This window comes from Phasianus colchicus, chromosome 3 (assembly GCF_987193195.1).
Source record: "Phasianus colchicus chromosome 3, bPhaCol1.hap1.1, whole genome shotgun sequence".
NCBI classification, from domain to species: Eukaryota; Metazoa; Chordata; class Aves; order Galliformes; family Phasianidae; genus Phasianus; species Phasianus colchicus.
In genome coordinates, this window is record NC_143438.1 from 64722790 (window position 1) to 64794878 (window position 72089).

The 72089-nt window shown below is 35.9% G+C and overlaps 1 protein-coding gene across 2 annotated transcripts; it reads left to right on the top strand.

Annotated features, from left to right (window-relative positions):
* The first annotated feature begins 32906 nt into the window (after positions 1 to 32906).
* On the top strand, positions 32907 to 53516 carry HNF4G (hepatocyte nuclear factor 4 gamma). Of its 2 annotated transcripts, XM_031604805.1 has the most exons (11): positions 32907 to 33024; positions 35905 to 36073; positions 38120 to 38214; positions 41591 to 41697; positions 45431 to 45586; positions 47774 to 47861; positions 49858 to 50010; positions 50210 to 50446; positions 50933 to 51055; positions 51434 to 51511; positions 53114 to 53516. In XM_031604805.1, exons 1-11 carry the CDS (start codon positions 32907 to 32909, stop codon positions 53164 to 53166), a joined length of 1377 nt encoding a protein of 458 aa, XP_031460665.1. In that variant the 3' UTR covers positions 53167 to 53516. The 2 variants fall into 2 exon arrangements, with proteins under 2 accessions (XP_031460665.1, XP_031460666.1); XM_031604806.1 differs by lacking the exon at positions 53114 to 53516 and having other exon boundaries at positions 32907 to 33028; positions 35909 to 36073; positions 51434 to 51552.
* The last annotated feature ends 18573 nt before the right edge of the window (positions 53517 to 72089 follow it).

Genomic DNA, 72089 nt, shown 5'->3' on the forward strand with positions numbered 1-72089 from the left:
TGTTTTTATCTTTCTTTTTTTTTTTTTTTCTAATTATTTGTCTCTTTTAGCTTCTGCGACTTTCTACGTTAATTTTAAACAAGTCATTTTAACAAGTGCTTTGGGGAGACTGAAGAGACAATTCTTTTTCATTTAGTTTGGTTTTGAAATGCTAGAGCTTGGTCTAACATAAATTTTGGAATGTCAGAACTTGGTCTATCAGAACTTTAGATTTGATTGTTTTAACATGAACAATTTTAGCTGTGATCAATTGGAAAAAAAAAAAAATTAATTAGAAAAAAAAAAAAAAAGGCCCTCAGTTTGAATATGAGATTTCTCCTTCTCCATTTCAGAATCTTCTAGATCATTAAGAGTTTAGAGTTGATGCCCAGGCTTACGTGGACAGCAGTAAATAGCAATATCATATAAAAGAAAAACCATTTTCAAAAATATATTTTCCTGAAGAGCAAAATAAGCTAGGTATTAGGTAAATTTAGGGTAAGCGTTTTTAGGATTAGGGTAAACAGTTTTAGTTGTAAAATTGTAAAATGCACTAGGCTAATTGCAGATGTATTAAGCTAGTTTTGTGAGTTTTTTTTTGTTTGTTGATTGGTTGGTTAGGGCTATTTTGGTGTAAATGGATTGAAGAGAAAAAGAATTTAATAAGAAGCAGTTCTCAGAGCCTGAACCTCCTTAGTATTGTTATTTTGCATTGAGAGTAGAATGTAACTGGGATGAGCGGAACCTCAGCTCCCAGGAATGAACAGTCCATAGTGCATGAAAAAAATAGAGATGCTCTATTTAATGAGCACAGGTTTAGTTTGAGCCATCTCCCCAGGCCAATTTCACATGTTTCATTCAAATGTCTTTGTTTGCTGGTAAATAATTTTGGAGAAGAAAAAATGCAAGTTTCCTGATGCATTTCATTTACGTTTCCAGGCTCAACCAAAACAACCAAGGCAATTTAAGATATAAGCGCCATTTGCTTGTGCACCTCATCTTCCACGTATTTTAAATGTAATTGTCCCCATTAGTGCCAGCAGAATACAAATCTTTGTCCATAACTGAGGTGAGATAGTAGCTTCAGTTGCCCGATACAGGGCTGCTGGTAGCTTGATGCTGCGTGTCAGTGGCTGAGGTTTGGATATATGCCTGCGTTAAATGTGGGAAGGAATGGTCATTTCTGGGGAGAACTGAGGCTGAAGTTGTAGAGTATTGCAACCTCTGTATGTCGTTCCATCTGAAAAAACTATTCATTTCATTTCTTGCCGAGAAGAGTGAGCTGTGGTGGTGGCTATGTAACCATAGATGTGTTTGCCTGCTCAAAAATTGACAGAGGGCAACTCGCCTCTTGTTTTTAACATCATGTTATTTAGTGGTACACAGAACAAACATCTACAGCAGCTTTTCCAATAGCAAGTTTATAAAGACCTTCTTAATAATGGAGAAAATATGGGAAATTTTAAAGAAATAGGCTTACATTTCAGGGGCAAGGAAGTGCTAAATAGGTTGCAGACTTTGAGAATGGAATTCAAATTCTAACAAAATTTTCATCATTAATTTTGTTATCACGAAGCTTTATGGTTGAATTTTATCATAGTTTCATCTACTAGGTCAAGTAATTTATTTCCCAGTATGTATATGAAGCTAAAAGTATGAAAAAATCTGAAAATGAAAACCACTCCTGGTGAGTGTTTTTAAGTTTCCAGTACCATAGAACATGAATGGGCATTTTGAAATTAAGACACATGTATGAAAAGCAAATCCTTGTTGGGTAGCAGATGAATACAGATTTGGCTGGTCAGGAGAACATATATATGAGTCTGCAGCAAATTTTTAAAATCCTTTATGATTCATTTCACAGCTTTGAATTTGTAAGGCCAGCTTCTTGCTTTCCACGACAGTAAGGAAGACATCGTTACAGAGCAGAGCAACTCAAGCCACCAAGGTGCTAGTTAAGCCTCAGCTGTATGCGCAAGGTCATGAAGGAAAAACATTCCTGATAAACGTTATTCCATTAGTTGTGCAAAGGAAGTTAGTTGAAGAGAAGCTACTGTTAAGAACTAAACACATTATTCAAACCTGAAAAGCCAATGTGCTCCAGGAAATCACTGTGAATACAGCTTCTTTGTTTCTCAGTTTAAGAGCTGTTCCACCTCAGACCAGTACAACTGGCAGTAGAAACTGTGGGGAGCCCTGGCTTGTGTGATGGAAATCTTGAAAATGGCTGATGCGGCATACTTCTCCACCAAGGATATATGTACCCACAACTACATCTTGTGAATCTGGACCCTTACAGATGCTTCAATGTTCTTAGCTAGATAAAGAATCCAACATATTTTGTAACCTGGGATGAGATGATACATTTTCTCAGATAGCAAGAAAAATCTGCATCTTGCTAATGGTTGCTGCTTGAAGGAATCCTTTACTTTTGGGGAAGACGTTTTCCATATAGAGTTTTGATTTGGTGTGATAAAGAGCAGAGATATCTTCTTTGTCTTCTTTCTGTATCTCCTTTTCATTTTTGGTCAGATCTAGTATCAGCTGTTTCAGATGACCTAGACTCTAAAGTCACTGTAACTATAGTGGAACTGTAAGAGACACACAATAAAAAAAAGATAGAGAGACTTACGTACAAAAATATATCTTCCAGTTAGTAACTAAAGTATCTCTACTTTAGATACTGAACTGGGATGAATGCATATGTTCTGTGGTTGGTTGTGAGTCATACAAATCTTCAACTTGCATTCTGAAACAAAGCATTTAATAAAGTTATTAGTATATGACCAAAACAACAAAACCTTTTAACAGTTTCTCTATTAAACAATTATTAAGGCTTATAATTATTTTTTACTATATTTGTTTTCCACATTTAGTCAGTATTTAGGAATTTTAGTTGCCTCTATTAAGCAAGCTCTTTGCTGTTCTAAAATCTTTTTTTCAGTACAGGCCCCATCAAAATAAAGGCAGAAGTATTTATTTATTTATCCACCTATATACTTATTTATTTATGAGATAGATTCTTAACAAAGAATTTTATTTCAAATAAAAATATGAGATTTAAAATAAGTGATTGACTAGACTAGGTCCTAGCAAAACAGATTTCAAATTCTTTGGTTTCTAGGAACTTGGCTTAGAACACCTCAGAATAGTGTCTCATATGTAATCTCTATGCTAAAAAATGAAGGCTTAGTTAGATATATTACAAAGCCAAGTTAGTTTTAATTCATGAAAGTATCCCACATTTTTATCTATTTCCCAAGTACTTTCTTTGAGTTTCATGCTATTTTCTTACTGTATCTTGTGTCCCATGCTGAGAGGTTTAAACTTCATACATACTCTGTCGGTGTTGATACCTGTGTTCTAACAGTTTATTTCAAATTTTCTGTGTGTCTGTAAACAAGGAGAAGTATGCACATTTTTATGTAAGCAAAACTGCAAATCATTTATATGAACTTGACTGGTAGCATTTTACATTTTTCTCTATTATTTTGAATGTAGCACTCCAGTTTCTGCAGAATTGCCTTGCCCTAGCTGAATCAAGATAATCGTGAGTTTTTTTTAGGCACTAGTGCTATATATGTCTTGGTCTTGCTAATGGCTGATTATATATGTGTGGCTTCTGTATGTGTATTTGGAGTTTGTTTGCTTTTATTTGTTTGTTTGTTTGCTTTTGTTTGTCTTCGAGTAACTCACCAGCTTTTGCTGGTGGACAGGAGTTAAACAGCTGGCTGCATATTAAACATGGTTAGCAGTTACAGCATCAGAAAATGTGACATACTGTGTTCTTCTTCTGGTGCTGTAGATTTCTTCCAAGCAAATATTTGGGTGAGGGAGAACATTGGAGGAATTTTATTCTCTCTCTCTCTCTTTTTTTTTTTTTTTTTTTGTTGCTTGCTCTTGGGGGAGGAGCAGATGCATCATTCTGTGCATTGGAGGATGGATTATGATCTGTACATCTGTCGGGCTGGAGAGCTTGGCTTTAGGGCAGAAGGAGATGTAACTGAATTGAAAACAGATGAGTATCAAGATGAGGAATTTGGTGAAGATGGATGTAGGGAGTATTTCCAAGGACTCTGCTCTCCCACGTCATTGTTTGGAAGAGATGAAATGAGGTGACTGGCCTCCAGCACCTGGGGTGTCTGTGTCAGGAATACCACAGTTCAGACATCAATCCTAGCAGCTACTGAGCAGGGCAGTCCAAGACATCTTTGAAAAGGGACAAAGGCTGCAAAATTCTTCATTGTAAGCACTGGGTTTCTGAGTAAGCTGTTGCCTCATGATTTTAGGGGAAGCAAGGCATGATCTGGCTGTATGCCAAAGAAATTTTTATATACAGAGAATGTTGCAGGAATCAGCAGGCAGTCTGCAGATGAGATGTAGGAGGAGAAGAAGCAGGTCAATGATGAGATTATGAAATATTCAAGCAGTTTAGAAGGAACAGTCAGAAGGAGCAGATAATGAAAGTGATTATTTGTTTGGGTGCATCTCAAGCTTTGGCCTAGGAAGCCAAGAGTAAGAGCAAGCCTAGAACTTAACAATGGGAACCATGGAGGAGGAGATACACTAAGAAGTGTTAAAATGTCTGCAGATAAGCATCACTAAAGTTGCTGTAGTGGTTAAGATTAGAGGTGACTGATGACCTCACATCTGATGCTTAGGAAGTAGTAAGATGAGAACAGAACAGGGGGGACAAAAGTGAGCCTTGCAGGACTTCACAGAAGCTGGATTCTCTGCTTAGTAGAAAACAAAATGCTGAGGCATGAAAAATGAGTGTTTCACAGATAAAGTAGTAACAAGAGATTTATGTTCCAATATAGCAATGGGAATATTGAAGGCTTTAGAGAAATGTGTGTGCATTTCAAAGGTTGTATATATATGTATCTGCGAGTTAGAAGGTTACTTTTAATATGTTGTAGGTTGCCAAGTTCATTAAAGTCTCATTCTATAACATATGCACACTTATGAAATCACACCACAGTAAATCTGATAAGAATGAGGTAATACCCTGAAAAATCATGGGGAAATGCTAGCAGTTTTTAACTGTAGGCTAGCTTTTTAAAAGCTCAGCTGAAGAAGTCAGAACAGTTTTATTAATAACACATCCGATTTGCAGCTGAATAAAGAATTCAAAGTATTGCTTTTCAGCAAAGTGAAACTGTTTCAATAGTCACCAGGCTCTAGGAACATCTGCATTGAGCTAGAATATGCTGTTACTAATACGTCACTGCTATCATGTGGCGTGGGGGAATCATTAGCACCAATTCTGCAGACTGTTGCTGTCTCATGAAGTTCAATTAATTGGGTTACACTGGTTTAAAATCACTGTGAAAGAAGGAAAAAAAATGAATCCCACCATTTTTACTAAATTCACAATCATTGTGTGAAACATTTTTTTATTTCAGTGCTAACTTTGCATGTAATTCTGTTGAAGCAATTGCACGGCTTGTACCTCAACAATGGCACAGCATGGATATAGACAACTACTTACTCTTGATTGCAAAAATTACAGGCACCATTATGTGACAAAGAATTTTCTCACTTTTAGAGAACCTTGATAAATTTTCTTTGCCCAATCCTTTTAACTTGGAAGTTCACATGTAGGGGCTGAATTCCAGCATTTATAAATGTTTGCTACATAAGTGTTTTATTTTTGGTGTTTTCCAGATTTTCTTTTGAAGGAAAAGCTTCACAATCTAGTCCTATGAGTTACAGCTATTACAGCTCTCTTGGGGAGGCTTGAGCAGGTGGGGCTCTGTACAAAAGCTGTTGGAGGCATATAAAGTGGAGAAAAAGCACATGCACCGAACTGAAGAAAGAAATTACAAACCCTTTAAAAGGCAGTATGAGAAAGTGCAATAAATATCCTAAATTTTGAAAAAAAAAAAAAATTATTCCCTATCTAAAGGTTCTTTAAACAGAGACCCTCCACAGGTCAGTTCTTTGTGCAGAATATGACAACATAAAAGTGAAGCTTTCACTTGTTATCCTGCTTACTGGGGCTGTTAAATATCTCAGGAAAGACTCAAATGAGCACAAATGGTTTCTAGGTGTTACCATTACATACATAATTAATATTTATTGTAATCGTAGGTTAGCACTAGTAATTCCACAGTAATTCCACAGATTTGTGTGACAAACCTGCTTTTTGATTTATTCAAACACACTTTCAGCTGTTTGTCTTTCATCTGGAAATCACTTTTGAGATCAACTAGTGTATTTCAGTGAAATCAGTGATTAACATTGACACACCAGTGTCCCCATAAGGAGATCTTGTTTTTATTAACACATTCTCACTCAGCAATGAGAGAGGTGATAGTACCTTCCCGTAGTTCAGGTTTACTTGATGAAGGAAAATAGCTTGCAGACCTTGAGAGAATGGGACCCATAGGATTGGTTGTAGTCCACTTTCTCATTTGTGATTTTCTCTTTTTCATTTTGTTTGAGATTGAATTTGAGAGAGAGCTTTGTTCCGGACAGTAGTTTATGGCAGTGGGCTGAGGAGATGAGATTTCATTGAATCAAAGAACTAATACACAAAGAGAAAATATGTGAAAATTGAAATGACAAGGTAGAGTAGCTTGGTTGTTGAGGTAGACAAAATAAGTAGGTTCTCAGGGAAATGAGGTGGGGATTTTTTCGTGAACTAGATTTAGTTTGAACAAGAACAGTTGAGATGGAAAACCTAGACATTATAAAAACTTGATAGAAATAGAAAAAAGTATTTTTCTCTCTTTTTCTTGTAACTTTATGTTGAAAGATATGTAATAGTGCGATCCTACAGACTGGAGGAGCCAAACCAGGGTTCATTTTTGCCAAGGTAACACAAGAGCCATAAGTATAAGGTATTATAAGTTTATCTGATTAGAGTGAATTTTTTTTTCTTTATTTACTATGCAGAATTACTGTCAGAGCAGTTTGTAATATAGGAATGCAGAGGAAAATCAGTAGCACTTAAAAAATCTGTTTTCTGTTTTTTTTTTTTTGTTTGTTTTTGTTTTTTTTTAAATCTAGAACAATAGTATATTTATTTTCCCTCCTTTTTTCCTTTAGAATCACTGGGCAAGCTGTGACTGATCTAAGACACGTGAACTACCTCTTTGTGAACAGAAGTTTAAAGTCGGGTCGGTGCACCCATGCCGCAGCACTGTCAGAGCTGTACTGTTTTGAGCTCAAAGAGCCGGGAGGGCTGCCAGGGCTCTCCGCTTCCTGAGTAACTGTCTCCCCACTCTCTGATGTGATGGAAGAGAGAGAATTATTTTGCCTTTGATTAATAAGGACTTAATTTCAGTAGAGCTTCCTTTGACTCTTTTACAATGCTCAGGGAGAGAACAGTTGGCATAGCTTTGGCGGCACTCAAGGGAGTTTGCCCCAGCGAGTGCGGAGCTTGTAGCGAGTGGGACAAGCCTGGGCTGAACCCCAAGCAGAACAGTATTTCTGATATTTTTTGTGTGTGTGCTTTTGCTTTTACTATCTGAACAAATGTCCATTACGGTCAGGTCACGTCGATTTAAAACATAGGATAACTGTAACAAATTTGACATTTTTTATCAGTTAGCTAAGATTTTCTACAGAACTCTGTTTTTTCATATTTGCGTTTTGATTGCTTTTAGAGTTCTGCATTACTTCTACTGAATTGCTATGCAGTATTGTTCACAGCTACTCTGGATTATGTTGTTTTTTTTTCCCCCCATTCTATTAAAATGATTAACATGGCACAAAATAACCACATTCTCAGCAAAGCACTTTCAGGTCGCAGTTCCTTCACCAGCGAGGAGCACTGAGCAGAGTGGCTGTACCTACATCTTACGCCTCTACCTCCTCAAATGGTGCCATCTTACAGTGCAGTTTCACTCTTCCATTTTGCTGCTGGCTAAAGTCTTTTGTTGAAATCTGCCTTAATTTAGAAATATCTATGGAACTGTACAAAAATATTCGGAAGTTTAAAAGTCAGAGCAAACCCCAGACTAGTCTCAACCACCACTAGGTTTTCCATATGTTACACTGATGCTTGTTAGCCTCATGAGGCTGAATGCTGTTTGCTGGCATAATAAAAGATAGCCTTTGCTCTAGGACCGTTAGTGCTTTTAAAAGTATTATCAGCAAAGTTAATATTTCTACTGCAGACCTGACTTTCACAGCCCCTTCCCTTCTTCATTTGCCAAAATAAATTGACTTCATTTTCCACCTGTGGAGAAGGGGAGTTTACTTGCTCCATTTTTTTTTTTTTTCAGGCTGAACCTGAGGAATGGCATGGAGCTCAGTCAGGGGAGGTTGAATTAGGATATCAGGAAAAGGTTCTTTATCAGAAGGTGATGAGCATGGAACAGACTCCTCAGGGCAGTGGTCATGGCACCAAGCTGCTGAAGTTCAAGAAGCATCTCTGTCATATGATCTGGTTTTTGGGTGGTCCTCTGTGGAGCCAGGACTTGATCATTCTTGTGGGTGCTTCCTGACTCAGAGTATTCTATGATTCTATGATCCTGGGATTCTGTGATTCTACAAAATGAATTAACTTGTCCTCTTTGAAAAGTACCAGTGCCCCTGTTTTGGGTAAGCAGATAGCTGGATGTTTTTCAGGTGTTGTTAGAAGAAGCAAATGCTTTTTGAAGAGCCATATACTGTAAACAGGGCCTACAATGTCCAGTGTAACCATCACAGTAACTACAGTAAATGGATTGAGTACTGAAAAATCATGATGATCTATTGATTGATTGATGAGCTATATGAATAATGAAAAATAATAAAGAATCTGATTTTTTGTTTTTTGATCTAATTTTTGTAGCTCTTTCCTCCTCCTTTACTTGTTGCTGCAACTTAGTAGTATTTATATATGGCCAAAAAAAAAAAAAAAAGTTGGCTGGAAGTGATTCTTTAGAATCCTCAGAGGATAGCTGGTTATTTGTTAAACAACCCCATGGGACTGCCAGGTTCCTTTCTTAAAAAACATGAAGTTAATTAGTCACCATGTTCAGAGAGTGGTGAGGGGTATTTAATATGAGTGAGAAAAGGGCTCATTATAAAAGATAAGTTTATTAGGACAATATTTCATAAAGTTCCCTTTCTTATTCTTATGAGAATCTCTTATATCTCTTACAAACATTAGAGAAACAAACAGTTGTGATAACTTCCCTAATTTTTACTGCCTTTACAGGAACACCGCTGCGGTTTAGGTTATGTTACAGAGGCTAGAAGTAACTGCCGTGGTACCTTGAGAGAAGGAGCATATGTGATTACTGGGAGGTACTAATGAGGTAGTATAACACTCCCAGTAAATCTGCCCTTAGTTTCACCCCAGATAGGAGGTAATAAACTAGACTAGAATGGTATTTTCAGGCCTCAACCAGTGTACTTTCGTATCAGCTTTTTTTTTTTTTTTTTTTTTTTTTTTTTTTTTTTTGATTACTGCAGAATCTTTTGTTGGTTTAAAATCTTGGTTGGTTTAAATCTTGTGAAAGTAGAATTTTGCTCGATAATAAGTCTCTCCAATATTTTAATTTTATATGTGTATATATACATATGCATACGTCACAGAATCATATAGAATCAACAGGGGCTGAGAGGGACCTCTGGGGATCATCTAGCCCAGCTTCCCTGCTAAAGCAGGCTCCCTACAGTAGATTACACAGGAAAGCATCCAGGTGGGTCTTGAATACGTCCAGAGATCGAGACTCCACAACCTCTCTGGGCAGGCTGTTCCAGTGCTCTGTCACCCTCACAGTAAATACGTATATGTAAAACATGTGTTTATATATGTGTTTATATATGTTTTGCTTATGTATCTATTGCAGTAGGATTGAAAGTGCAGTGATCACTGTACAATAATGGAAGAATTCCCTGGTCTTGCCCACCAAACTCTTGATGCAAGTTTTCAGCTAACTTAAGAAATGATTTTCTACAGTTAGCTTGTCTTTATTCTTATCAAAACTGTGGGTTTTTCCAGTGTCAGGACACTTGATGGGCGGATACTTCTTAGGAGAATAGAGGACTTATCAGTGTTTGCTTAGGATCTATTACGTTCTTAGCCATAAAAGTAGCTGTGCTGTCTATAGCACCCATAAATCTTAACCTAGTCAAGGCTACTGTCTCTTTCTTCATGTGAATTTGCATTTAAAACCATGGGCATAAACCAGTTGCAAATACCTGATTTCTTCGCTGCTGTTTTTGAGAATTGGTAACAGAATCTAGTTTGCAAAACTGTCAGAATTACTTATCAGCCCTGCCACAGATTTGTTCTCTTTGCCCTTATAATGAAAGAATATTCCTTAGGCACATAATCACCAGAGGGCACTCTTACACATATTCTTACAGATGATTCTTTGGGTGAAGAAGGTGAAAGTAAGCCTTGGAAGAAATGGTATATTAGTTTTGATGTACACTTCTCATAGGGAAACTGCTGCTGATAGGTAGTTCCAACTCTGCTTTATTTTCTTTGTATGGATAAAGTACATTCTTCTTGTTGAGAAGTGGCCATTGCTATCATTGCTGACATTTCTTTAGAGCTCTTATTTGTTTGAATTAGCTAATTTATGTCGAGCTTCATGTAACTTCTAAGAAATGAATCTAAAAAGCTCTGAACTTGTGGATTTCCACCAGAGCCACTGAAAGTAGTAGAAAAGCAGTAATATTTCTGTTCTTTTTATTTATTTTTAGATGAAAAGAATGAATATTGAATAAAATCAGTAAATCAGCTTTAGATAGTTATTACGTTTGGTGTTTATTACTTAAAAAGTATGTGCTCAGGCATTGTGGCAACAATATAATTGCAGAGGAAGTCTTTATATGTACACAGTTACACAAATTTGTATTTCTATTTGGTAAATAAAGATAGACGAGAAAACAAAATTACGATGAAAATACTTCACGCTATGTTTTGTTTTCGAAATGGGCTACTTTTGCTAGTTTTCCTATGGCAAACCTTACTCCAATGCCTTTTGAGCCTGATCACGTACTTCGAGATGTTTTATTTGTATTTTTCATAGCCAAAGATTTTTTTTTTTGTTTTTTTCTAGGATACGTTTGGTCTTCTGTGTGTGTATTTTTACTTCTCTTTGTTTTAGTATTTCTGACACCATCAAAATGAAACAAGACATGCCCTATAAAAATGGACCTTCCTGGATAAATGAACATTACCAGTTATTAAGGCTTAGACATGTTTCTAGTCTTTTATTGACCATGCTCTAGCATCTATTATCTGTGAATGCCATTGGCTTTTTGTTCATGGAGTGGATTTCTCATTTTTAAAGAAGTTTCTTATCGCAGATTCAGTTGTTAGCAGTTGCAGAGAGAGCTGCCAGCTAGAGCCCAAGCTGGCCACACTGACTTCTGTGCTCCCAGTGGCAAGGAGACTGGCTCTGTTGTCCATGGGGAATGTCAGCAGTAGGAGCTGGAAATCCACTGTTCTTGCTCTGTCGTAAGGATGTTTTCTGTTTCACCTGTTTTAGATATTTCCAGAGGAGGTTATCACGAACTATCATGATAAAAATGGTTTTTAGCACACTGTTCACAAGTAGATATTTTAAGTTGTTATTATTTCAATGATCTTTCTACTGAATGATTTATATTTACTGATCTGTTTCACTATCCTATGTTTGTTATGCTCTTGCACCAAAGTAGCAGATTGTCACATCTGGCCTTTTGGTGCTTTGTGCTCCTTGCCTCCTTCTCTCAGGACTGTTCCATCCTGAGAGCAAACAACTCATAGCTCCTGCTCTGTTCTGGTGAGAAGGAAGCAAGGATCCGCTGCCCTTTCCAGGCCTTATCCCAGTGCAGTTTGTTTCACCAGGACTTCTTGAAAGGCCTTGATTCACAAGGTAGTGAAGTTTTTTGCAGTTGCAAATCTATTGGGTACCTCCATAGTGCATCCAAATCATGAGTATTGGATGTGGATCTTGTAAGCCAATTAGAAAGATGTAAGAGGATTTGCAAAGGTACCTTTTACATGTCATTTCCGTGTCAGTCAGGATGGCAGCCATGACAGTGATACTGGGCAGGTTTTTGTAACAACTTCAAAAGCTTTGGGTAAGGAGCAGGGTAATTGGGAGCATGACACTTGAGTTCTTCTCCACAAACTGCACTGGAAAGGCTAATAGAACAGATGTGTTAAAACAGCGAGACAGTACTGATTCCATGGGACTTCTGAGTATGTCACTTTCTTTTCTATTAAGTGTTTTGTAATTTTTTGCTGATTTTTTTTTTTTTTTTTCCTGCAAGCCCATTTGATTATACTTAGTGCAGCCTTGATGCAGTTCACTTGAATTGCTGTATCAGTGAGATTTGCTAAAATAAGTCACACATGAATTGTAGGCCATTATCTGTCATTAACTCATCTAGAATTTCATGGTGAACTAAGTGCTATGTATAATGTGTTTCTCAATTGCTACTGGCTATGTTGTCTTAGTGTAGCAGAATGTGACTGATACACAGTTGTGTGCAGTTCAGATAGATGGAAACCAATTTTTAAAATAGAGCCTTAGTTCGTAATTGAAAACATTTTACATTATTTCAGTTATTTCAGTTGATGTTTAAACATTAAAATTAAAATTTATCATATATTTGCTTTAGACTTCTTAGTTGCATACATTTCTCATGAAACTCATATCTGTGCAGAAGAAGAACAAAGAAAACCAAACGAGCTCTTTTATTGAGAATGTTTATTAAACTTAAAAAAAAAAAAAAAAAAAAGTATTTTTCAGGATAAGCAGTTGTTTGTACTTTAAAAGAACATATTTCATAAAACAGATTTCATTTACACCTGAAACTGAGCTCTGTGATTTGCCCACAAGCATGTATGATTGCTGTAATCATTTACAGTTAATTGACAACTGGTGAGCTCAATACAACAATGGAGTAGGAAAAAAAAAAACTTTTGCCATCATACTTCTGGAGTACTACTTCTGGAGTACATACTATGGAGTACTTAGGATTATGGACAGATTTTCAAAAGGGTTTATGCATCAAAAGATTCTAACAGGCATCTAGATAAATACAGCATCCCTATCCTAAGCTGTGTCTCTAAACTGAATTTCTAGACTGACAGCAAAAAGGAACAGGACAAAACTACCATAAAAATAATGGTTCACAGTTCTCTTTCATGTTTAAAGCAATATTACACTGAGCACTGCAGCTGTGTGTGTGTGTGAAATCACTGTACAAGATTCTTGCTCTTTTTCACCCTCTTCTGAGCGTTAGCGATCTCATCCTTCTCCCATTCAGTATTTCAGCTGAAAGACACACATTTTAACTTACTGGTTCCTGGCAGGATGAGGCCAGGCATTACCAAGAGCCATGGTTTTTCCTGCAGTGCATATATAAATACATCTCACGGTGCTTGGATATTACTGAGAAATCTCTGTGTATCTTTTTTATGGGGCTACTCAATCTTCTGCTGGTCCGTTGTTTGCATTTGCTTCTCGTGTCCGTTTGTTCAATGCTGTTTTGCTGAGAAGATGACTTTCCAGCGGGTGTGAGATCTCTGTCCTTGTCTGCTTCTTTACTGTTGAGAACTGCCTGGGACAGAATGTTCTCTATGGGAAGAACACTGCTAGGTCAGTATATTGCAGTCTTTTTATATCTACTCATTTCATCTAATCTCACCTAATTTTATGTAATTTCCTGTAGACTTGCTAGGGCTTTGCACAATGTTTTCTATACTGTGTCTTCCAGTAGTTAATGGAATGCTTCAAGTAAAATCAATGGTTGCCTATAAACACATTAATAAATATTTTTATGACATAAAACAATTGCAGACATAAGGGCATTAAAAATTGAAAAAAAATATTTTCTTGGTATGAATAAAATTTAACTATCCTCCATTAGTCATGCCATCGAGCCATTATCTGAAGATCATTCTCAAACTCATGCGAGCTTCTATTTCTAGATGTACTTCTAGACTCAATTGTCTTTTCTAATTGCACTTACTAACATTTTTAGATAGCTTTCCTCACCGTCTTCTTTTAAATAAATACCCTGATTCATTTTCTTTGTGTAAAACTGAAAAAATCTGTGTCCTTTGTCCCTCGGTACCTTCTAGAAGATAATGCACATTGCTAATGTTGCAGATGTAGTGCTACTTTGTAATAATTTGTACGCTTTGTGTGTGGATTTGGTTACTGATTGGTATACTTTATGACTACTTTCAGTTAAATATTGGAAGTTTATTGTGTGAAAATATTTGTTTAGCTTAGTACAGGCATGTTGGAAAATCAAGAAGAGTGGCTTGAGAAAACTCTAACACAGTTTGTGCTACAAGCAGTCTTTCACTTTTGCATGCCTCTGACCTGCAGTGGTTTCACTGATGAACTCGTCAAAGTGAGTGGCAAAAATCTGTGCTCTTTGACATAGGAAATAAAAGTCTAGTAAGATTGAAAAGGATAAGAAACAAGAAGATAGACATGAGAGGGTAATGATAAAGGATTGCAGGAGCTTGAGTGAAGTCTCGTTGATTGTTTTGCTTCTCACTGGTCACAAGGTCCCCACGAGAAAAAAAAAAATCTTACTGGCTAGCTGGGCATGTGGGCCAGACCATACTGTAACTTGTGACTTTCTTCAGGTCAGAATAATTGTTTAACTTCATAGAAGAGTTGAAGAATTGGCAGAAATGGGTGTAAATCTCAGTCTGGGTTCAGTGTTGCGCATATTATTAGAGCTAGTCAGAAATATAATTTTATTTGCTAAAGTTCTAAAGGTTGTTTTTTTTTTTAACTTCAAATATGAAAATTATTAATCAACTAACTAACATTTATTTTGATGACCAACTTGCTTCTCCTTTCTTTTTCTTTTTAACCACTGTTTTTTCACATATACTTTTCAGAAAAACTTTTCTGTATCAACCACATTTAGATTTTGTGTAATAGTATTCTTGTCAAGTATCTCTGATGATGTTACTGTAGTGACTGAAGAATTAATATAGTGAATGCTTACAGAGTCCTGAAAAAGTTTTCCTCTTAGAAAATCCAGGAATGTATCTGTTATAATTACATAAATACACATTTTTCAACTTCTTTATTTGTTAGCACATTTCATTAAAGATATGAAGATTTCTTTAAAGATTATTATTTTGTAGAATTGTAATTAAATTGCCTTCTGTCTCTTGTATATACATGCAAACACACTATATGTGTGATGAAAACCAAATTGTCTGTAGATATTAATTTTTCTGCATATCTTGTTAATTTGTTTACATTATCTGGTTAAATTGGCCCAGAATTTCATTCTGGAAACAAAATTGTAATTATAAATGCAAATATATTTGCTTATCCAACTTCAATGTCAGCTTTTCTTATTAAGATTAGGTAAAGTACATGTTGGCCACATTCTAATAGTGAATTCTTACAGTAGTTTAAATGTGTAAGTAAACAAGGCACAGTACATATAGGCAATGTCATTAAAAAAAAAAAAAAAAAAAAAAAAAAAAGAAAATGTCGTCTACAGATCACTTTTTTTTTCTTGTTGACAGTCAAGTTTCATTGCCACTATTTATGTTATGAATGTTCTATTTAAATATACTAAAAATACTTTCATGTTTTTTACTGCTGGATAATTCAGACCTCACTATTGACATTGTTTCCTGATTTATTTTTAGTTTCCCTGTTCAGAAAAATCTTCTAAATTTAGGGAGGCATAAAGTTGATAGAAAGCTGCATATGTTTTCCCAGCCCTTTTCCAACTGTGTGACATTTTGTCAAGAGTATAAAATTATGTAGCAGAGAGTAAAATATGGATTCCACAAAAATCAATCATCCTGAAAGGGACACTATTTTTATTTTTCTTCTTCTTTTTTTTTTTTTTTTTTTTGTTTTGTTTTGTTTTGTTTTGTTTTGTTTTCTTCTATGTTTTATTCTCCCCAGCTTTTTAAGTAAAATGATGTGATTTATATACAGGGCTCTACTTTAGCTTCTGACTCAATGAAATAATTCAACATGTAGATCTTCTTTATTGTGTTTTTATTCCGGCAGGCCATTTTTTTCACTGTAACATACTATTCAATCATTTGAAATTTCAAATACAGAAGGAAATTTTTTTTCTTCTCAGTAGTTTTTGACTAACTTTCCTATATATAGCAAGGTATTTGAAGAATGTTACTAAGCTATATGCCTTTTCTCTGTATCATGTGCACTTACTTCTGTAAACACAATCTGTTGTATCTTTTTGCTTACAATATTAATACAACATCTCACATGCTGTCTCGGTCAGGAAATTTATTTGTTCTAAGCAATTGCTAGTTTATGACTGGACTTACACGTTTGTGTAGCTCATCCCAATTTGAAAGAGGCCAGGTTCCCTGACCATTCTGGAGTCAAAAAAAACACTGCTGAAATCTGCAGAAAAATATTCTCTGATAAAATATCTCTAAAAAAGTCTAGGAGAGATGGAGACAGCAAGAGCACTGCAACAAGTGTGAAGTATAGCAGTGCAAAATGCAGTTTAAACCCCCAGAAATTACTTAAAAAGAATCCCAGATTTTCCAATTAAGTAGTGATTCAGAGACCAGTCCTACTAAAGTTGCCATAGAAAATGTGTAACTGCATATTCACAGGCATTTTGTAAACATTTGTTAGGAATATTTTAAAGAAAAAGGGGAAATCCACTCACATCTCATTATGATGTAGTAAGTAATTCAACAAAGATATCTTCCAGGTTCTGGAATTTTTTATTCTGAAAAATGGTTCAGTGAAAGAATTTCTCTAATTTCAATACCAGTCTAAAGACATGCTGGCTTCATTACATACAATATTTTTGTTTTTAGTGCGTAGGGAATTACTTAAATAAAATGATAAAATCAAGGTGAGAAGAGATTAATTGAAAATAAACAAGGGGGACAGGAAAGAAGAAAGAGGGAAATGTTGGGAAGGAAATACACAGCATGAGGTGAATCTAAAGTGATTCTGCAGACATTTTTCATGAAAAAGTGGCAACTCTAAAAAGATAAAATGGAGCAGTTTTCATAGGTAAGTACATAGATGGGTATATAGATAGATGAATGAACAAGCTAGGGATGGTTAAAAGGTGAAACTAGAAATAAGTAGAAATATGTTACTGTTTTTTTTTTTTTTATTATTGAGGCTGCATTTTTGACTGTGACTAACCACTGGACTGTGATGGTTCACTGGACTTTTTCATAGATTGTTGATCATTTTAAAATCAAAATGGGTTCTCCTGAAGGACAAGCACATGCTCCCTGTTAAGAATAACTGGATTACATAGCACTTTTCAGTGCTAGTCAGAAATCAGGGCGGATTATCTCAATGTCCTCTTCTGGCAATAATGTTTCTTAACAGTTCTTAAACAATACTATAAATTGCAAAGTAAAGATAGAGGAAACTAGTCTTAAATAGTTAATAGGTAACTATAGCCCTTGAAGGAATGTGGTATTTTAATAGGAATGGATTTTAGATCGACATAGCAGTGACTGGAAAAGTAATCACAATATGCTGTAGCTAATACAGCTTTAATTTGACTGCTTGTCAAAGTTGAAGTATTTTGAGGGGATGAAAGCCTGACTGGTCATCAGATTCATTCACAAGTAGCTAGGTTTTAAATATGTTTCTTACTGCTAAGAAAGTTTCTGCAGTCTACTAACACCCACCAAACTCTATTTGATGTTTCAGCCTTTTTATGTCCCTAATTTTGACAATATACTTAAAGACTGAGGCCCACATTAACACATTTTAACACAATCTCAGTGCAGCTATGCAAATTTTGCACTGTGTCAGATCCAGTCTGCTCAAAGCATGGACAGCAGAAGTGCTGCATGAACCCACTTGGTGTCCACTTCTACCATTTGGGGACTGACATTTTACATGGGTAGCTAGTGACAGGACAAGGGTGAATGGTTTTAAACTAAAAGGGGGATTTGGATCAGATGTTGAAAAGAAGTTCTTTACTCAGAGGGTGGTGAGACTCTAGAACAGATTGCCAAGAAAAGTTGTAGATGCCCCATCCCAGGATGTGTTCAAGACCAAGTTGGATAAGGCTCTGGGCAGCCTGATTTAGTGAGTAGCAACACCCTCCTCAGCAAGGGGATTGGAAATAGATACTCTTTAAGGTGCCCTCCAACCCAAGTCATTCTGTGATTTTGTGATTTATTCTTCTTAACCCAGCTTCTTAACCCACAGCTATTCTTCAAGTATTGCTTTGCAAGAAAATGAGTTTTGGCTGAATTTAAAAAAAACTTATTTTCATAGAACTGATCTTCCTTTCTGTGAAGTGTTTTCCTGATTCTTTGTTTTGTTTTGCTTTCATGGTTTGTGTGAGGCAGGCTTTAATGCACTGAGCACATCCAACAATAATCCTAACTAGGGATTTGAGTCAGAGGAAATTTAGTAGCAGCTCCAGGTATCACTGGGTACGAAGGTCTCAGTCATTAAGGACCACGACTAAATAAACATGCTGGGATATGATTACTTTATTGCTCTTTGTTCATTTTATGTCATTTCACTGCCTTACTAATGGCTATAGGATTAAGTGTGTAAGGGAGTTCTGAAAATGTAGAACTGAAAGAGGTATATAAAGAAGTGTGTGTTTCCCATAGAGATTCTATCTTTTCCTAATCACTAACGATGGAGAGACCAATTTACCTTGCATAGATAAGCAAGGGTAGGGAGAGGCACAGAGGGACTTCAAGAACAGATCCATTTCTAGGCTTCATCCTCACTTTAGTACAGCTGATGATTTTTATGTGCCTTCATAGTGGCCCCAATGGGAGAGGCTGTGCCATTACACGTGCTGCATTTTTCCTACCCAATTAGCCAAACAGTACATTTCTGATCCATGGTTGATGTGTGAAAATATGCATATGAGGATTACTTTTATATATACATAAATACCAAATAAAACACTCTCATTTCTGATATTGTCAAAATCAATCTTGTATACTGATGCAGCAGTATCACTTATGAGGACAAAAAGTACTGATTGGTTAATAATTTTACTGCTTTCTATTTTGCATTCACTGCAGTTTATAAGATCAATAAAGAATATAATGCCTCAGCAGACCTACAATTTAGACTGTAAGAATCTCTGGTCTTGACTAAAGTCCTGCTGTATCTAAATAAGGGGAGCTATTTTCATCCCAGGTGTCTAGAAGTGATTTTCCGTGTTGTCATTTTCTTCCATGAGGAAGCACAATGTATGACCCATAAGGTTTCTAGTAAAGTAAAAAGCAAAGCAAATAATGATGTCTTAGGTGAAGCTAGTTTTCTGTTTCGTTTTCTTCATTTGTTTTATTTTAACAGGAGAACCTGAAAATGACATGTGCTTACCTGGAATTTACTAACAAGGAATTATATTTTGGATGTAGAAAGAAAGCGTATTTCAGAACTTTACCACTTTATATATACCAACATAAAACTGTTTTGAATTTATAGGTAGCATGGATGAAAAAAAAAAAACAACAACAAAAAAGTTGTAAAACAAAAAGATAGTACTGTCCAGCTAAAACTTAGCATTTAATAATGCAAGTCATCCTAGAAAAATCAGCAAGGCAACATGGGATATAAGGTACTTTTCAAGGTTACTACAAAATATCCCTTGTTTTTCTTCTTACTTTCATCCTTCTTGAAATCCTCTGCACATAGTCAAATTAAACTTCTTTTTTTTTTAGATTTTTCTACTGCAAATCCTGTTTTACTATATAGTTTACCCTGTACCTAAACACTAGGGTCATCCAAAGAGCAGGGAATCTTTTATTCATATGCTTCTCTGTCAACAGTTCCACAGTTTTAAAAGCTTTCTGTCTCTTCTTCCCTATATATAATCCTTTCAGATAGCATTTCAAGACCTTGTATAAATTCTATGTTTTGTTGGGTTTTTTTTATCCTGCAAGTGGAAGAAAATCTGGCAACACTGTCTGATGACTTAATCTTTTCTCAAAGTTTCTTTAATCTTCAATAATACCTTTGTACCTTGACTAAAAGTACTGTATTCTCATCCTTTATAATAAAAATAATTTTCTTTTGGAGCATGATTGGTTTACATTACAGGTAGTTTCACATTTATTTTACTTTTATTGACTGCAGGTATTACCTACAGGTGAGGATGGAAACACAGACCAGGAAGTCAGCCTTCCTTCATCTGTATATGGAGAACTGAATCTTTTGTACTCTGTTGTTTTGTGCTTGATTGTAAGTAAAGTTATGCTGTATGCTTCACTAATATTCTTGCTTGCTAGAGACTGTATAGTTTGCTGTCCTATTTTCATATGTCACTCTCTCAGAAAAATGATGACTGTTTGGAGACACAACTGTATGAATGATCGTGTGCTCCTGAGAGCCACATAAATATCTGTGGCATTGGAGAAATTGGTAGTAGGTTAGTGGAAGGTGTGCACTGCACTAACACTTTTACTGGTATGGTGTATTATCAGTTATGTGCAATCAATACATTGTTCTACCAAGGCTGTGCATACTACTTTTGAGGCCTTCATCATACATTATTTCTCCAGCTGTCCAGGTTCTCTTATACCCTGGGTAGGGTGACCAGAAGACCAGAGAACCACTAGCTTCTTTATTTTGCAACTCCAAACAGTATTGCCCCTGAAGATCTAATCCTGAAAGGTTATGATTTTTTATACTTATTTTATCAGATATTCTTCAGTTCTGGGCTTTAAATATACAACATTAAAAAATATATTTTTCCCTTTTCTACTTTATTAAAAGAATTATATTGTTAACTCTCTCTCTCCATAATCCTTGTTCTTTCCTACCCTACAGCAACTTACACGTTTTGAATTCAGTCCAGCTTGCTTCATCAGGATGATTTTTTGCACATTTTTCTTGTTTAATTATATAACATTACTTTTGCTCAATTTGTGCAAACATCCTTTGGATTTGTTATAGTTTGATTTTCTGTCAAGGATGGTTGCAAAGAAGAGAAAATGATATTCAGAGAAAATAGTGCTAGAATGTAACTTATTTGCAATTCCAATAATAATTTTGTGATTTGAACACGTTAGTAAAAAGTGTTTCATTGAAGCGTGTATTACCACACAACTTGCTAAACATGTCTGAGAATAAAGCTACTCCAGTCTGGGCAAATTAGATGGATAACATCATTTGTGTATCAGCTGCAGTCAGTATAGTCCAGTTAATTGTTTATCGCGCTAAGGTTAACATTCTGTCATTTATGTTTGCTTAATTCATAATTGGAATACCATGCTTGATATTGCTCAGCAACTACTTTAAAAAAAAAAAAAAAAAAAAAGTAACGATGCAAATGTTAAGCAACATAAAACTAGAAGAGATCTTCTGAGTCATCAATTTGGCTGATATCATCAATAATAACATTCATAAATCTGTCTCTGAAAACCAGTTGAGTCCCTTGCCTCTGCTATGTAACTGAAAGTTTGTCACGGTGCACTAATCCTTTCGCATTTAGAATCTTTCCATTTGTTAAACTAAAATTTATTCCTTTGTTGTTGTGACAGTACTGTTTCATTATCTATTCTTTTTCTCCTATATGCATCATGTATGATTTATTTGTAGAAAACACTCCCTCTCATTGTTTACTTCCTGGAGATGGGTAAACCAACTCTCTCAGTTCTCTTCTGCAATATGTACATTCTCTTGCCCTGAACGTGGCTGGCAAGCCATTACTGCTCCTTAATTTCAGCTGTAATGACAACTTTTAAGCCCTTTCCCCCCATGTAAATGGAAGCAGAAATACTGTGTAGTCTCGTGTGAATGACAGCAGGAGGTGTAGATGAGTTCTGCTCCCTCTATGGAATGTGTTCAGAAGTACTGGTGGAAGCAACTGGTTGACAGTTGACTTCTTCTGGCTAAGTGAACAGATGCTCCAGTGTTTCAGTTACAACTCTTTGAGACAGCTAAGCCAATCTTTGTGTGGAGTATTACTTAAATATTTCTCTTTAAATTAGAGAATACTGTAGTAACTTAGCCTGGAAATGTATTATGATTTGTAATAACCAAGAACAAATCTTGCACTGGTGGAGGAATGACGGGCCTGGCTGTGGAGCAACTCTGCTGAAAAGATCCAAAGGGACCATAGCAGACAGGATGTCAAGCATGGGCTAGCCCTGTATTCCTGGAGCAGAGAGGGCCAACAGCATCCTGGGCTGTTACAAGGAAACGATTTCAAGTGGGATCAAAGACAGTGATATTTTTTCCCCTTTATTCATCACGTTAGATAGCATTACTTAGTTCACTTCCGTATCACTTCGTTCTTGGCTGTATTTTATACCTAGATCCCCTTCAGGAAATGACATCAAGCTAGGATTTTATTGTTTTAAAATTTATTTTTATTAATACTTATCTTCAAAAAATACAACACAACAATATACTACAGTACTATTTCAGTCAAATTAATTATCTTCAAACTTGTAAGTGATGAAAAAAGCTGGTCCTGTTTCACCTGTAAGTCTTCTGTAGGCAGACAAATGAAAAATCCTTCACTTTTATGAAGTAGAACTTTGGTTACCAAAGTTTGTGTCTTCATGTCTTTGTAGGATTCAGTGATTCTGAAGACTTCTGGGTTCCGGAGTAATTATTTAAGCCACATTTCCTAGGAATTGTTGGATTTCTTATTTATTTATTTATTTATTTAAACTGTGTTTCTAAGGCAACAGTACTGCAGTTTTATTTATTTATTTACTTTTCCCAAGTGAGGTATGCAGGTCATACTAGATAAGCCACATCAAAATACATTCTTAGATTTTCAATTAGGAAAAACTTATCATGTTTCCTATCCCTAGCATTTATTATATGTCCAAAAAATTATAAAGAAGCTGCACCATTTCAGTTGTACTTACATAGAGACCCGGGCAAGGCCACGTTTTAGCAGGAGACCACATTTCATATTAGAACAAGCAGAATATCCACTTCAAACTGCAAATGTTGCTGTCTCCTCTGGTACAGCAATTTTGTTGCTGCTAGGTATAACAGTCAGTCTACTATAACAATCACCCCTATTTCTCTCACTCACCTGCAGAATTTGAAGGTTTTCAAATAATTAATTTGTTTTATGTGTAATAAAACCTTACCATAAATGGTTGGATATACCCATTAATGACCTTTTTGTCATCTGTCTAGTTGAAGTCATCTTAGTTTGCTTATACACTAACTCTTCTGACTCAGCCTTCCTGATACTTAAACAAATTTGTTCTGTAGTTCATTCTGATAAGGAGATACTTTTCTAGGGGGCTTTTGCTTACTTTACAAGTTGAAAGACTGACTTCTCACAGGAAGTTACTTTTACCATGCTCCCAAATCAGATAGGGGTATTCAAATACTAATGTGTTTTAAATGCTGATGTATTTACAGAACTTAATGATCAAGTGGGCTGTTACCTTGGATATTTTCTCACATGTGTAATTAAAGCAATATTATTACCTGGATAATGAATCATTTTAGATAGGGAAGGTTGCCAGGGCATTTAATCAGTGAAAACTACAGTTTATAGCTGCTTTTTTTCTGTTGAATCAGAGGAAAAGTTGTATATATGAACAACATTGTTTTGAAAAATCACCAAAATATTGGAGAGCAGCAATTTTTGTGTGATTCTCCTGAGATATAGTTAAAAGATCTGCTGTGATTTCTCCTTTTATTCAACGTAGTTTTAATAAGGCAGCTTAATCTGTCATGGAAAGCTGTTCTTGTACTGTTCTTGACTGGAGTGTACCTGCAGGATGGGGAACTGATGTGTATCCACTGCATGCCTTGTATTTCTGATTCCCAAAACCCAAGAAAGAACTGACTAGGCTCTGAACTGCTCCTCTTAGTGTTCTTTCTGAAGGAAACTATAGAAGAAAGAGTAGCCATCCCCGGAGATACTTCTAGTGGAATCAACATCTCTGACAGTATTTAAGAGATACGTGTATGTCACGTTAAGGTGTGTGTCACGTTAGTGCTAGCCTTGGTAATGTTAGGTTAATGATAGGACTTAAGGATCTTGAGGGTCATTTGCAATCTAAATCATTATATGATTCCATACACCCATATCCTACAGTTGCAGGGAATTTGAATACACACAGTCCCACAATTGGGACTTCCACGCAGTAGAGATGTTCTGCACTTAGGTATGGGAAACTCATCATTTTTCTGTCTCTTTCTGTTACAAGGAATGTTCTTCACCTAGATTATTTTTGGATTTCAATCTGTATTCAAAATGTAGCCCCATTCTTACCATGAAGAGTTATATGGGTATAGTGCTCATCATTTTATGACTGCACACATTGGTTGGCTGACTCTCTTGCTAAAGCTCAGGCATTCTGAAACATTTTACAAGGTGAAGCAAACATCCACTATATGTAGTAGGATCACAACAGTATTTGAATTTGTTTAAAATTTGATAAAGGATATTATTTCCCTTGGATTTGTATAACTCGTAGCAGGTAGGACATAAGATATACTTGCAGTTTTGAGAAAGTACTCAGGTGAATAAAGCTGAAAGTAGATCTCCATCCAGGGTCTCCATGTCTGACTTTTAGGATTCACCAGTGGGTGTTGTGAAGGATGACACAGTTCAACTCAAAGTCAAAGATATGTTTGACAGTTTTTTTTTCTTTCATCAGACACAATTAGACTTCTAGTGTGCATACAGATGACTGTGTTGTAGGCACATGGACTCAAGTGTCATAAGCACTATAAGCTCTCCTCTGTTCTAATTCTCTGTTCATAAAAAGAGGAATATGCTTTTACCCTCTCTCATAGATACAGAGATAAATTTATTGACTACAAGATTCTTGGATAAAGTAATGAGGCCTACATGAGTACCCTAAAAATAACTATATGACTACATGAATATTGCCTATGTCCAGAAAACCCACCCTGACAAGAGGTTATTTATAATATTTAATGTAGAATTGATCATGCAACTTACATTAATATAACTACACATAACAATTCAGATTGAATCTTAATGGTTGCATGGTGGTTTTGGTCATAACTGCACCTATGACTGTTTGTCAAAGCTTCCTCTTACGTAAACTTAAGATTAAGCCCAAGTAAAACTTTGCAGTATTGCTTCCCTCATAGTTTCCATGCCAGCAATTCTTTCCTGCTCAGCTTGATCAGTTCTGGCTTTGTTCTTCTAACAGATAAATCCATCTTAGCTCTCATAAGATTAATCATCAGGTTTTTAAAAGGGACTTTTGCTAATTTTGAACTTATTAAAATTACTGTCAAAAATCTGTTCGGACTGGATTTATTTGTATCTTTCAGAAGTCACAGGAGTTAATGTTTTATCCCTACCTGGGAACACACCTAGCATTAATTTCCTTCTGCAGACAATTCTCTTTTATGTGAGCTGGGATATGAATTTATTGCATGCACAGCGAAGATGCTTCTGCCCATAAACAAATCAACTCTCCAGGACCTTCCTAATTTTTAGAAAAGCTGTTTGTATTTTCAAGGAGATACTGTCATCATTTTGTTTTTGCTGGAATAATGGCTTTGTTCTTTTAAGGAAAATAATGTAATAATTTGAATATGAAATTTCTTGGCTTCTGACCAAGTGAAATGGTTTCATTGGCCCAATTTAGGAATATTAGAAGCTTTGGATTATTGGTTCTGATATGGTTTAGAAGCTAGATTTTTAGTAGTACTCAATCCCTTCATATATTACTGTTCTCAGAGGAAAAAGTATCCCTTTGAAAGTCAGGATATTTTACATGCATGCTTCCCTAGGATATGAGATGTTCTGAAAATCTTCATGTTTATTACTGCACACAGTTGAGTTCTTTCAATACTTTAAAAGACTAGTCCAAAATATAATTGCAATAGAATATATGCCCTAATACTTTCCTCTTGTACATTCTGGTAGTATTTTGAATTTTCTGTCTCTTTGCTGTACTTTCAGTTTAAACTCTTAGTTTTTAGCACACTCTGAACTTCACATTAACCGATTTTCGTGACAATAAAAATGAGAGAAGTTGTCAAGCCAAGCATAACCATGCCAGTGGCTTGGAAGAGTTAAGCTAATTGTGTTGACACAAAGTTCTTTCTGTAGGAATGTGATGAGTCAGTTCAGACACTAGTTAAAAATTTTAATTTTAGATAGAGTAACTGAAAATAATGGGACTTGTCTGACTATTTAGTTATTTAAGTAGTTTTTTTTACGTGGGAGTAGGAGTTACACAGTCACTAACTTGGGCAGAAGTGTACTGAGTTCGTCCTGAAAAATTATGTAGAATATATTACTCATTCAGCAAGGGATGGGATTTAGAAGTTAGAAGACTTGCTTTAAATAATTCATCACACAGAAGGATTCTAAGCAAGATTAAAAAACAAACAAACAAAAACAACAGAACAAACTGTGTCCAAATAGTGGTTAACCTTTTTTTTTTAACTCTTTTATTTTTTATGACAAAGACAAGGGTGTTTATCTGTGGCATAAAAAGGAAAAATATATATCATTATGTATTATTTCTCAAGATAATATGGATAAAGTATAAGCTACCTAGCTGGCTATATAAAACGTTGTTTACGAGTAAGTTTCAACAAAAACCTGCCAAGGAGGCTTGTTAAGAAATTACTAATCACATGAGGATGATTGAACAAGAACTTTTAATCTTGCTTATCAATATCACAATGTTTTGGTTTTATCTTATGCCTGAACTCTTTCCTATTTTCTTCTCAGTTCATTCTGCTCTCCAAGACAAATCTCTGATTAATTACCCTGTGTATCAGAAAATAATAAAAGTTATCTGATCTAAGCAAATAATTAACAAGTCACTCTAGTCATTTAAATGTAATTCAGCAAGTCTTGCCACAAAACTGTACACTACAAAAATCCTTTAAGCCCTCTAAACTGGCAAAACTTCAAGGCTATTGTGAGTCTTCAGGAATAAAATGATCTGAAGAATGTTCAGTTAAAACACAAATATTAAAGTCTACCTAATAGTAATCCAAATACCTAACAGTAAACTTTATCTGATGCTATGTAAAAAGCAAAAGTATCCTTTTTTTAAAAAAAAAAAAAATTTTTGTATGCTTCCACCCTATGGAAATGCACAATTACCCAGATAAGGTTAGCAAATTTATTGTTAGTCTGGCCACAAAGCAAGCACAGGAATGGACTGAAGTGGAAAAATACAGATTTACTACTAGCTTATGGAGAAAATCTGCTCACAGACAGTATAATATAAAGAATTACTAGAATCCAATATTTAGGACTGAGACATATTTGAGCAAGATGGAGAGCTTTCCCCTGCTAAATACATTTTTGTAGGCACACTCAATAATAATTCAGGAGCCAATCCAACTGTTAGAAAAACATTGAATAGAAATTCACGTGTGTATGCATACATGCATGTACATTTTATATAAGCCAAGATTTTAAATCTGCTTTTGTTTGTCTGCATTTGTCTCAAGGTCTACTGTGGCCAGATGCCTCATGGAGCTGCTAGAAAGGGGAACGTGTGAAAACTGTGTCCTCAGTCTTTTAAATCCTAATTGCTAGCCTCCTAATCAGGAATATATGTCATGACCGTCACTTCTCCCTTAGGTGTCCCTGTAAATCTTCCCATAAAAATGTCCTACTTCAAGAGGCACAGTCTTGACTTTGGGTTCTCCACCACCCAGACATACTGCTCTCCATCAGTTAAGCAGTTGTTTAATTTGGTGGAAGTCTATCCAAAATCCCTCCACTAAGGTGAACACTGAGTAATGTTAGAAGACAGTTTTTAAGTATTAGCTGTTCACATACAATTATTGTAAGAGCAATCTAGCTCTTCTTAGTTGAAGAAATTCATTGTAATATAAATAAGAAAGAATGAGTAATGAAAATAAAGAGTGAATAATGAAGTGAAATAATAACAGTAGCAAAAATCTCCCTGATAGTAGTAGTTAAAGTCTGGAGATCACTGCAGGAACATCACACACAAATACAGTGCTGGTTTTACTGGACCACTGACAGAAAGTAGCACAGCACACTGAGAAAATGCAGAAGATATTGTCTAAATCACTGTTATCTGTTCAGAATATGAGTGAATCCAGTGTAAGAGTCATTCTCAAAAAATGCCTTGATATTAAAAAGAGAGAGCGACTATGGATTTGTGATTTGAAATATTTTGTACTTTGCAAGTTGCTACCTAGGAATCACACTGATATTCCGCAAACTGATGTATGTGCATGTGAGAAATAAAATTAGATAAACGAGATAACTTTGTTTACCTTGACCTTACAAAATGAGTGTAACATCTTCCCTTTGCATATGGCACCATTATATTAGTGTTGCTATGCTAGTAGCCTATCTCCTCAATGACAATGTAGAATATAAAATGAATAAATCATGTATCCTTTTAGAATAAACTGCAGAGATTGAAATTTGGAATATGGAACAAGGATCTGAAAGTGGGATATATCCTCAGCCTGTGTAAATTAACTTCAGATGCTGTGGCGACTATTTATCAGGCTTCAAATATTTTACAGCTTTCATATTCCTTTGATATTTCCCCTTAAGTGCAGACAGGGCAGAGACCTCAGTGGCTGCAAGGTTAAAACTGTAAATTGCACTTCAAAGAATTTGGAGCGTTAAATCTGCTACTCACCTTTGAAATTCTGGTGTAGACTAGTCATTGACATCTTCATAACTCCTGGGCAATATTTCCAGCAAAGCACTCTAAATAAGGCAACTCCATAGCATTTGACCAGTCATAAGCCATCCATGTTCTTTGTTTTTTCTGTGTATGCAGATTCGTAGCTATTGAAATAGTGATTTTGTTCTACTAGATGGATACTTTTTGAAGCCAAAAGGATAAAAACAGTTAACACCTCACAGTAATGATCTGTTCCTGTTAATCCAAAATGAAAAAAAAAAAAACAAAAAACCAAACCAAACCAAACCGAAAAACCTTACCTCTTGTCATCACTTATTAAAGGAATCTGTATTTTTGCTGTACGATGCTGTGGAGTTTAGTGTAATGAGTAATCAAATGAAAAAAAGAGGCAGATTCAGTATGTGCCAGTATCTCAATTTTATAGAATGCATGTGGTGGTCTAAGTGTCTAAAAACGTGTGCAGTGGAAACAGGTTTAACCTAGATTTCCCAGAAAGATTTATGCTTGCATTACAGTGGGCATGATTTGTTGCAGATAGTCTTATTACCTTGCCTAATACTTGTGCCGCAGAAATCTGCTGTTGATTCTGTTTCTTATTTTACTTTTGTAGTGTTTTATTTACTCACTAAACTTTCTGGGCAAAGTCAAAATGAAGATGCAAAATGGAAAAGACATAAAAACATCTAAGTGCTACAAATTTATTTGGTAAAGCAGAATGCTGATGCTGGGTATATATTAAATTGTTCCTTTGATCAGCTTACTGGAAGTAGTAGTTGTGCTCTGCATTTGCTCTCACAATTCACAATATTTTCTGAAAATTATTTTAATCAACTCAAAGACAACTTTGTCCTTGTTTGGAATAGTGTTCTTTATGTGGGGGCAGAGTAGTGACAGTGTTAGAGACTTGCTGTGATCTTTTGTAGAGGACTGTAGGCATGTTTCCATTATGATATTTAGGTCTTAAGCACAAGAGATAATTTATTTTCCAAAATGTCTAAGAATTGGATAACACACTTAGATTTATTATTCTTTTTTGGATGCAGTTCACCTCTGACATTTTTATTTCTTAAAAACAGCTGATGATCTCCATCATGAAAAATAACACTGCAACATTATGAATCTTTTGATATCAAACATGCTCATAATTTGATATGTATTAGAATACAAGTTTCTGAGTCACTGCTCGTGATTCATTTATGAAATGTTTTGGGGTGGGCAGTGTCACAGCTGATGCAGCCTTCCTGTGACAGTGCCCATTGAGAGTGTGTTATGGGGATGGGGCACTCAGTCTCTGCAGCAATACAGAGGTGTGTCTTCATAAGCCAAAGGTGAAATTCCTCACTGACATGAGAAAATCTGGACACAGCTTCCTGTATCAAGCTTTTGGCAAATAATCTCTCTAGTTTGGAGATCTTTGGCCATGTTGATGGTTGCAAGGTGATACTATGGCATAAGTTCGTGTGACTTCATTAGGTATGGTTAATGTAGGCTCCCTGTGTACTCTTACGTGTCAGCAAATGGCAGAAGAGATATATCAAAGTGTGTGTTTTATAAGCATACTTAATAAATACTCCAGATTATTAATATAAATATGATATCTTTGGAGTATGTCAATTACAACTCTCCATACTCAAAAAACAAAAAGAGATACTGTTATTCTTTATGTGTATTCCTTATTCAGAACATGTGAGAAACAAACAAACAAGAAAACAACCCTTTAAATAAAGACCTTGTTGTAAGTACCTATATTTCTTACTAAACTAGAGTAATAAGGGAACGTATTGCTACTTATAAAAAAAATTCAGTAGTGATAGTAATCTGAGAGCTGTTTTCATTTTCAGGAAGACGTTTTATGGAAATAACCTTGATTTTATTAGCTTGTGTACTATTTTATATCACAATCAGAAAGAATGATTACATTTATTATGGAGAACTGAACAATTAACAAGGTTAATAGTCCTAAAGATAAGATTGGAATGCTTTCTGTATGTGACTATGAGATCAGATTTAAAGCAAAAAAAAACCAACAAACCTACAACAAAACCACGTGAACAAGTACATTATAGTGCTGCTTTCTGCTTCTTCAGAGTTAGTGCAAAATTAATTTTGAAAAATCATTTTCTACTCAAGTTTACTGTATCACTAGTCTGAAAACTATTTTGTAGCCTGACTAATTATGCAGTTTTAAAGCTTTTGCTTATCTAGAGCTAATATTTCTTGGCCTTAATTCAGGGGCTGCATTGTGATTCACTTAAGACAGAAAGAAAGCATATAAGTATTTTAAGTAATAATTTAGAATACATTAATTGTTTATGATTTACTTTATAAAGCAAAAAATCCCCCCAAATACAGATTTTTATGAATGCAAGATGTAACTGTAAGAAATTTCCATATGAAGGCATGAAAAAATAGTAAGAACGGTTCTCTATAGTGTGTGATTTTCCATATTAAAAAATCAATTGGAGTGAGTTTTAATATGACGGAATCAGAAAGGGTCAATTCATTCCCTCTCTTTAGTGGTCACTGAGGGGCCTGTTTTCGCAGCACTGAAGAAGTGCTTTAAACAGTAGAGGATATAATGGTATTTGATAATGTCATACATTTCTGTTTTAAATACACTCCTTATTTAATAGTTACTTGCATGGCAGACTGTTTTGGAACTAGAGTTTTGTAATACAACTCAGCTAGCTTAAGATAAGTTTGAGCTTGTGCAACATGTAGTTTTGATGTAAAAAGTCATAGATTTTTTCTAGGATATCTTATCAAAACCTATGCACTAGGATAATTCCAGTTAACGTGGAACCCTTGTATATAATTTTAACTAGCATCTTTAATGCAGTGAATCATTTTATTCCTATAACTAGTAACTAGTTATGTAGCAAATACTTCAATTACAACAAATTCTGCAACTGAAGAAACTTCAAGCTGAACCATCAGAATATAACAGGAATCTATCTCATGATGAAACTACCGTGATTTCTTGAACAAATAAAGCCTTTCAACAGCAAATAGTTTTTCATCAACCTTAATTTACAAAGATATTTTGCATGCTTCTTTTAAAAAACGAAAAAAGTATAGAGGGTAAAATATAATGAATCTTTTTACACGTTCGTTACTGAAATGTTACTTACTGTAGAATTTTTTTTGTTTGTAGACATGAAATAGTCTAACACTTCAGTTGTAATCCTAAAATTCCCAAATACTGTTTTCTGTACTGCATAGGAAATACAACTGTGGGTTAAACAGGGCACCCTACAAAATCTGCAGGGAATTTGTGCAAGAAGGAACATGGTCAAAGATACTCTTAAATTTGGGGATAGCTATGTGATAGCGGACATTTATCATTCGATGAACATTTAAATGCTTTGTATGTAGTTATTTCCTCTTCTTGGTTAAGCGTAACCTGGAAGGTTTTCCTGTACATGTAATCTTTACTGTAACTGTTGTTTAGCAGTGTAAAGAGTAGTTCTCTGTACAGGCTCACTTGCAAAGCAAGAAAATTTGAAATTTTGCCATGCAGCATTTAAAAACACCTGATTAGAAAGCAAAATTCAGCAACCTTATACAAAGATTCAAGTGACTTCCTGTGTGGGGTTTGTTTGGATTTTGTATCTAATTGATGAGTAATGCACCTACCCAAAATCTCCGCCTTCTGTTCAGAGAAGGAAAATAATTTCTTTTCTGTGTACCTTAGTGGCTCTGAAAACAGCACACTGCCATCTCATTCTGCATGAAGAAGTTTTAGAGCAGGAAGCCATCTTCTGAGAGCATATGAGATCCACTGCTGCCATCGCAGCAACACAGTGTGTGTTGGGGAGGGACTGTAAAGAGGAGGGGGAACTCTTGCTTTAGTGTTTATGTTGCTCAGATCTTTGTTAAGCATGCCTGCACAGCCAGCTTATTGTCACTGATGAAGAACATGAATAGTTGTAAAAATAGACATAATAAGGCCAGATAGATGGGAACTGAGGATAGTCTGTAATTGTATTGTACTTCCTTACTGTTCGGAACAGAGAGAACAAAATTCCATATTAATCTACAGTCTCTTTACACAAAGCAAATGAGAGTGGTTTTTTTAGAACCTTTACACCACTACTTGACAACAAAATGTGTAGAAGGTCACAGGAGATAGGAAGCTTCCTGGATGTACCTGAGTTCATGAAAAAAACTAGAGCCAGTGTAACTTCTGATAAGGTAATTCCATGAAGCATTCCAAGATTATCAGAAGGGTTGCACTGTATCATAAAAGAAAAAAAAAATGCAGGTAGAATATAGCATGCAGAAGCAGTTTTCCAGCTCCTCCCACTGTAGCACGCAAGGGACACGGTTATAGTTAACTTTGGATAATCAACCACTGTGAAACAGAATGGAAAGGTTGTACATTTGAGCAGCTTTTTCACTGTTTTCGCTCTGAATGATGAGGGTCTCAGAACCAATATTAGACATGGAAATGGCAAACTACAGTGAAGTTTTAGATCCAACGTACACCGCACTGGAGTTTGAAACTATGCAGATTCTGTACAATGGCAATGGTGAGTTCTGCTCCATGATGCAAAATCATGTCAGCTAGTGGGAGATGTGAAGTTTATTAATGTTTTAAGGTGTTAGCAAAATGTTTTATTAATGGAAGATTTGGTGATTGTTTTCAAACTACAAATCATCTCTTTCACACTTCATCGTTAACTCTAAGTTAATGACATTATAATTCTTTAACATTAAGGAAAATAAAAGAGTGGTTATATGTAATAAAATAACTGAACTGTACTGTCATCAGTCAGTTAATCAAAGGAAGAAAATGGTGTATTCAGCAGTTGTTTTATTTACTGTAAGACAAATGAATAACTAGTATTGACAGTTGGAACATGAAAGTAAATGTTATATATAGCATTCAGAAGGACACAAGAAGATTATCCAGAGGTTTGTGGAAAAAAAAAATAGCCACTGCTTCTCAATGCCTAGTTTCTATTTGTTGGACAATATTTTATTTATGTAAATGTTAAACTAATCATATATGTATGTATGAATGAGGGTGATTTTTTAGAAAACATGTTGTCTCCCTACAAGCTAATGTTTAGCTGAGGAAAACTGTTGGCATAAACTGTTGGCTAATGTAGTATTTTAACTTCAGGTAGATTTTTTAAAATTTTAATTTATTATTATTATTTTTTTTAGAAATTGTACCAATTGTACCAATGCTTGGAATAGGAAGCACACCATTTCATTCTGCCAACTTTTTGCATTGAGCAAAACCGGGTAGTTTCAGTCTATTAAAGTGAAGAGAAATATCAAGTGAATTAAACTCCCCTAAAGTGTCTTTCCAAATCTTCTGATATATTTGAGAATTAGTTTTAGTTGTATTTCTAACGCAGATATAGTATTTATGAAATATTTATGAAATATATTGAAATGCAGAACAAATACTTAGCGATTTGCAGGAAAAATACTCAGCATGTTCCATTTCCCCTGTCTATGTATTCTTTCCATATAGAATCCAAGTTAGTTTTTATTACTGGACTTGAATTTTTATTTGAATTTCTAGTATTACTTTACAACGCGCTCAGTAAACAGAAAAGTAGATTTTATTATTGATTTAGGAGGAAAAACAGACCTTCACTGCCTAAATGATTTTGAAGCTATCAACAATGATTATGTAAGTTTTAGAGGATTTATCTGATTTTCCTTTTACTATGGATGATTTCATTGGTCACTTGTTTTTTGCTGAATCTCATTTTTTCTGTTCTGTTAATGTTACACAGAATGGGAAAGCTGATTAGGGAGGTTATACTGTGTTGTGTGTTAGTGATCCAGTTAGTTAAATTATTCACTGTAAATGATTACTTTGACAACTATTTTTTACTAAATGTAGTCCTTTTTTCTTCAGAGTTTGCTTTGAGGTTAGCCTAAGTATATTTTCTGTTAGAATTTATTAAAAGGTTGATTTCCATTTACAGTGTAGGCTGGATCTGAGAGCTGCCTTTCTGAATTTTCAGATGTGTATTTTCAAAACTTCTAAGTTCATTAGATCTATTCGGAGAAATTTAACTATCCACATTCAGACAGGTTCTGTTGAACAAACTCTGCAAAATCAAGTTGATTTCCCAGACATTTTCTTTCAGAGTATTACCCAAAGAAAACAAGTATCTCCATATATATGTACGTATACAGTACGTATACGCATAAACACAGACACAAGGAGATACAAGTCATATTGCTACAAGTATTTCATCATTACATTTAAATATTTTAATTATTTGGATATGTCCTGATCCCAAATCAGTAAAGTCTGAAGTAAAGCTTTTACATTTTTCAAATGAAGTTACCCTGTAAACTATTTTTTAAAATAATTTTTTGGTCATAACAAACACAATTTTAAAACAATGAATTCTTCGGGGAACTGAATTCTTACCTTTTCATTTTTATTTGAACATTTTAAAATGTGATTCTAATCAACTATGTCTAAAAAGTTGATGCAAATTTTTTCTTCATCTAAAGAATTCTATTTACATTGTAAATTCCTTAGGGCATAAGCAAAATTTTATTGTATTTTTGCATGACACATTTCAGATGGCTCTTCTACAATATAATGTCTATCAACATTAACAGTTCTGCTTTTTGACATTTTCGCTCTTCATGAACTCATGTACTTCTTAATGTAGGCTTGAATATTTAAATAATGCTAACCTCTTTTCTTTGGATAACTACAAAAGTTTAATAGATACTAAGGTTTTCCTTCCGTAGGAACAGAAGCATACTCAGAAAATATGTCTGTTAAGCCTTGTGACTCAAAGGATAATAAATATAACTATTCTGATTTAATGTGAATTCAGTATTGTTTTCCACATTCAATGATTAAATGTTGAGCATATTTAGATAATATTCTCTCACAACTTTTAAGACAATCTTCCTTCAAAAAAGTTGTTCAAGGAAGTAAAACTAAGTCCTCTTAGCATTCTTTCCTTAAGTCTACTGTATTTTTTTTTAATATAATTGATTTTTTCAGTGATAGTCAACAGTTACTGCCATCTCCTATTAGACGTGGTCTATGATGTCTTTGTCAGCTATCCATGTAATGCTGCTTTGTGCCAAAGTTCCTCCTCTTGTTAGAATACATATGTAGTTAGACCTGCAAGGTTACATTTACTTTATAACCCCTTTCAGTTGGAAACAGTTTGGAATAAAATTATTTGCTGTTGAGAACTTCATAAGTTCTGCTATTCTGACTCTATAAATTTAATAGTGTTCATCAGAATAACTGTCAGATATAATAAAATACACTGTGCTAATTAAATAGTGACAACTAAAAAGGAAAAAAAAAATCAGAAAAATCCTTATTTTTTAAGTATAAATTGTCTGTGTGTTACTTTTTCAGAACGTTGTCCATAACTGTATATGTTGTTCTTCCCTCTTTTCAGACAGTTCTGGAGAACCTCTCAACATGAATTCTACTGACAGCGGGATCAGCAGTCTCTGTGCAATATGTGGAGACCGAGCAACTGGAAAACATTATGGTGCTTCCAGTTGTGATGGATGCAAAGGATTCTTTAGACGCAGTATACGGAAAAATCATGTTTATACATGCAGGTATTTAAAAACTAATCTAGAGGCACTAAATTAATGAATATATGCAAACATTACTTTCAGACATTTTCAGATTTTTCGGACCTGCATAGGGGTATTTTCAGCCTCTTTTGAAGGAATTCTAAACAGCACTTCTGATGGAGCATTGCGGAGATGTTATGTTCTTATAATGTGGAAAACAATCCCTTTCATTGAAGTCTAATGAATTGGACCACCTATAAATGGCTTCTCTGATGTGGAATCTTTGTAGCACTATATATGCTCCTAAAGAAAACATATTAAGTTAGCTTTTAAAACCTCATGAGAGTATTCTATTCATTGATGATTTTTTTTTTTCCACTTGTAGGACTTGCAGACAAAATGCTAAGAATGAAAAGTTTCCAACAATTTAATGGGCATCAAGACAGCACTTTTTGAAAGTCTAACTTTAATTATTGAAGCTGGGCTGAATGTTTTAAATGTTTTGTATTAGTTGGGTTTGTTGTTGTTGTTGTTGTTTTTGTTTTTGTTTTTGTTTTTTTCCTATGAATTAACTTGTTATCACTACCAGAACAAAAAATGTTTATACAAGTATAGATACTCAGGTATCTTTTTATTAGGGAAGATCTGTTCTGTCAGAGTTTCCATGCGTCCATTGATGCGGTTGATGTCCTTGTGTTACGGAAGTGCAGTCTCAGTCTTTTATTTATGATTACAAAGAATAGCAGAAACACAGAACAGCTAAAGTTGGAAGGGACCTCTAGAGGTTATCTGATCTAACCTCTTTGATCAAGCAGGGACACCTAGACCAGAGTGCCCAGGACCATATCCAGACAGAAATCCCCTGAAAACAAAACAAAACAAAACAAGAAGAAAAGAAAGAAAGAAAGAAAATCTTGTATTTTCACTGGCAGTGTGGAGAGTGTGATTCTTAACTGATTTTTAATTTTAATTTTAAAATTGTTCTTTGTTAAGGCAGTTTCTGTAGAGAAAAACTAAAATTTATGAGTCTTTCTTTAAAGACAGATCAAATCTATATACACATTCCCTCTTCATTGATGCTCTGCATAAGTCCTGCAATAGTCCTGTTAGTGACTATTACCCTCCTTGTCAATCTGAACGGCAACCTGTTAACTTTTCTGTGCCTAGATGCCCAAATTGTCATTCTGCAGCTATGTGTACCATGTTTGAGGAATTGCTCTGTGCAATTCCGAGTCCTTAAGATGTCAGTTTTAAGCCATGCACAGAATATATTTGTGAGTTTAGACAGATAGATAAAACTGAAAACTTTGTTTGTAGCCTTTTTGCTGGAAATGTTGTTTGCTCCATTCTTCCTTAGATACTTAACATTCTAATTGTGGATATATAAGGCAGATACTCACTGATCTGCCATGATCATAGACAGGCTTCTAAAATGGTGTAATAAGAGCTGATGTAGCTGAGGCCGAGTAGAGCTCTGAAGAAGATAGATCTATTTATCTAACACATACAAATAAATAAATAAATAAATAAAAAAGGCAGAAGCAAATGGAGAGGAGGGGATGCCTCATATACATTTTCATTAGGAACATCTGTGGATGTGCATGAGAGCCAGGAAAACTTTCTTGCAGTGTCACACTCTGTGTGTTTCCGCATCTTTACTTTATTCAGGTATTCAGTTTTTTTTTTTCCTCCTGTTTCCTGTTTAATTTGTCACCTGTAATATTACAGATAACTTCATTTGTTCATTTGTTCATTTGTTAGCTCCTAGAAGTAAACTTTGCCAACCAAAGGTACCGGTTTTGCAGGAATGGGTGGGCTGCTCTGAGCTGGTGACAGTTGACATTTTCATCAATTATCCTTTCCTTCTTCTATTTGTAGCATTTCATCACGACCCTTTCTGTGTAGGCAGTCACTTGCATATCTCACAATAAAGCATAACTCAAAAATATTCCGTTCTTGCCCATTCTAATACGTATTTTATACGTAGATACACACATGTGCTTGCAAAATAAGGAGGTATGAAATCTCTCAAGCCAGAGTGGTGCTTTATTAATGCTTTGTATGTTTACCCTTTTTTGTCTCTGATAGATTCAGTCGGCAATGTGTTGTTGACAAGGACAAAAGGAATCAGTGCAGATATTGTCGTTTAAAAAAATGTTTTCGAGCAGGAATGAAAAAAGAAGGTAATAGATTCGTTTATTATTTGATATGTTTAAAGTAATAGAATCTAAGTTTAAAAATTTAATCAAAATTCCAAATTTAATCAAAATTCAAAAAAAATTAACAGCAGAATAATTAAATGGAAAATCTGCAGTAGTGCCTGCATGATGGAGATTTTTACTGAGGTGAAGTTTGCATCATCTAATTTTCAGTGGATAAGCAGTTTTAACACTTCAGGCAATATCAAACATGACAGGTTTAAAGTGAATCTCAACTGCTTAATCCATGAATCCTGGCACCAAAATTCATTGCTTTCTAAGTGCCATATACCTGGAAAAAATTCAAAGCACAGGATTTCAGTTCTGATTTATAATTTTTTTCCAAATTTCAGTCATAAAATGCATGTTTAGCCTTGTGTTTCTACCCTACCTAATCTACAGGGCTGACTTGCTTATTATTCCCTTCATTTTAAATGTTTGAGACTCTTAAGGAAGAAGTGTGAGGTAACTGTGTTAACTGAGTGTCAACAATCAGGAATATTCCCAATCTCACAGGGACTTAATGTGTGTATGTGAGATATACTTGTATGTATGTGAGAAAATATACTTATGCCTCTACCTATGAAACATGGATCTTCTGGTGATCTTCTTGAGGACATGGAAGGATCATGCACTACTGTGTTATCAGAGCAATAGCAAAAGAAAGTCAGTAGAAATATCAGAAAATTTTTACACCAAGTTGTTGGGCTTGTTTCTTCACTTTCAGTTATAATGTAGTGGCAAAAGGCATCCTGATCTGGTTCAAATAAGCAGTCAGAAATGATTATTTCATTGCAAAATTTGTGGTTTTTTTTCTGATACTCTTTGCAACCTGTTTTATTTGGAATATGATACATCATCTGGAAGGCCAGTCTGCAGTGGGAGCACATGACTGTCCTGTAACTAGACTGTATCAGTTTTAGTCTAGACATTGCTTTCCTAAGATGAAGGAAGCTGTTTCTTTATGCTTTTAAGTATCTGTAGTATCATATTGCTTTGCTAGTATTCAAGTTATAGTATGAGATAACAGGATTATTTTCCTTGTAAGTACAGACGAATAGTCTAACTAAACAGGTAGTACTGTGCTTGTATGAAATAGGTTTGATATTTTTGTGGAACACAGTTTAGTCTTCCGGAATTTGAATCATTAAAGTCAGTAACATGTTGGTTATGTGTATGACATGAAAAAAAAAGGAAGACCTTCATATACATAGCAGCCCTAGAACTTGTGCAAAAAGCAAGGCTTTGTAGACTTTCAAAAATGGGAAATAAAGAATATTTTAGCTTAGAAGGGACGTCTGGAAGTCATCTGGGCCAGGCCCCCATTTAAAACAGATAATTTCTAGGTTCAGTAAAGTTGCTAAGAACTCTGTGCAGCCAGGTTTAGACAGTCCCTAAGAGAGTGCATTTCTTTCTCTGTCAGCAACTTTTCCCACTGCTTGACAGCCCTCACTGTGAAGATTTTATTTGTAATGTCTAACTAGAATGTCTCATTTTGCAGTTAGTGTAGTGTCTATTGCCTTGGCCTTTCACTGCACATGTGAGAAGGATCTGGGTCTACTGAAGATCACCTCCACCTTGATCCTCTTTTACCTATAAAATCAACTACTCAGCTTCACCTTGGATATCATGTGGATTATAGCACCATAGCCCTCTACTAGGACCAGTTTTCCAGTGTCTCTTGCATACTGGGTAGCCCAGTGCACAGTTAGCTAATGTGAACACAAGGCATATTGCTGACTTGTGTTATAAATGAAAATATATATCCTGTTCAGAATTTTAATCTCATTTACACTATTCTGCCTCTTTCAGTTCCACTACCTATAAGGCTTTCATTTTTCCCCATATCCAAGTCATGTTTATTCAAGGCTTCCCAGCAGTAAAATAATTCAAGAGACCTAACTGTAGATTTCACTGCTCAGATGCTGTTATAGACCTCTCTCTACACAATCAGGTTATCTCTTATAGCATAAGTGTAGCATAGTCTGTATGATATATTCTTAGCTTGTTTCCAGAAAATCACTTTCTTTCCTTCAAGGCAAAGGTGAAAAGGGCTTCAGCTGGTAGAGGCTATACAAGCACTCTTTGAGCAAATATTCCCCCTTCATTACAGAGTCTGAACAAAGGGTCTACAAATATAGACAATTCAGTACATCTGAAAGTATGTATTCCCAAAAAATAATTTGCCCATGATTCTCAAGTGCTCTGCTAGTGACTTTCACTACTGATTGGCAGAATAGCTTACTATTTTATTAATATTAATTATTATTGACATTATTTTAATAAGCAATGTGACACTAAGCTTCTGAGATTAAAAGTGAGTGTTTATTCCCCATTTTTTTAAAAAAGTTTATATTTTTTGTCTCAGTTCTTCAGGCACATTTAGCACGTTGTGTTTATCACTGCACAACATTTCTTGTTGTGACTTTAATAAAAGGCCCATCATTGAATGTCCTTGGCAAAAAGTTACTACTCCTCAGGAATAAACTATGTGCATTGTTCAGATAAACCCTGAAAACTATTCAGTTTTTTATTTATTTATTTTCTATTTTTATTGGATCTGCTCACAAAACAGCAAACATATCTTTGGAAATAAAGCTGCTGCTCTTAAAAGATGATGAGATTCCTTGTGCAGTAAAAAATATTTTGATCAGTATAATTCTTTTTTTTTTTTTCTTTTTTTTTTTTCCTGGCCTAACCTTGGACATGCTCTAGGTTGTAGAAATATCTGATTGATAGTTTTATTTTTCACTCTTCCTTGAATTCAGAGGTAAGCCTTGTTGCTTCATAAGCCTTGCATGTACTGATTAAGGATTCCTTATTTAAAGTCCTTTCAACTACCTTTTTTTGTCCCCCATGGGACAAAAGTTACCTGCCTGGAACCTTTTTGGTGCTTTTTTGTTCTTTGATTTCTTATTAATGTTCTGTAAACTAGCTAGGAATTCATTATCAAAGTATGATATTTAAATCTTGAAATTATTTTACTAGAATATTTAGTTCATTTTCCATTGCTGTATCAAGGTTTCTCACAGGAAACTACCTCTCACTCAGACATTTTTCACGGTGCTGTACCTGTTGACCTATTCAGCAGTACTGAGAGGTCCGTTTCTAACACTATCAAAAAGGTTCATTTATTGAAGTTCAGTTTCTAGCTACAGTTGGTTGTATTAAGTTTTATAGACAAACATCATAATGTGGATAAGGACCATGAACATGTACTGTCATTCTTTCTCATTGTTTAGAGCTGAAAGCACAAGGTTTTTTGAATGCCATACTTCTTATAATTATCTAGTAAGCCTCTGTAATGATATTGTGTGGCAATGTTTACAAGTCAATAAATGAGACAATTATTCTCTTCCAGCTGTACAAAATGAACGGGACAGAATAAGTACAAGAAGAAATACTTTTGATGGCTGCAACATTCCCTCTATTAGCACATTGTCACAAGCTGAAACACTTTCCCGTCAGGTACCAATATCTTCCATAAAATTCTTTAATGACTTCAAGAAAATATTTTCTGTGGTTAAATACTTTCAGATTCTCATTGTATTCAATATCATTTTAGAGATTACTTTCTTCCTACTTCCAAAATATAAAATATACTCAGTTTCCTCTTTCCAATAAAGAATCAGCAACAGAATTCATTCTTAAAGCAAAGTCAATATAAAATTTCTACTTTGTCCTGGACAATATGTCCTAGGCGCCTTTCTTAATAAAGCTTTATGGTTCCTACTGCTTTTAAATCAGTTGCTGTCTCAGGCAGCTGGTGGCACCTATCTATTCTTGAGGCTTGCTTTTATATGAAACATTAGTGAAAAAATTGTCCAAACCCATTAAATTTCTAATGGGTATGGACACTCATTTCCTTACATTCTTTTGAAAATCCCATTTTCAATATCCTTAGGTATTATAAATAAGGCAAACAGAAGTGTTCCAACTGCAAAGTCTTTTCTCAGCTTTCTTTTAAATTTTCTTTGTCTCATCTGAACTTCATTTTCTTCTTTTTTTCTCCTTTTTTTCCCTATTCAATCAATTGCTGAATGGAACAGTCTCCAGTCCTTTTCTGCAACGGAAATAAATCTTGGTCATTGATTCTGCATTCTTGCACCTCTTGCTAACTTAGAATTTAACTGCCACCTTTATGATTTCATGTTGACTGATTTATACATCCCCAAATGTTTTGTAATCTCATCCTTTATCAGCATCTCTCTTAGAGTGGAACTGTCTGTAAAGAATTGATGCAGGAATTGCTGGGTGATAGTCTTTGGCAGATATTGCGTGTCTGGGCAGATGAACATAATGGACCTTCCTACCTTTCATAGCTATGCAGTATGAAAAATATACCTATTTTACCTCCTTAGTAATTCTTTGAACTTGCTTATTATGCTTTTTAGTATGTGCATGTGTGTGTCAGTCCCTTAATCATTTCCAACTGACTCATGCAGTTCAGGAATAAGAGCTTTCTTAAAGAGAATCACATCCTCAGTCTTTTCTGCCACAAAGTTCTTGTCAGCTGGTAGATTCCTGTCCTAAAACACCACCTTGTGAATTCACACAAAAATTTATTATTCTTATTGTTTGATATGGTGTAATAAAAGAGAATTGCTTCCAATATGCCAAACCTTAAAGGCCAAGAGGTTATTTTAATGTGATGGAAGAGCCAAGTTCTAGAGGTCCTTGTTTTTGCCTCAGTTGAATGGGCTTGTAATAGTTCAGTCCTGAGAAGAGATCTCAAGAGTTTGTTAGTGTCATACATCATACGATAGAATCATAGCACATCTTGGGTTGGAAGGTACTTTAAAGACCATCTAGTTACAATTCCCTGGAAAGGGTTGCCACCCACCAGATCAAGGACCCTGGCCTTAGTCACCTTCAGGAATGGGACTTCCACAGCTTCACTGGGCAACCTGTTGCACTGCCATACTATGCTTAAAGTAATTTCCTCCTAACATCTAACCTAAATCTCCCTTCTTTTAGTTTAAAACTGTTCCCCATTTTCCTATCACTCTCAGATTGTGTAAAAAGTCGGTCTCCCTCCTGTTAATAAACTCCCTTTAAGTACTGGAAGGCCACAGTGAAGTCTTCCTGGACAAGCTCAGCTCCCTCAGTCTTTCTCCATAAGAGAGGTGCTCCAGCCGTCTCATCATCCTCATAGCTCTCCTCTGGACTCTCAACAACTCCACATCTTTCTTGTGTTAGGGGCCTCATGCTTGGATGTAGTATTCCCAATGGGGGCTCATGAGGGCGGAGCAGAGGGAGACAATCACCTCCCTTGCCCTGCTGGTCACCCCTACTTTGATGCAGCCCAGGATACTGCTGGCTTTCTGGGCTGTAAGTGCACACTGCTTGCTTGCGTCAAACTTTTTGTCTACCACAACCCCCAAGCCCAGTACTTGGTCAAGTATTTGAGCTTTGAAAATGAGGAAGAAAGTGGCATTATTCCATTTTTTAAATTTCATATTAAAATGGGGAAAACAAATTATTTCATCCCCAAGGATTGTTTGTGAGGATAAATTGTGCAAGTAAAATTCTTCTCCCACAGATTGAGGGTCTTGGATTACATAAATGTGTAAGGGACATGCTGTACTCTCAATAAAGATATGTCACTGACATTCCTCAGGATTATAGGAATGTAGTGTTACGTTGTTTTGTTCATCAAGCTGGTGACACCCATGTTGCAACCCGGAAGAGCAATGGAGAAAGAGAAAGTTGTTTGTTTTATTTCTTTGTTAAGACATGCAGTCCTAGGAGTTCATAATGAATCCCCAATAGAAGTTCACCAAGTAATTTCAGCACACAGCCCATAATCTTGTAATTTATCAAGCTGTACAGCATAGGATATTAAGGATGAAGTGTGTTTCAAGTTCATGAGTCATTATGTGTAATGATTAAAGAACCTGCATGTTCTTTTCCCTCTTGAACTAACTCCTACTTGGTGGATGGTGATATATCTGTTTTTCTGGCATTATCACAGCAGAGAACCTCCTGCTATGAGAATTTTCTTCCCTGTGTAGGTATTTTTGACTGACAATCAAGACTTTTCTGGAAAGAATGAAATACATTGCATTTCATTATTCTCTGTTTTTTGTTTTTGTAGACTAAATTATTCTACTAGATCCTACCTACCTAAACAATACTCAGTATTTTTTTCAACTTTGTTTTTGTAGAACAGATGCCAGAAATAGACTCGTGTTTACAGCAAGGATTTCACAAATGGTCTGCCTGCAAAGAGACAATATCCCAACTATTTTTCCTACATCACTGCCTTTGAATGATCTCTGAGGACTTTCTTTTTTTAATCTCATTGACTGCTGTATTCTCCTGAGAACAGACATTCAGATGGTTAACTGCCATTACTATCTAAGCTGTTTTCAGTGTTTTAGGCTACTGAATTATGTAGGAAGTGTTGGGCTTTAGTTCAGAAGTGCAACTCCCTTTGACCATCCAAGGATAATGGGATTTCACCATGGGTCCCAATGGGTGATTAAACACAGATCTGAGAATGAGGAGGATATGGCAGAAGTCAACCTAAATAGGATCCATAATCCTGAAATTTGTAACTACAAAAAAATCAAACAGTTTATTGTTTGGATTTTTTTTTTATTTTTTATTTTTTATTTTTTAGAGGTTGGAGTGGGGAGATAGCAGAGAGTTTACAGGAATAATCAAATCTCAGAATTTAAGTATCCTTAAGTAAAATGTAAAGTGAAACTGTTTCAATGGTCTCATACATTACTTTGTTCTGTCCCTATTTTAACTTAAGAAGTTAGTAACACTTTTCACTAGAAGAACATGCTACCCATTTTCTCTTTCTTTCTTTGCCTTTCATTTTATTGCATGTGCACTCTTTCTTTTTTCTAAAATGAGGTAAATTACAGCCATTTTAAAGGAAAAAAAGATCAAAACCTGAACCTAAACAAAACAAAACCCTCCTGGCTACAGACAGTGGAGGCTTTAGAATCTTTACAAGCAATATTTTGGAAGGAGGAGACATTGTACCATGATGAGAATAGCAGTAATAAATGTGAAATTAATTTTTATAATTTTTGTGCAGACTATTTTATCTGTATTGTCTGTATAGTCAAGGAATTTCGTAAGGGTACGTGATAACTGCTGTCATTTTTTTTTTTCTTAGTTTGCTCTGAAAATGCAACTATATGAAATTTAACATTATTAACTTTCTTTCTTTCAATATGTCCAGATCTCAATCTCCAGTCCTGGTGCAAGCACTGACATAAATGCTAAGAAAATTGCTGGTATTAGTGATGTCTGTGAATCTATGAAGCAGCAACTTTTGGTCCTGGTGGAATGGGCTAAATATATTCCTGGCTTCTGTGAGTTACCACTGGATGACCAGGTACAAGAAGAGACCAAAGGGAGAACATTATTAACTGTCTTTTTCTTTCTGTGGTATTTTAATTATATGAGAAAACAATAATGCAGTGTCTGATCAAATACAGCTTGATACTACATGCCTGATTTTAAAACTTTTTTTTTTTTTTGAAGTAACACCACCATGGAAAAATAGGAGTTGATATGGCTCTAGCCTGTCAAAAGAAAGAATCACTTTTTCAGCAAACCAGTAGTCATTTAGTGTTTTCTGTTTTCTTTTGGAAAGCAGAAATACCAAGTTGAATGCGGAAATGAAAAAAATATTGTAAAAAATCATGATTTTTTCTGATCTTCCAAACTATTTATTTTATGTCCATCTTTCATTATAATATAGTTTAAGGCAGCCTGTTCTTTAATTTGAAGCAGATTTTCTCTGCTTGCAAAAAATAAAAGCCATAAGAATCTTGAACAAATGCCAAACACGTGCTGATGTCACTCTATAGCAAGTAATATTTCATATGATATAATGTACTCATATTGTAAATAACAAAAGTGTAGAGAAAAAAAATCATCAAAACATGAAGGGTTCCTCAGGGTCTTTATTACAGAGCTCTGACTTATAATCTCATTTGTAATGCACCTAATGTTTAGTGGGTTTCAGAGCCAACCATGTTGGCACACATAGAATAAGTGTCTTCACGTTGTGGTAGGCTGTCTTGTCACCAACTTTCTGGATAGAAGATTAATTCATGGCTCAGGATCTCAGCGATGTCTGATTTAGCTTGAAAATTACTGTAAGAAGTGAAATAGAGCAATTCCTCTTTTTTTTTTTTTTTTTTCCTCTTTAGTTCTTCAGTTTTTAACAAAGTTTCATTAAGAAAGTTAGATAATTTGGTTTGAAACTAAAACTGAGTCCGTTCCCTTTTATACACTTTGGCAGAAATATGGAGTTGGTTCAGACACAGGAGATAAACCCACATTAGTACTTTGCTATCTATGCAGACTCATGGAATACTATATATATGCACAAACTCAACAGACAAGTTAAAAATCTGTAAAAGAAAGAGAAATGTAGTGTTGGATCTTTAAATACAGTGTTCTACAAAGGCACTGGAAGCAAGCAAAAAACAACTCGCTAAGATGACATGAAAATATGGAAAGGATCAGATGTCATTAAGAAATTACTGTCTTTACTTAAATGAAAAAAGTCATCAGTACAGATAGATAAGTTAAGGCTGAGAATGCACTGCTTGAAGAGTGCATATTTGGGAAATATTCCTGAACTTTGAATACCTTCGAAAATTAATGACAAAGGTATTGGGAGTTAAAATAAATGCCTATTTATTTATTTATTTATTTATTTTTGTGATGACTTCTTTTTAATGTGTGTTGTGTGTTTATTAATTACATTAATCATCTAATTTGCGAAAAACAATTCCTGATTGGAATCAGACTGTGGAGCAGGCCAATCTGGATAAGTTAACTCTACTGAGAGTCTTAATATATTAAGTATTCCTAGGTGCTGTATTCCTTTACATCACCCATAAAGAATGGGCTTGGCTTCATAAGGAAATGCTTGCAAAAAGAGAAATTTTGTGAGTTAACAGAGGTCAGTGCTGAAGCTCCGAGGAGATTTTAGAAGGGAAAGTAAATAGGTGACAAAGAGTAAACTAATGATAACATTTTGTACTACCTTCCTGGTAGGAAACAAGTTTCTTCATTGTTTACTGTAGTGTTTATTTTAGCATATCTGATTGTGTTGGGGAAAAAGCTCTTTTATGTAATGCATACAATTTTGATGACAAAAATGAAGGAGTAACAGTGAAGAATTTACCATTACGGTTCATTCCAGCCCACCGGAGTCTTTGACACCAACCTAAAATTTCAGAGTGAAATTTGTTAATGAAATAAAGGCAGGGAAATTAATACAAGAACTGTACTGACTTAGAAGTATTTCGTAGATTTATATGTTCAAGATCATCCCTAACTGCTAGAAATGACAAGGAATGATAATTTTATTATAATATTATAATTATAAATCATAAATACAATGTTATACGGTGGAAAGTTTTTATATTTATTTGATATTTTACCATATGACCTTACAGTACATGTAGCTAAAAGTACTCATGTTAATATGCATGGTCATTCATTTTGCCCTTTCTTGGAAGTTACTGCTTTATTTTCTAATGAGTCTGCTACTGTTTTTAAGGTTGCACTGCTGAGAGCACATGCTGGGGAACACCTGTTGCTTGGAGCAGCAAAACGGTCCATGGCGTATAAGGACATTTTACTTTTAGGTAAATATTGGTTTTATTTCAATTAATAATGATGATGATATAGTACACTAGCAACCATGTAGTCACTTAAGTTGGACAACTGTTCTGACATAATCAAAGCAATGCTTTTGTGAATGCTAAGTAGCTATTAAAGACATAATGTCATCTATCCTGTTCCAGCAAAAGCAGAATACCAGAAGCCACAATTTAGAGATTTCCTAGCAAGTGATTTCCTTATGTTAGCATCATTTTTTGTATCTTTATCGCATACAAAAAAAAAAAGAAGAAAAAAAAACAAAACAGCACAATAACAACAAAAAACACCACCAGTACCAAAATCACATAAGAAATCTTCATTCAAGAGAGAAGAGTCATTTAATAATTTCAATCTCATGAAAACCATTTACCTGGTTCTTTCCTAAAAGCTCTTCAGAAATTATCACAGAAGATTCTTCTATGAAAGTGGATGGCCTGTTCCCTGCATCTGTCTTTCCCAACATCTTTTTCACTGCTGGTTTGACAGCTGCCATGTGTCACCATGCAAAGAGCAATCCTTTTTTTCCCTGCCATGTTAGATGCAGGTACCTACATGTACAGAACAGTGTGAGTGTTGCATGTGTAACAAATCATGCAACAAGCTTCTTGATCATAACCTTTGCTGGGTTATATAAAGAGACCGGAGCTGTTAGGGAAAGGAACATTGTCACACTGTGGAAGCAAGTCTTCCCTTCAGTCACACAATAGAGAGGCACAGTCATATGATGAGATATGTGCCTATGTGCATAATGGCATGATGAGACATTTGTTAGCAATCTTTGACACAGCAGTCTGCAAGTCTAAAGCGCACCCTACCAAAAATGTCCTCATTTAATGTGTTCAGTTCTTTAGCTGTTTTGTAAGAAAGTGTTTAAGTCTTTTTTGGACAGCCGATGTGTGTCAATACTATGCAGAATATCAACTCAAACTAGTTTATTCATCAGTCTTGTGGTACTAAGGAGTTTTCTGCTACTTCTTTGGGTTTTCCATAGCTGTGATTCAGTTTGAATTTTCTTTCACACGCACCATAAGGTTAAAGGACAGAAAGGGCTTACTCTGAAGATATTACTGGCATCAGCAATATTTTCAAATTAGAAACTATACAGATGACTTCTTTGATCGAGTTCTTTCTCTAGCTGTCATTTTACTGACAAAATTAACATAAATAATACAGTTTTATCAGGATTATTAAATAATAAGGACAAATAATGAGAAAATAATAAGCAGAAAATTGTAGTCAGCATTACCAGAATCAGCATACATACTGAAAGAAGAAATAGTTTGAGGCTATGTTTATTTCTGATACTTCGAGGTAGATGTCTATATAGTTCATGAGTCATTTTGGCATGGATCTCTTGTGATATGCTTATCAACTTTTCTTTCCAAAATAACTTTGTGGCTTCTGGAAGCTCTGTGGTCATCCCACTGTTCTCACCACTTATGTTAGATGCTTTCTTGTACAATAGTTGAATTAAGATATTAAGATATACCCAAAATGGAAATTTAAAATGAAGAGGTAAAATTGATTATTTACTGAAAGTTTTCTGATGCTTCTACGTTTTGTTAGGAATAATGAAGCATTCCTGATGTCTTCTCTGAAAATAGGCTTTTTGTCTACTGAAAAATCTGATTATTCATCTTGGGATATAATGGGGGGAGAAAAAAAGTTAGATCAGTTAGGCTTGCTTATTCCATGCTTGTGCATTCAAATATCCATCTCAGTCCCGTGGACTAATAAGTAACTACACATGATGGCATATTTATCCGCATAGTTTATTCACTAGGTGAGAGCTGTAATTGGTACGTAGAACTTTATTTGCATCATGAAATTTGTGTGTGCTATAAAGGAGAGCTATTGAATGAAAAAATACTAATTTAATTAAGCAAAATAAAATATATTTTTGGAAATGATTTTCATCGTGTAGTATATTGCATCTAAATCTTTATATCAGTCTACATCTTGGTATTCTTTCTTTCCAAGGTAACAACTATATAATCCATCGCAACAGTACTGAAGTGGAGATCAGCCGAGTGGCAAATCGAATCCTAGATGAACTAGTTCGACCCTTCCAGGAAATTCAGATAGATGACAATGAGTATGCTTGCCTGAAAGCGATTGTGTTTTTTGATCCAGGTACATTCCTGAAAATATATCTCAGAATTATTGTTAATTATTGATTTTATTCAGATTATATTGAAAGTGACTTTTGTTGATATAGCATATACTCATGATATCTAGCTGGAAGGAAAAGAACAAAATGGAAAAAAAAAAAAGTAAGATGCTCCTCCCAAATCAAAATTTGCCTTGATTGTATGGTTTTGTCATTTTTCAGATGCAAAAGGCCTGAGTAATCCAATGAAGATTAAGAACATGCGGTACCAAGTCCAGATCAGTTTAGAAGATTATATCAATGACCGTCAGTATGACTCCCGAGGAAGATTTGGAGAGCTTTTGCTTTTACTGCCTACACTCCAGAGTATCACCTGGCAAATGATTGAGCAAATACAACTGGTTAAACTATTTGGAATTGTTAAAATTGACAGTTTGCTTCAGGAAATGTTACTGGGAGGTAAGTTAACAACATCTCAAACTTACCATGCTGTATTCTGTTGAATTTAGCATACTGAGATGCTGAGGGAATCATGATGTAAGCAAGCACTTTGACCAGTACCACACTGACTGAGCTTCAAGTCATATAATTGTTAGCTAAATGCTTGTCCTGTCTGCTCATCTTTTTCTCTCAGTTCTACAGCCTCAGATTGTGCTTTGTACTTCTTAGTCTTTTCTGGATATCTAAACACAGAATTCCCTTGACAGATTACAGAATTCTTACAAATATTTCAATAAGTCAGCTGTTAATGCAGTCAAAACAGTGCAAATAAACACAGTGCTTAATGTGGTTGAAGACTGGTTAAATTGTTTAATGAATACCCAGAGGCAATTATTCAAATTGCCAATCAAAATATTTGCTCTGCAAAAATGTAATTATTGCAGTATAAATCGCTGGCAACAATCTGCTCTTCTAAACTGATATATGCTCTTGTTATTTTTGCAGGTACTTCTAATGATACCAGTCATTTACATCATCCAGTACATCCTCACTTAGCCCAAGATCCATTAACTGGCCAAACCATCCTCATAAGTTCAATGTCTGCTCCTGTACATGCAGAACAGATTTGTAAGTAATTGCAAGTTAGCCTTCCATCATAACATTTCAGTCTTACAGTTTAACATATTAATTAAAATGGTGGCCTGTCAGTGCTTATAGAGTTATTTCATAAGGAATAAAATAATTGTGCATTAAAAACATATTTGTAAATATGTATGTGACGAGTCTTTGACTTGAATTTAATCTAATTTTAACAATTTAGCACCATTCTGATACATCATTGGTTTTACGTGCACAGTTGCTGACAAGCTGAAATCTCCAATAATGTCCTATTTGCCTAGCATGACAAATGTAGAAGAACTTTATTTGGGGTCAGTAGTATGTATATATTTGTGCAGAATTGGACAGAATATAAAAAAGTGCAATTCTTTCTGAATTCTTTTTCAGCAACACCAGAGACTCCATTACCTTCCCCTCCTCAAGGCTCTGGACAAGAATACAAAATATCTTCAAATCAGGCTTCAGTAATTGCACAGCAGTCTATTTTGAAACAAAAATCATTGTGATAATATTTCTTTGTCTTGCTCTTCTACCTTCCTTATTTCCCCCATTCTTTCCCTTCAGTTCTCCCTCCCTCCATTCCCCCTTCCTTTTTATGCACTAGATAATTTGGTAGGAAACTTGCACGTTTAAAATCTCAGGATGATAAGGAAAATTATTTCCCCAGCAGCCACTACGGTGGGTGTTTCTTGAGACCCTTTATGATTTGAAAAGTAATACTCACTGTACTGACTGCTATGCAGAGCTGTAACTGTGGACACTGCAGTCTGATAAAAATGTATAAAGGTTGATGTTATTTTTAGATCTCTTAACTGCACAGATTCATTTTTTTTTTTTATTTTCTGTTTTAGTTGTCATCTTAATATTATTGTTTTAGTTGTGTATATAACTTTCTTTTTCATTGTGACTGAACTGGCTAGGACTTGTTTAGCTGTGAATTGTAGGCATGAAAAAGTGCGTTAGTCAAACGAAAGCCAAGATTCCACAAACAAAGCACATATTCTAAATAAAAACAAGGAAATACTGAATGGATAGAAGTATTCAATACGTTTTCAAAAATACTGATTTGAAAGAAGCATCTCTTTCAAGTAAAATTTCAACAAAAGAGTTGAATCCTTCCTGCAACGAATTTGTATGAGTCAGAGGGAGAGCTTGCCATGTGTGAAGACGTTTGAGAACTTTTTGAAATCTACATACACAGTGATGTCTATAGTACTCAACGAGACAGTACCTAGGCATGGATGTATAGACACCAGAGTGCTACCATTTATATTACTAAAGAGTTAAAAAAGGGCTCTGAATTTTTAATGGTCTGGACTACTTCTCTCCCAGATGATTTCTCAGGGCATTTTGGGAATTAGGCCTGTCTAGGGACACTTTTTACTATGCACTTTCAATAATGCCATCTTTCTTTACGGAGAATAACTGTAGAAACATGGCCAGGCCATGTCAGTTGACCTCAAGCCTGGAGTATATGGACTTGTACTGTTTAACTTACTAATGTAAATGTAGTCATTGTGTTATTTGTCTAACTGTCTGGTGAATGCACTGGCAATCACTCTTTACCTACCAAACTTTACCTACTTAATAATTGTATCAGATCTGCTCTGAAAGTAATGCCTCCTATTTTATTATGCTGTGTCACAATGGCAGAGGTGGATGTTGGTAGTATGGCAGTAGAGATCAAACCTTACCACCAATAATCCATTATGTTTTGTTACCATGTGATGGATGTCAGCGGAGGGGCAGTCTGAGATATCTGACATGGGAGTGTGTGTGAAGCAAAAGTATGGAATTGAATTCCTTCATATGGAAAAATTATTGACATTCATCAACACTTGCTTAGTGTTTATGGAGGCCAAACAGTGGGTTTGAATGCAGTGGTGCAATGTGTGCATTTCAGCACTGGTGAAAGCAGTGACAGTTTTCTGGACTACCTGGTGTCACCACTATGAGCCTGAGTCAAAATGGCAGTCCATGGAGTAGACACATGCGAATTCTTTACGGAAGAAGTTCAAGATTCATCCCTCAGCAGGAAAGGTGATGTGCACTGTCTTTTGGGACAAAAATGGGACAATCCTTCTGGATTTCCTGGAACCTGGACAAACCATCAACTCTGACAGCTACATCATGAGACTGACTAAGTCGAAAGTTTAAACTTTCAGAGTCAGACCAGAGAAGACAGCCTTTCTCCTGCAACACAATAATGCCAGGCCCTTTACCAGTTTGAAGATCATGGAACACACAAACAATCTGGGCAGCACTGTCATACCACACCCAGCATATAGTCTTGATTTGGTGCCTTTTGACTTCCATTTATTTGGGCTGAGGAAAGATGGACTACATAGCCAACATTTTTCTATCAACAATGTCACAGAAACTGTAAAACAGTGAATTGCCTCCAGTGGTGCATATATTTACGGGCGTGGCATGCAAGCTCATGTTCATCACTGGCAAAAATGTATAGCTAAAGCTGGTGACTGTTGAAAAATAGCATTCTGTAGCTGAGAATTTGCTCTATCAAATAGTATTTTTGTACTCCTGTTGTACTTTCCATGAAATAAATAGGAGGCATTGCTTTCAGAGCAACCTACATATTTATATTGTAGATCTATATCTGGAGACATGATTTGCTAACTCGAGTGATAGATATGCTATGTCTAGTGATAGAATATATATCAAGTGATAGAATTCAACTCCAAATGTTCCTCATTTGAGCCATGGTATTTCAAGTTATAAAGATAACTAGTACATCGTGTACTTTTCATTTGGATTTCAAACTCAGAATTTTCAGGTGTTTGGTATGAATTGACTGTGATGAGTGTCCTTTGACTCCTCTTCCTCCTTTCCCAGTTTTGAAGGATCCAGAATCGATTGAAATTTTCCTTCTGGAGTCTATATTAACTGATCTAGATATAGACCCTCTGTCAGTTTGCACAAAGGGGCTGTTGTGACATATGCTCACATGGGTATATATTCATTAAGAATTTTTGAAAATTATCTCTTATAAAACATAAAGTGATTATTTTGTTCATACAGTAATGATATCTAAGAAAATTGCCACTTTGCACATTTTATTTATTCCAGACAGCAATGCTTTTCTTTTAATACTTCAAAGTAGGTGTTTGTTTGTTTTCCCCCAGAAGGCTATATAAGAAATAAACAGGAAAAATATTTGCAGTTTGCTGAACCATGGCAAAGATGAAACACAATGGAGTCAGAAATTCTGCAAGGTGAGAAGTTGTTCATTCTGAATCAGACATTTGCCTTAATCACAGCATCCAAAGATGGTATAATTAAACCACTGGCCTTTAAAGTTACTTCATATACTTTTTTTTTTTTTTTTTTTTTTTTTTTTTTTTTTTGTAGGCAGAAAATACACAGTAAATATTGAGCTGACCTAAACAGTTAAAGGGCTTTAATGAAAATACATTTACCACAAGGTAGATGCTGCGTTTCTTCTTGTTATTTTGAAGCAGTTGCTTTTGTACTTAGATCTGCATACAGTAGCTCTTACAGTTTACCTTTTGCTTTATAGAATGTGTTTTTCTTTTTGCTGGTTACTGTTTGGTGTTTTTTGTTTGTTTGTTTGTTTGTTTTATCAATTCATTGCTCTTTTTACTAGACCCTTTTAGTAAGACTTTTTATGACAGAATAAAGTATCAAAGTTTTGCCATAAACTTTAGGGGTATCAGAACTGTGCCGTTTCTCCATGTAGTCCACCAGCTTTCTCACTTTGTGAGAAAAAGAATAAAGCATGCATGAGACACCCAAATGTTGACTGAGGTCACTTTTGTGACCCTCTCAGAAAGTGAATGTTTGGCTGTGACTAGATATGTGTGACTTTTTTGGGTGAGATTAAATAGGCCATTTTTGTGAATATGACAGGATTGATCTGACTAAATAAAAGTAACTTGAAATATAAAATGGCCCCTGGATTGGGTACTCCTGCCTTATATAAGCAATTAATGTAATAACATAATGGGTTTAGTTTTTTCACACTTGTTGTTTAGATATTAAATGTACAATAACATGGTTTCACACACTGCCAAAATGTACTGGATGAAAAACATACTTTAGTATTTTATCTTACTAAAAGATGTTATCTATTTTGTACAATATATTACATTTTTGAATAAGAGGAACACTACTGTAATTTATTGGGAAAAGCTGATTTATTTTATAACTGTAACATTATTTTTGTAAGCTTAATTATTCAAAATCAAAAATGATTAGCTTTGTTAAATATTAAATTATAATAAGATGTAACTTTATATGTTTGAACTCTGATACCAAGTTTTTGTGTTGAGCATTTGGAATTGAAATGGTTTCTGGACATATTTCAAATGGACTGTTTTTCATCAAAATTCAATAAAGAAAAATGAATGATCCAAATGACACGTTTGCCTTTATTAATTATTATTATCATTATTTTAGTATTTACATAAACACTGATGACACTTTCTATTGATTATCTTATGAAAAGGCATAAAACTGTAACATGCTTTCATCTGTACTGTATTCACAGAATCACAAAATGGTTGAGATTGCAGGGAACTCTGGAGGTCATCTGGTCCAACTCTCTTGCTCAGGCAGGATATTGAAATCATATGAAAGAATATAATGGCAACATTTTAGTTGATTCTCCTGTAACATGACAAAGCATTACATAGCTATGGTTTTCAGTTTTTAGTCTTGCCTCAGAAAAAAAAATGAAGCATGTGCTTAATGCCATCTGTATTTAAAATGAAGCATATGTTCAACAGTATTTTCTCTTTTTTTCTGGGCAGGGATAACTTAATAAATCACTCCCTTTTGTTTCTCTAGAACATTGCTACTTACGCTAATGTAGTTACAGCTATTTTATTTACTTTGTAGGTAAATACATTTAAAACTTGAAACTGATTTTTTAAGATAGACCTTTTTATATAAGCAGTATCTCCTAAGTTTTGAGAAGTATTTTTCCTGTGTATGGATTTTCAATAGAAGTAGATTGGGGGAAATTTGGAGGGTAGGAAAGAAGGGAAATAACACAGTACTTTGGGGTAATTGCTTTTGCTCAAATACTCTCCACTTCGGAGTGCAGAGCTTCTGGACAAATCTTTCATGAGAGGAAGAAGAAGATGCACTTATGAATGCTGGAGATCTCCAGGTCCCATTGAGAATGATGTGTTTTTGGCTGTTACTCTAGATTAAGGATTTATCTGCTTTTTACTCATAAATGCTAACTTGAATGAAAAAAAAAAAAAAAGATTTTAAAGAGAGTAGAAGAGATTTTCTTTCAGCCTACAGTGGAGCCTAAATCTTCAATGACATGAAGACAGACCCTTCTTTAAGGATTTCCATAAATGAAGGTTTAGAAACAACTTCAGCAAGTGAATCAGGAGCATATATTTCACAGAAAGAGGTGGACATAGTAACTTTCAGGTCAAATCACTGTATAACATTTCTCCCAGTTAAGGAGTTCTGAATATGGTTGAATATGGTATATATAGTTCTGAATATGGTATTTATTGAATTCCAGAAACCTTCTGTGACAGAAAATTTGATGTCTGCAGAATAAAAAATAAAATCCATTACAGCTCTTGTTTACTATTTTTGTACTTAGCAGTCCTGTTTTCATTTGATCTGTGCCAGTCCGTGAGTGTCTAAAACATGTCTTTCCAAGAGACTACTTCTAATTATGTACCTCCAATATTTGTGTTATTTACGGGATCATAAAATGGCTTGGGTAGGAAGGAATCTTAAAGATCATCTCGTTCCAGCTCCTCTGCCATGGGCTGCCACCCGCTAGATGAGGCTACCCAGAGCCCCATTTAACCTGGCCTTGAACATCTCCAGACACAGGGCATCCACAGCTTCTCAGGGCAAACTTTCAGTGCCTCACCACTTTCATAGTAGTGAATTTCTTCCTGATACATAATCTAAACCTACCATCTTTTGGTTTTAAATAGTTACCTCTTTTCTAGTTGCTACAATACCTGACAAAGTGCGTCTCCCCATCTTTCCTCTAAGTCCCCTTCAAATATTTGAAGGCTACAAGGAGGTTTCTCCTGCAGAAGCTCGCAGCCCTTGACTTGGACAGGTGGACTCTTGGCTGTATAAAGAACTGACTGGAGGGCCAGGCCCAGTGTGGTAGTGAATGGAGCTAAATCCAGCTGGTGACCAGTCACAGGTGGTGTTCCCCAGGGGTTGGTGTTGGGGCCTGTCCTCTTCAATATCTTCATTCATGACTTGGATGAGGGCATTGAGTGCACCCTCAGTAACTTTGCAAGTGACACCAAGTTGGCTGGATGTGTCAATCTGCCTGGGGGTAGCGAGACCCTACAGAGGGATCTGGACAGACTGGACAGCTGGGCTGAAGCCAATGGGATGAGGTTCGACAAGGCCAAATGCCGGGTCCTGCGCTTTGGCCACAACAACGCCAGGCAATGCTACAGGCTTGGGGCAGAGTGGCTGGAAGACTGTGTAGAGGAAATGGACCTGGGGATATTGATTGATGCTCAGCTGAACATGAGCCAGTGTGGCCAAGAAGGCCAATGGCATCCTGGTTTGCATCAGAAACAGTGTTGCCAGCAGAAACAGGGAAGATACTGTCCCCGCACTCAGCTCTTATGGGACTGCACCTTGAGTACTGTGTCCAGTTTTGGGCCCCTCACTGCAAGAAAGACACTGAGGCCCTGGAGCGGGTTCAAAGAAGGGCAACAAGGCTGGTGAGGGGTCTGAAGCACAAGTCTTATGAGGAGCAGCTGAAGGAGCTGGGATTGTTCAGTCTGGAGAAGAGGCTCAGGGGAGACCTCATTGCTCTTCTAACTACCTGAAGGGAGGTTGTAGTGAGCTGGGGCTTGGCCTCTTTCTTGTGTAACTGATGATAGGACTAAAGGGAATGGCTTCCAGCTGCACCAGGGGAGATTTAGTCGGGACATTAGGAAATAATACTTCTCTGAAAGAGTGGTCAGGTACTGGAATGGGCTGCCCAGGGTGGTGGTGGATTCACCGACCTTGGAGGTGTTCAAGAAACGTTTGGATGTTGTGTTCAGGGACATGGTTTAGTGAGAACTACTGGTGATAGGTGGATGGTTGGACTGGATGATCTTATAGGTCTTTTCCAATCTTGGTATTTCTGTGATTTTATGATTCTGTGAGGTCTCCCAGAACCTTATACACTCTTGGCTAAATAACCTCAGCTCTCGCCCTTCTTCATAGGAGAGATGTTCCTCTGTTCATCTTTTTCTCCCTCCTCTAGATCTTCTCCTATTTTATGCTGCATGCCCCAGAGCTGAATACAATACTCCAGATGGTTTCTCACAGAACAGAATATACTTTATGTTAAAGTAGACATGGAAAACAAATTTTTAAAGCTCACTCACACTGCTGTACAGGTCACACCACAGCAATATGGCCTAGCAACAGTACATCGCTCTTCACTGCAACCACTGACAATTCTAGGCCTTTCTACTTGCAGCAGTGATTGTCATTGGCATCTTAACAGAGAAAGGTGTTCTCCATAGGGAATACAGCAGGAAGTGCTGTTGAAGATTTCACTTTAAGCAGTCTGATCTAGGGATGGTTCCATATGAAGCTTAGGCACTGTGCTCTGAGTTTAGAGATGAAAGCCTAGATATCCACATAAAAAAAAAAAAAACTCCTCAAAAAAACTCCTGAATAACCCTGGTTCCCTGGTTGGTCTCTGTAATAAATTTTATTATAACAAGAAAGCGCTCTGAATAGTTGAGAACATTGTGTTTTATAAGGCTCAGCAGCTCTGTGGGATTTGGCCACACACAAAAAAAACTCCTTTTGCTGTTTTGTTAGTGAGTAACCCTAAGAAGCAGTTGCTCTTTCTGATTTAGAATCCCAAATATCTTCATGGAAATGTAGTGAGAAAGACTGCATAGGCAGATGTGTCTCTGGAAGTGAAAAAAACCTCACAAAGTTATAAAAAGACCATGATTGGTAGGAGAAAAATATTTTAAAAGAATACATAATGTGTACTAGTCTTTTAAGGGAATTAGGTAAAACAAGGAAGGAAATAAGGTCTGGATAAATCTGTCACCATCATCAATTCCTTGAAGACATTATGAAAACCTCTACAGTAGAAGTAAGAAATTACACAACCTTGCTGAGGAACATTTGTTTGTGGTCTAAGCTATTGCTTGTTCATTTCAAACACAGGGTTTAAATTGGGACAGCTGATTAATTTACATTTATTTTTATTGAGCAGGTCCTGGAGCATAGCCTTGCAGCTTAACATGTCTGCTCGTGCACTCAGACAGAATGCTGGCTGTTGTTGGGGCTGCTGTGCAGGGAGTCCTGAGTTCATTCTGCATCCCTGCTCAAGCATCCTGCCTCTAAGCATTATTTAAACACATTTCTTGTCACTAGGCACTAGCACCATGGAAATGAAATGGCACTCTTCATATAGTCCATGGCAGTGTTTTCTGTCACCATTCCATTTATCATAGGGGCACAGTAGTGGCACAGTTAAATCTGCCAGTTGCATCATCTGACCACTTATCCTAGAAAAGCTCTACGAGCTCCCCAGTTTGGGAACATCACAAGATAGGAAACACGGTGCAAATGCTTCGCCAGGAGTCACAGTCACTCTGTGAAGTGATAACAACAGCAGTTGATCCAGCACGTTAACTCATACTTCATTTTATGCTTCTCACAGATGCAAGGTACCTAATGCAAGGTAAAAGCACAGTCAAATTGTGTACAGAGTCCACATTTGAATTTGATGCAAATGCGGAGAAAAGAGGTGTTGGAGCTGATGATGTACCCACCTGTTACATCCATAAGTGATACTGGCCGTAGTCAAACCAGTTATCTGCAGAGCCCTTGTGTCTCCTCTTAGAATGGTACCTACTTCCTGTCTGTTTGGAATAAAACTGAACAGGCTGGGTTACAGCTGCCGTCTACCTATATGTGTGTCAAATTCATAAAAATCTGATTTTGAGAGCATATAAAAACTTTGTTTTTTAGCCTATGCATTTTACTGCTTAAATGTAGCTTTGTTATACTTTGAACAGCAAAAGGTTTTTTCCCCCCCTTTTTTTTGACCCCCTCACAACTAAATGAATTTTCATGAATATGACTGCACAACAAAGCATCCCATTTTTCAGTTGCCTTCCTTTTGTAATTTAAATAATGCAAGCATATGAACATAGAGATTTTGCATTAAGAAGCAAAGGTAATCTCACCAGTAGAATTTATTCAATACATTTCCAACATCATATGTTCCAAGATATAATTAAGATTACCAGGGCCTGAGACTAATTTTCTGTGGCTTCCAAAAAATGGAGGAGATAGCAATTGTAACAGAGGACAAAAAATTTTCCATATAAATTTTTTCATTGTCATATTAGATTTTTTAATGAGCATTAGTCTTGATCAGAAATGTAATAATAGGGAACAATACTGTAAAATATGTGGACAGATGTATTATAGAATAACAAACTTTAATTTATTTCCTCTGAAGTACACTTTTCTTTTGCAATACGAACGCATATATCGATTTTTATCTCAACAGCAAAATCACAATTTAACTTAGAATGATCTGTCATCTATTTTAGCTCAATTTTTTGCAGGTTGATTAATATTGCATCATATGAGTAAATACATAAAGGCTGATATTCCATCCCTGTGACATTGTGCTTATTCAGAGACTGACAGCCTGAGGAGATGCTCATTAACCAACAAGCAATTTCAAAATGAAAATAGGAATAGAGTCCTTCTGGAGGGCAGAAGAGGAATCCATATCTCTCTGAGTGTGAGGAAAACAGTGATGGAGATTTCAGCTGGCAGAATAAAACACTTACTTAAGGAGAAATTTGCACTTAAAAAAATAAGGGGAATGGTGGGAAAAAAATTGCTTAGAAAAATGTAGTGCTGTTAGTATCAAGGGAACTCAGAGAAGGTAGATACAAGAAAGCTTGATGAGCACGGAAGGCAATTCAGCCAAGGAACTAAGACAGCACTGTTGCCTTTTTCAGTGTACCTCTTCTCGAAATATATGAATATCACAGAATCATAGAATCATAGAATGGTTTTGGTTGGAAGGGACCTTTAAGATCATCTAGTTCCAACTCCTGTGCTATAGGCAGGGACACCTCCCTCTAGACCAGGATGCTCAAAGCCCCATCCAGCCTGGTCTTCCAGGGAAGGGGCATCCAGAACCTCACTGGGCAACCTATTCCAGTGTCTCATCACTCTCACAGTAAAAAGAATTTCTTCCTAATATCTAGTCTAAACCTATCCTGTTCCAGCTTAAAACAATTTCCCCTTGTCCTGTTGCTACCTGCCCTTATAAAAAGTCTCTCCCTAGATTTCCTGTTGGCCTCCTTCAGGTACTGGAAGGCCTCTAAAAGGTCCCCCTGGAGCCTTCTCTTCTCCAGGCTGAAGATCCTCAACTCTCTTAGACTGTCCTCATAGCGAAGATGCTCCAGTCCTCTGATCATCTTTGTGGCCCTCCTCTGGGCCTGCTCCAGCAGTTCCATGTTCTTCATGTGCTGGGGGCCTCAGAACTAGACACTGTTCCAGATGGAATCTCAGAAGAATAGAGTAGAGGGGCAGAATCATCTCCCTTGACCTGCTGGTCACACTTCTCTTGATGCAACCCAGGATATGGTTGACCTTCCGGGCTGCAAGTGCACATTGCTGGCTCACGTTAGCATCAACCAACATCCCTAAATCCTTCTCCTTAGGGCTACTCTCAAGCTATTCTTTGCCTGGGATTCTTTGTTTGGGAGTGCCCTGATCCAGGTGCACTTGTAATATGGGAAAAAGAATCCTTTTATTTTTTGTGGCTAGCACAAACTTCAAGCTATCAAGGTTAGAGAGCCTCCTTAAACTTACTCACAGGAAAAACAGAAGGAAAATTATTTTGACCTCCAAGTAATTGTTTATTGTTTTTTTTTTTTTTTTTTTTTTTTCTTTTATACAAGTCAATATTTCTGATAATTATTATGCTGTTTCCATATTTTGAATACTTGGAATTTACCACTGTAAATGCCATCTTCATGTTCTGCCCAGTGGGAGTGTGAGGAATGAAGACATTAGAAAGCAAAAAAACCCAAAACAATGGGAATGCTGAAACCCAAAGAAAACACTTCCAACAGCACACTGAATAGACTCAAGGGATCTACTTCAACTAAAGCATGTTAATAGAACTATTTGCTCAAATTACTGCCTTCAGCCCTAATAATATCATTTGCTAGTGATAAAGGTTCTTTAGTGTAATAACTATTAATTGCATTACTCTGTCTTCTCTCTCACCTGAATCTTATCTTTCCCAGAGTAAGAGTCCTTACTATTTACAGCTTAATTTATATTGAATCTTGTGCCTGAGTATCCTTGAAACCATCAAGCTTACAGCACTTGCATTGTCAATCTGCTAGTCTGGTTTCATATGAGTTCAATCTGAGTTTCCTTGGGCAAAAAAAAAGCACCTACTAGAATAACTAGAAAGGGCAAGAGAAAGCAGGAGATTTAGAGGATTGCAGCATATCTTGTCATTTCTGTTACTCACTGCTGCTGAACTCACTGCCTACTATTTATGACCTCTGAACAAGTTAGTAGCTGCATGGTAGTTCTTCATGTCACAGAAAGACATAAGGTGACACAAAGGTCTATGTACTGCCAATCTTCTTCTCTGTGCAGTTTACATCTGGACTGGTATAGGGAGTGTTTCGAAGGATATGAGCAGTGAAGCTATTTCATGAAATTTCTTTGCTTAAAAAGAAAATGCATGAGTCATCCTTTACCTCTTTGCACCTTATTTCATTCATAAACACTAAACATTTAACATATGGGCCAGATCCTTTGTTGGTACATTTCACTTTCTCTACTACACCCCTTACTAAAATCAGCTTTTAGCAGTGCTCATTTTCTAATACTACTCAGTTTTATTACAATTAGTTTAAGGTTTTAATCTAAAATTGTGACATGACTGTGTAAAGGTAATGAGGAATACCAATATTTCTGTAAATAAAATATCAAAACAATCAGTGTGCTAAAATGCTCTAAAGCATCCCTTCTCTGAAATTCTGTAATTTGTGTGCAATGTGTATTATAGGCTAATCCCCAGAACACAAAAACCAATTCACCAATTTAAACCTCATTTCCTGTCACTTTGCTTTAATCTACAACCAGCATGTGAAACAAAACTGTGCCCATTGTCCACTGTCATCTGCTTTATATATGGAGGCACTGAGAATTATTTGTTGACCTTTGAAGTAGAGTGTCAAGCTCCTTTAATATTCGTTCATTTCGTATGATGAGGAATACAACTGAGATTGCTCCATCAGCGCCGTGTGACTTGTATCCTCTGTGGTAATGAGGCTAAGTGGTGCAGATGAACCCAAAAGGGAGAAGGAAGCAGCAGTGTCTGCTCCAGCATGTCTGTATGGCTTCTTCACCCTGTAACTGGAGTGGAGTCATATTCTGCTTTTTCTGGGTGTAAAGACAGCTCAGCCTCCGCTAATGCTGCTACTTGCTATTCCACTGAAGTGATCCTTATGCATATTATCCATATTATCCTAATATGAATTAGCTATTTTGCTTTCTCATATGAAAAATATTACAATGCAATATTATATGATACAAAACATTACAAAAGAAAAAAACAGCAAAAAAACCTTAGCAAATGTGATTTGGAGTTTGATCACATTTTGTTATAGAAGTAAGTAAACTTGAGAAAAGATAGCAAGGGTCCAATTATCTCTGTTCATGAAGAAACATAGAGTTATCTGGGTATCATTTATTAATATATGCTACTCTATATGAGGATGCACCCACCCTCAGGGCATGAGGTAGAGCTTTTCAGGCTGCTAAGATATTTGAGATACAATCTGGGATAATGCTTAACACTCCAAGCAAATGCAACACAGCAGTTAGGTAATGCTTAACCTCAGAAACATGTCTGACTTCACTGGAGCTACTCATGGGTTTAAATTTGTCCCTGCTGCATGCTATTGCATACCACCTGCAGAACAGGCAGTGTTGCAGGGCGTCATACAAATTACTTCTGTTTCAGCTGCAGCATTAAAAATAAATAAATAAATTCAGCAAAATAGCTGTTCTTCTCTATTCACAGGACACGGTGTAAGAAGACAACTTGCAGGCTGAGCTCAGTGTCTTGAATGAAAGGAACAAACTGCCCCATCTCCTCATTGTTTTGAATACAAAGTAAAGTACAGGTGGAAAATTATGATTTTTATCTCTGGACATTGGTGAGAGAGTTTTGAAGGAAGCAACTTTTTCTTTTCAGCTGTTTAGAAAGCGTTGGTAGAACTGGCTGGAAATGACTGTTCAGCCATCAGCTGGGTGAAAACATTTCTCCTACCACTAAGCTTCAATTGCTAGCAGAGTTACACTCACAGCCTCACAACAAGATTGGTGACTCAACTGACTATGAAAGGCTGCTCTGGCTTGTAACACCCTTGGACACAATACCTTTCAAAATGAATCTAATGAAGGGAACTTTGCACTAAAACTAATAAAAGAATATGAACTCTGGCACTAATATTGAAAGATACTTTGGCACCCAACTACTACTGAAATCAATGGAAGTTGGGTACCTAAATCGTAATTATGTGCCAGTATATCTCTGAGGATCTGTGCCTTTGATCTCCAAATCTGTCAGTTCAGCTCATTATGAGCTCTACATTTTCTTTAAGAAATACACGAGGAATGAATTAAGGTAAGATTAATTAATAGTGGCATTAACTGCAGCAAAGCAAAGAGACAGATTGCACTAACAGAGAAAGTAGAAAGCATAATGGATTTAATGGCATGTGTTCTAATGGGAAAAAATAACCTACTGCACAAAACTGTCATATCTGAAAAAAAATGCAGCTGCCATTTACAGTTCATATAGGAACAAAAAGGTTTAAACACTGGCAGTATATAAATCATTGAAAAGAATAAGCTCAGATCTTTATAGTAGTAGTGATATATATTTCCTTATGGAGGACCTAGGCAATTTTCGTGTCTATGCAGCCTCTTTCTGGGGCTGGCCTGCATCAAACATGCAGTGCTGGAGAGGGATGCATCCTGAGTGGAGACAGTCCCTCTGAGGAAATAATCACAGAACAGTCATGAAGATTCTTGTCTTCATTTTCTACAGACTAATGCATGGAACATACCATACAGCCTACTGTATTGGTTATCATTTAAGCCTTGGTTATCATTTAAGGTATGTCCTCCAACAGGCTAGAAACAGAGCCTAAGGGGCTGTCAAGACAATCAAATAAGATTGAGAATTTGACCAGTGGACAGTAAGCTGGAAACTTAAACATGTCTACTCCAAATACCTCCCATGTAGAAATTCGCATGAGTGCTAACCATTGCAAATTCTGCAAAAGGCAGAAAAATATCTTGTGCCCTTTCTTTGACCATGCTGTGAATCTTCATAAAGAAACTCATCAGGGTCTGAGCTACTGAGGCTATGATGTTCCCGGGTGTGTGCACAATTAAATATTCTGAAGCTTTTCTAGGAGACTTTGGTGTTTGGAGGAGCAGAATTTTGGGGATTACAGTTGTAATCTGATTCCCTCCATGGTCCAGCAAAATAATGTTGCTTTGAAACACGTGGCCTTCCACTGACATGCCAGCAGTCATACTACAATCATTATAACTGTGTCAGTATAACATTAAGCTCAAAGATGTAATTACCTATCACTGCCCAATTGTCTTCAGACTTAGCAATTCCAGATATTTCTGCGCTAACTTGGTATCCTTCACATGTGCTCCACTGTGCAGGGCAAACATGGATTTCTGCTGAATCTCTTTGCAGACCTAGTTTTCAGTGGCTCCTTCAGAGGATTCTTTGCTACTTCTCTGAGCTTGAATTCTTAAATGATTCAAGTAATTACAGAAGCAGACATGAAAGTGGAAGCAAGTACATTTACAAATTAACTATAAATGAATATGATGACTGCTATACTGATTTCAAGTCAAGCTAATAAAGAATGCCAAATGTGATGCCAGTCATGTCTTTACCTGGGAATGATGTGGTAAATTCTGTGAGACTTAAGAGGGGAGAGGGTTTCATCCTAGGTACTTAGAAGTGGTCAGTTGATGCCTGTAAGAGCAGTTTCTAAGTCTAACGTGCTGTCTGTCCCAGCTTGCTGCTGACATTCAAATTGCAGTTATTCTGCCTGTCCAAAGGTTCAGGGGGAGTGAACAGGCAGGAGTGCAAGCAAACAAACAAACAAGGAAGCTTTTGTAACAATATTAAGATCAACAACTCCAGTTCTACATTCTCACAGCAGCTGGATACTAAAGGAGTGGCTAAGGAACAAAGTGCTGATACATGGGCCAGATCTCCAGGTATGGCTATGTGCATAGAGCAATTTCATATCATCAAAGAATATCCCGAGTTGGAAGAGACCCACAAGGATCATCGAGTCCACCTGCTGGCTGCACATAAGACCACCTGTAAATCAGATGATATGCCTGAGAGCGTTGTGTGCCTCTTTGAGCTCTGACAGCTTGGGGCCATGACCATTGCCATGGGGAGCCTGTTCCAGTGCCTGACCGCCTGCCAGTGAGGAACCCTTTGGAGAGGAAGGGAGAAAATAAAAAGGAAGAGGAACTCTCATCAAAGCCCTGCCCTCATTCTGGGACTGCCATGTGCAGGGCCAGCTCTCAGGCATAGGTCAGAGCATCCCTGAGGCTACCTTGCTAAGTAGACGTATCCCTCTAAAGTACAAGATTACTTCCAAAAGAATGTTATCCACTGCTGTGTTCAATTTAGTTTTAAGTGATTCATGTTCTAATTGAACTTTTACTACTTACCAGCTGAAATATAATTTGACTTCCCTGTTATGGAATGTAATCTTGTTCCAGTGTCCTGTTAATTGCCATTGCATTGTTGACACCCACCACCAAAAAATAAGTGGCTGCAGAATGATTCCATCTGATCGAATCTGCTATCTGAAAGTTATTAGGTAAATATAGTGCTGCAGTTCATTTTCTTCAGGCAGCAAACCTAAGAAATGCTTCAGGGCACTAATGCAAATAGGCAGAAACAGGAACATAACATAAGCTGGAAACAATTCTTCACAGCTAGTAACTTGTTCAAATGCTCTAGATCAGGCTAGTAATAGAAAAATAGCAGACAATAGCATATGATCTTCATAAGATTTTTCTGAACCTCAGAATACTTGAAAGATGAGGTAGCAAAAAAATCATAAGGTGATTTAAAGGCTCCCTACCTAAATTTCTCTGGAAATATTCTGTTGACTTGTTGGCCTAAGTATACTCTAATTGAAATAAACCCTTCTTTCCTGACATTTTTTCTTCTTTTTCTTCTTTTCTGGTGGTAGCTAATGCATTTTAAAGCATTTCCTTTTATTTGAGCAATGCTACTTTACAAGTATTCATCTGTGCCACAAAAATGTTTGGCATAGATCCTTTCCTTTCTGGTACTTATTTATCTCTCCTAGAGGATATGTTTGTATTGTTGCTCCAGTAATGATAAAATGTGATAGTCAGACGGTAGTGGTGAGTTGAACAAAGACTATTTGGAAGCCAGTAATGAGTGAAGTACCCCAGGGGCCAATCATTGGTCTAGTCCTGTTTAACATCTTCACTGATGATCTTAATAATAGAGTAGAGAGCACCCTCAGTAAATTCACAGGTGACAAAGAACTGAGGGAGAAAAATTGACTCACCAGAGGTGAGTCATGCTGTCATCCAGAGTAAACTTGATAGGCTGGAGAGGTGGGCTGATGAGAATCCCATTAAGGTCAGCAAGGAGAAGTGCAAAGTCCTGCACCTGGAGAGGAACAACCTCAGGAAATTCTGCTAAAAAGCAGGTCCTGAACAGGACCCGTGTGTCCTGTTGGACACCAAGCTGAACATGAACCAGCAATATGTCCTTGCCACCATGAAAGCTAACACTGTTCTTGGCAAACCAGCAACTCAAGAGATGTGATCCTTTCCCTTTTCTCAGCCCTGGTGAGCCCACACCTGGTGTACTGTGTTTCATTCTTTTTTCTTGAGCATAAGAGAAATATGGGCATATTGCAAAGAGTCCAATGGGGGGCTACCAAGATGATCAAAAGATAAGAGCATCTTTCCTATGAGAAAAGGCTGTGAAAACTGGGACTGTTCAAACTGAAGAAGTGAAGGCTTAGGAGGGATCTTATCAGTGTCTATAAATGCCCAAAGGGAGCGCATCAAGAAGATGGAGCCAGGCTCTGTTCTATACTACAAGAAGCAATGGAGAGAAACTGAAACTCCAGAGGATCTGCCATCAGGGAATAACTATTTACTGTGTAGGCAACAGAGCACTGGCACAGGGTGCCCAGAGGCTACAGAGTCTCATTGGAGATGTTCAAAAGCTGCTTGGATATGATCCTGGGATCCCTGCTCTGAGTGTTTTTGCTTGAGAAGAGTGTGGAACAGATGGACTCAAAGATCCCTGCTAACCTCAGCCATTCTGTGATCCTGTGAAACTCTATAATTAGAGAACTCTATAATTAGAGAAACTCCATATTAAGACTCGTAGACCGATTAATCTTATAAGCCACAGTGAAAACAGAATAAAACAAAACAAGTATACCAACAAAACACCAATTAAATGCAGAATTTTGAACCAGTTTGAAGTCTCATAATTTTATTATAAAGTGCATCACTTTCACAAAATAAAATCATATATTGAAGAACAGACTCAGTAGAATCTAATTGAATATTTCAAAGAAGATTTAAAGCTGGGATTAAGTGATCTGATGAATCAAAGCTTTATCTATTAAAGCATGCAAACAAAATACTGGAAAAGAAAAGTAGAAATATATTTTGTCTTCCAAAAACTTTTTTTAGTCTATTAACTCAAAAATTGTAAGATTTGAAGATAAATTCTTTCAGTAAGAGAAATAAGAATGAACAAGTGATTTTCCACACAGTTAGAAGAACAAGTAAAATACCCTGAAATTATATGACACTATTCATGTTTTTTGGTGATTTAAAAATAAGAACAGAGTAGAGGAAGAAAAATGCTACCTGTGGTAGTAAAACTAAAAATTTTCTGCAAGTGGAAAGAGAAGCAGTCCACAAGAGCAGGATATTTTTTCTTCTGTAAAGATATTTATCTTCTTTCTCTCCTCCATGTGATAGTTACTTTTTGAATCTAGGACTCAGGATGTTCCTCAGCCACCAGCCTTGCTTGCCGGCAGCTGGAGGAAGCTGGCCAAAGAGTGCTGGACCGACCTGGAGCCCAGCAGCTAGAGGAGCTCTGATGCTATGCTCAATCTTCCCTGCTTGAAACTTTTCTTAATGTATTCCTAAAAAGTGCTTGTAATAGAAATTATGGAAGTCCAGAACCTGCAAAACACATACAACCCACACTGCTGTCAGAGTGTTTTTTCTCTAATTTTGCTTATAAGTTCAGTGTCACTTTTGACAGTGTCTTTTTTTTTATATTTGCTCCCAGACCAAAGATAAAATGGTGATTTTTAAATTTGCTGCTTTGATCTCTCACTTATTCATAAAAGAATGTCAGGTGGATATTAATAACTTTTTTTTGTGTGTGTTACAATTCAAGCACTTCATGAGAACTCCACTGGCCAGAGATTTGTATAGGAGATGAATAAGAAATCAAGATCACATATTTCTAATAGATAACCCTCATACACATCAGCACACAAAATAACCCACAGCTCCAATTCATTTTAGTGGGGCAAAAGCAATTTAAAATAGAAATAAAAACAAATTCATATTACTTGAAAGAATTGAACTCTGACGTATGTTGATATTCTGAGCTTTCAGAATTATTATTTCTTTGATAGAAAAGGTGCTGTTGCAACATTTTTAGACATTTATTCATCTTAAATGTGTATACTTGTGAGTTTATTTAAATAAAGTATGTGTACTATGGTACATACGCATATGAATGATATTCGTATGTATTTTTATATTACATTAATCAATTGTAAAGACTGGCAAAATATCTTAGAAATTCTTAGCAGGTTCAACTCTATCAACTCTCTATCAACTAAACAATGAATATTCCAACTGTGTCAGAAACTGATTCTTCCCTGCTTGGAGTCAGTAAAATTTTCTATCTTATGTACACCCAAACTCAGAAATGCAGAATAAAGCAAGTATACTATGTTTTTTCATGAAAACTCCTGCTAACTGTAGAACCTGAAGACACAGGTATTTTTCTCCTCATAATTATAAAAGTTTAGTACTTTGTTGAATATCATTTTGATTTAGAAACTGAATTATACTCAATCTTGTGAGAACAATCCAAGAGGAAATCAGGAGGCAATAAATAATTGAAGGATTTCTCCAATACACAGAAGGTTATTTCCAGCCTTGTCATTTTGCAATAGGACATCTTCTATTTTCTTCACACTATTCACTGTAGACACAGACATTAAACGACACTCTTTGTATTCAAGATGGTATACTAAAATGCAAAAACTCTTCTACTGTTTATCAGATCTTGCAGAATGATCACATTATCTAAGTGACCATCTTACACTTAAGTAACTCATTTAAAAATAGATATAAAATTATTAAAATGGTATCTATATATTTCACTGAGAATTGCTTTATTATGTCACTGAAGATCATAGCAAGTTTCCACAGCTTAGAATTTCTGAAGAGATCTTAATATTCAAAGTGCAGAGAGCAAGAAGATCTGACATATCAAGGAAGAAAAAGCAGAATTCACAAATTATCTTTAGAAAAAGTGCCACTAAAGACACATACAGACATTCAAAATGTAAAAATTAATAAAATGAGTTCCAAAAGATATTGGTTCGAATAGAATTCCTGTTGTTTTTTGTATGTTTCATTTTGGTTTTTTTTCCATATCTTCTGAGACACTGAGGTTTTGGTACTTCTTTTACCAGTCCTACAAATTCTAATGAAAGAAGCAGATGTTAAAAAGGCCTGGAAAACAAAGGACATCACATTTCAAGAGGGAAAAAGATATACTGAAGGAAGATGAATATGCCATACCAAGAATGTGATGATTTTGTAATAAAAAGTATTGTAGTGCAATTATACAATGCATCATATTCAAATGCTGAAATATGGACAATGTTTGAACATTAACATGGTAAAACCTTATATTTTAGAAAATCAATCTCAGTTCTATGAAAAGCTACTATGTATCATAGTAGACATGGTCTAGGTTTACCTAGTCAAAGAACCACTGTTGATATAAAGCTGATCCAAAGTCCTTTACAAGATAATAATTGTCTTGGCAGATACTGTGGAGAAGGCATGTCAGAGCCTCAGCCCATGGACAGCATGCAGCCCAGCATAGCTCATACTGTGGCTGCCCTCTGCCCTCAGCTGTCATGGTGGCAGCTCTTCCCTGGCAAGCAGCCCAGCCTGACCGTTGGTGTGCACCCATCACTCAGCAACAACCAAACATCAGTGTGCAATAGGCAGTATCAGGGCTGAAACCAGGGCATGGAGAGGGCATGGTGCAGTGCTAACTGAAGTTAGGACAAATTATTTTAAGCATTTTGATATGTTGAATAAACATGGTTCTGTGAACAGTGAAAAAATCTGCAGCTGTGCTTGCTGTTTGTATGAAAGAATTTGAGAACAGGTTTCAAGATTGCAAAGAAAATCATCAGTAATGTGGTATATTTGTGACTCCATTTTTAGTCAACATAAATACATTACCTGTGAATTTTCAAATGGAATATATGGAGCTGTAATCAGATATTCTACTAAAAAAAAAAAAAAAATGATTATGTTACTCCGCCAGACTTTTATAAGCCCTATTTCATCAGAGAAAAATATCCTTTGCTTTACAATCACGTCTTATTCATGTCATTGTTTCTTTGGAAGTATGTACATTTGTGAATTGCACAGTAAGTTTTGTTACTTATATAGATTAACTATATACTTTATATGCATTTCAAGACAATTCCTTTTCACAAAGTGTGGCCCAGGCAAGACAAAAAGTTGGATTTCCGTGGTGTGTAATCTATGATTCCCATAATCTTTCACATTTTTCCAGTACCACGATGCAAACAAAGTCTTATCTTCTTAAAGTAGCAGAATATAG

What these genes read in the sequence shown, in the direction of transcription:
- HNF4G (XM_031604805.1), top strand. Translation starts at nt 32,907, where the DNA reads ATGATGAGGGTCTCAGAACCAATATTAGACATGGAAATGGCAAACTAC. An exon ending in GATTCTGTACAATGGCAATG is followed by an intron (nt 33,025 to 35,904) that starts GTGAGTTCTGCT and finishes CCCTCTTTTCAG; the next exon opens with ACAGTTCTGGAGAACCTCTC. An exon ending in CTGAAACACTTTCCCGTCAG is followed by an intron (nt 41,698 to 45,430) that starts GTACCAATATCT and finishes CAATATGTCCAG; the next exon opens with ATCTCAATCTCCAGTCCTGG.